The following is a 72,089-nucleotide window of genomic DNA, read 5'->3' as shown; positions in this document are numbered from 1 at the left end:
TTCTAGCATGTTGCCATGTATTGCTTATAATTTGGTCAAATACATTTGTTAGGGCACCCTTTTAATTTGGCAGAGTGATATTGGTTTCATCTTTCATATGGTTTCTAGCTTGCATCGATTCTAATAAGTTCAAGCACCTTGTGCTTAGTTTACACTTTATACATCATACATGTCAATATGTCACGCCGTCCTGTTTTTCATACATATTCCATCCTCCTATCATGCGGCTGCCTTACATGAAAGTAGTGTTCATCAGTATCATGCATCAATGAGTTCTGAAGAGCAAATTTTATTCCTTTTTCTTGTGGGTTTGACTTGACAAGGCAAAATCAAGAAAGAGGAAGGAAAAGAGTAAGGAAGGCGATGATGGTGGTCCTCTGTAGCAACGTAAATGGAGCATCTGTACTGATTCTCCTTGTACTGATAGTGCATTACAAGGTCCAAGTCTCCGCTCCCCTACTCCACCATCCAAGGTGCTTGCTCTAACTTGGCAATGTGATATCTTATTGCATGTTGCATATGGTGTCTAGCTCGTATTGCTCCTAATTAGTGTAAACTGCATCTTCTTAGCTTACACATGATACATGTGAATATGACATGCTTTCCTATTTTTGGTACATACTATATCTGTCTATCACACCATGTTCTTACATGAAACTACTTTTCTTGTGTATCTTGCATCAGACACTTATTATGGGACACCTTTAAGTTGGCAGTGTGATATTGTTTTGCGTCTTGAATATGATTTCTAGCATGTATTGCTTCTAGTTTGATGAACACCACCTATAACGAGACAGTTTTAACTTGGCAGAGTGATATTGATTGCACCTTCCATATGGTGTCTTGCAGTGTTTCTAATTTGTTGAAGTGCCTTCTGCTTAGTTACCACATCATAGGTGTGAATATGTCAAGCCGTCCATTTTTTCGTACATATTCCATCCTCGTATCATGACTTTGCCTTTCATCAGAGTAGTGTTCGTCAGTATCATGCATGAATGAGTTCTGAAGAGCGAATGATATTCCTTTTTCTTATCGGTATGACCTCACAATGCAAAATCAATAAAGCTGAAGGAAATTGGCAAGGCATTGGATGATGGTGGTCCTTCCGAGCAACTGAAATGGAGTTTCTCTACAGATTCTACTCCGTCATCCTCCCAACAAGATTCACAAGACAACGCAAGACTGGACTGTCAACGTAGCTGTGTAGATGATGAGCAAATCTCCCCTACTACACCATCACAGGTGCTTGCTCTAACTTGGCACTATTATATGTGGTTGCATGTTGTGTATGATGTCTAGCTTGTATTGCTTCTAACTTTGTTGAATTCCATCTCCTTACTTTACACATAATGCTTGTGAATATGACATGTGTTCTTGTTTCTACATCAGACTACTATTCTTGCATATCCCGCGTCAGTCACTTATGATAAGGCACCTTTAAGTCGCCACTGTGATATTGATTGTGTCTTGCATATGATTTCTAGCATGTACTGCTTCTAATTTGTTGAAACGCCATACAGTTTGAACTTGGCAGAGTGATATTGGTTGCATCTTTCATATGGTGTCTAGCTTGTAGTGCTTCTAATTTGTTGAAATGCCTTCTGCTTAGTTACCACATCATAGGTGTGAATATGTCACACCATCCTGTTTTTCATACATATTCCATACTCGCATCATGTGTTTGCCTTTCATCCGAGTAGTGTTCGTTAGTATCATGCATGAATGAGTTCTGAAGAGTGAATTTTATTCCTTTTTATTATCGGTTTGACTTCACAATGCAAAATCATTACAGCTGAAGGAAATTAGTCTGGCAGTGGATGATGGTGGTCCTTCAGAGCAACTCAAACAGGGGGTCTCTACAGATTCTACTCCGCCATCCTCCCGACAAGATTCGCAAGACAACACAAGGCTAGACAGTCAATGTAGCTGTGTAGATGATGAGCACATCTCCCCTACTCCACCATCACAGGTGCTTGCTCTAACTTGACACTATAATATGTGGTTGCATGTTGCGTATGATGTATATCTTGTACTGCTTCTAACTTGAATTGCATCTGCTTACTTTACACATAATGCCTGTGAATACACTACTAGGGAAAACCTTATACACAGAATATTACTAGCAGCGCTCTTCAAAATACGACGCTACTGCTATTTAGCAGCAGCGCGTTCCGTGAAAACACGCTGCTGAATAGAAAATAGCAGTAGCGCGTCATCTCTAAACCGCGCTGCTGCTCCCATTGCCATGACCTCGCCGTCCAGCTAGTTATAGCAGTAGCGCCTTATTCCTTACCCCACTACTGCTATTCTCCTTAGCTGTAGCGCTTTCTCATGCCCGCGCTACTACTCTCCCTACCTTATCCCCACACGTACGGTCGACCCTGTCTCTCTCACTCACTCTCCCTCTCTCAGTCACTCCCGCTCGTGCCGATAACCATTGTCGTTCGTCGTCGCCGCCGCCGTCGTCCGTCCGCCACCGAGGTACTCCCTCCTTCTGTCCCTCCTCCTCCCACCATGCCCTCCTCCCTCCTCCTCCCTCTGCCTGCGGCCGCCCCCTCCTCCCTCCTTCGCCGGCAGCCCTCCTCCCACCGCTCCTCCCTCCTCCTCCTTCGATCGCCCCTCCCTCCTACTCCTCCGGCCGGCCCCTCCTCCTCCTCCTTCGGCCGCCCCTACCCCTCCTCTCTCCTCCCTCCCTCCCTTATCTCTGTTTTTGCAAATCGTAGGTAACTAGTTTATTTAGTAAGTGATTATTATAACTAGTTTATTTATATTAAGTGCTTAATAGAACTAGTTTATTTAGTAAGTGCTTAATAGAACTAGTTTATTTAGTAAGTAGTTAATAAAACTATTTTATTTAGTAAGTAGTTAATAAAACTAGTTTATTTACTGTTAGGATTATATATAAGATATTTTCAAATGTTTTTTTTTCATATTTTGAACCATTGAAATGCAATGACCATCGATAAGTAGCCTATGTTTTGCCGGAGTGTTGATTAATTTCTGTTCCAGCAAATTTCAGGCGCTCGATATGTCCTTTTTTAGCAAAGGTCATGCCGGATTTTTTATGTTTTTGCGTCGAGTTATAATCTTTGAATTTTGAACACGGGAGATGTCTGATGACGATCGGATCCCAGAGTGTGTGTACTGCTACGATGACCGAGGTGTGCGTGACAGGTTTCCTCACCTGCAAGACGATAGGTTTTTCACCGTGAAGCTGGAAGAGTACTTCGATGTTTGTACGGTACACAACGACAAGCATTTCTTCGTATTTAATATCATCACTTGTGCTTCTTTTGTTCAACGTGTAATTTATGGATTTTTTTCAATTCAATTAGTACATCTCGTGCCATGCTAGACCATATGTATTGGAGAAGCTTGGTTTTGGTTTAGATGACTTTGAGAATGTGGAGATGAGGAGGGCTCACTTAAGAACTAAACATGGTTATGAGTTTCTGGTTAAGTTCTACAATGCGGTCGATCGCTCCCATTTTAGTTACTCTAATTGGGAAGCTCTCTGCAAGTCATATGGATTTGAGGAGGGAATGCGAATAAGATTTGATATTCGTCCCGAAGATTATGATGATGATGATAATATCGACATCTGGGTGGATGTGGATATGCCTCCAGTTTTGCCTAGATGTGAGTTTGCCAAACTAATTTGTCAAGTTCAATAATTTATGTTGTTAATTTAAAACTATTTGGTGTTCGTCTGTACTAAACTTATTTATTTATAATTTTTAGCTTATTTCTTATCTTCAAGAAATACTCGGAAGGTAGTAGACAACACATACTACAGCTATGACTCCAAGCTTAATTGTGAGGAGAAAGGTTATCTTGTCTCATTCATAGAAGATGTTGAGGCCTTCAAAAACAGTCACTCTATCAGCCCAAATTATACTAGATACGTGCCACTAGTCCAGACATTGCTTGATGATAACTTCATTGCCAAAAACTTGGTAAGATTTTGTTAATGATGGTAACTTCATTGCATACATTATTCTTAAGTAAACCATTGCTAACTATATATGTCACTATTCCATTTTTGAATAGAGGCTCCTGAAGCCGGTTGTGCCTGATATGCTATTTACCGAAGGTGATATGCATATGGTTAGCTTACGACCAACTCCTTCGGAGGCTTACCATACTGCATACTTGATTTCTTCAAATGATGGAAGGCTCAAAATCAAAGAATGGAGCAAAGTGATGAATGCGCACACGCAAATAATTGGAGACAAAATGAATGTGCGCAAGCCACAAGTTGGAGATAGGTTTATGTCCATTCTCCATTATGGTGAAGGACCGGTTTATCTGTTTTATGGTATTTTAGCTAGGAAAAGGAGTAGGTCCTAAGTATTAAGAACAATTAGTTAGTGTTGATTATATATGACTACAATGTCTTAGACTTGATGGTGATGCTGAGTAGGAGTAGTGATTATGATTACTATGATGATGATGAGGAGGAGTTGTTATTATAACTAGTGATGAAGTTGTTATATGACATTGGACGAAAATGATGATTATGAGGAGTTATGTGACAATGATGTATTATTATGATATGTTGTTAATGATATTATGATGATGATGAGGATGATAAGTTATTATGTCATTGGGTGAAAGAACCACCGATTACTTTCAAATGGATGGATCCAAAATGACCATTGGTTACTTTGGATCCATGCACTTTAAACTAATCCAAGGTTCTTTCACCTAGTGATTTAATAACTCATTATGATGTAAAAAAATCTCTAAATTGCTACTGTATGAATAATTGTATACAAGTATATGAATACGACCTAAAATTAAAGAGAAATGGAATAGGGAATAATAGTAGTAGCGATTGTTTTCGAAAGCGCTACTAGTAATTAGCAGTAGCGCTTGACTAGGCAAGCGCTACTCCTAAGTAGATATAGCAGTAGCGAGTGCCTGTAGGCGCTACTGCTAAGCATTACTTGTAGCACCTTATCAGTAGCGCGCCTACCCGCGCTACTGATAGGCCAAAAACCGGTGCTACTACTAGGCTTTTCCCTAGTAGTGATATGACACGTGTTCCTGTTTCTAGAACATACATGTGCATGATGAGCACATCTCCCCTACTCCACCATCACAGGTGCTTGCTCTTACTTGGAACTGTTATACATGGTTGTGTTTTCCGTATGATGTCTAGTTTGTATTGCTTTTGATTATGTTGAATTGCATCTACGTAGCTTACAACTTATACCTGCAACGATCACTTACCCATAAGACACATCTAACATGGGACTGTGATGTAGGTTGCATCTTGCATTGTCTTCTAGCTTGTACTGCTTCTAATTTCTTGAAATGGCACTTACGACGAGACACTTTTTACCTGATAAAGTGATATTGGTTGCATGTTCATATGGTGCCTAGCTTTCATTTCTTCTAATTTTGTTGAAATGCCTTCCGCTTACTGTTTTTTCATACATATTCCACCCTCCTATCGTATGTGTGAATATGAAACGCTGTCTTTTTTGTATATATTCCATCCTCCTATCCTGCGCTTGCCTTACATCAAAGTAGTGTTCGTCTGGATCGTGCATCAACCAGTTATGTAGAGCTAATTTTATTCATCTTCTTGTGGTTTTGACTTCATAAGGCAATATCACAAAATAGGAAGGAAAAGAGTAAGTTAGGGGATGTTGGTGGTCCTCTGCACTGACGCAACCAGAGACTCTCTAGATTTGCCACTACTACTACTAATGAAGTTAATGTCCCAAGTCTACATGATGAGTTCATCTCCCGTACTCCACCATCACAGGTGCTTGCTCTAAGTTGACAGTGTGATAATTGGTTTCATGTTGCATATGTTGTCTAGCCTATATTTCTTCTATTTTGATTAAGTTGCACCTGCTGAGTTTATACGTTATACATGTGCATATGACATGGCTTTCTATGTCTAGAATACACTGCATCTATCTATCATACCATGTTCTTGCATCAAAGTACTGTTGTTGTGTATCCCGCATCAGTCACTCATGATTGGACGCTTTTAACATGGCAGTTTGATAGTGGTTGCATCTTGCATTGATTTCTACATTGTACTGCTTCTAATTTTTCGAATTGCCACTTATGACAAGACACTTTTAACTTGGCAGAGTAATATTGGTTGCATCTTTCATATGGTGTCTAGCTTGCATTACTTCTATTTTCTTGAAAATCCTTCTACTTAGTTTGCACACCGTAGCTGTGAATATGTCATGCCGTCCTGTTTTTCTTACATATTCCATCCTCATATGGTTGTCTTACATCAAAGTATTGCTTGTCAGTATCATGCATCAATGAGTTATGAAGAGTGATTTTATTATTTTGTGTTGTGGATACATCTTGACATGGCAAAGTTAAAATAAGAGCAAGGAAAATAATATAGTAGGGAGTGCTGTTACTCGTCCAGTGAAACGGAAAAGGTTCTGCCGTCGAGATTCTGCTGTTACTTATAGTGCAGTAGAAGGTCCAAGTCCACCGGCTAAATCTACAAACACAGTATCACCTGCTCCACCAGCTGCAGCATCCGCTTCAACTGTACTAGCATCTCAACCAATTACTCGTTCGTTTGCTCCGGAACTGGCCAGTTCCCAAGCTGCCTTCACACCTAACACTACTTCCGAAGCACTGCTGACACAACAGGACTTGGCAAGATCAGATGAACCTCATGAGCATCAACACCAAGACGGTACTCGACCAAGTCAAGTTGCAGTTCCATGCTCCTTTATATGTACTCTCACAGTTTGATGTACACTAACACTTTCCATATTCGTTGTTGAACTTGCACCACGGCGCAAGCGGAAACAGACATCAGGGATAATGCTTGACAGATTAACAGAATCTAAAGGAGGAAGAATGGAGATCCATTTTGAGGGAGGTTTAAAAAGGCCACGTGATGCTACAGAGTCAGCCAAGTTAGTATCAGAGGCAGCCGTTGCCGTTAGGTGTCATGCACGTATCCTCCCAACGTGGATCCAATACAGGAATGAGAAAGACAATACCCAGTTTAACACCTTCCTTGACAATTTATCCGTAAGTAATGTTATTCAACACAATTAGTAATATTGTCTTGCATGTCCCATACTTTCTAGCTTCCTCCTAATAAGACTACCATTCTATTTTCAACAGATGAGGTTCAAGCTGGATCCGAAAGAAGATGCAACTAAACAAGAATGCACTCATGTTTTTCAGTCTGCTCTGCAACAGTATCGGTACCACCTTAGAAAATATCACATTGAAGGCAAGGCTAACAATGAAATTGCCCAAACATCTCTAGTGGAATATATTACATATGAAGACTGGACATCCCTCATTAAATGTTGGTCCGATCCAAAGTATCAGGTAGGCTATATGTATTTGATCAGACCACATATTGAACTTGTATTTATGTATGTGCCTTACAAGTGTATCTTCTTCTAGGATAACAAAACCAACCGTTCTAAAATGAAATTCTAGCAGACAACAGGATATCGTAGCTATATTGCACACTGCGAGGCTCTTGTAAATAGCTGCTACTTCCTTCTTTTTTGTGCTATATTATCGTATCTATATTGACTTGTTCCAAATGCAGAAGAAAGCCCATGCCGACCAAAAAGAACCTGAACCGAATGCAGTGCAAATCTTCAAGGATTGCCACACCAGCAAGATGAAGGGCATGAGCACACCAGTTCAAGCCGCTGTTGTAAGTCCTTACTCCTCCTGCCTTGAACTGATTGGTACTGTGATGTGTTAATTCAACTACTTGGTTTGTAGCCAATGTGAGTTACTCTGTTCACTTTTATTCACAGTTGTCTTAACGTATCATTTCACCTTACATGGTTTAAAAGAGATGAAGGATATTCTTTTGGTCTTGATTTGTAATCTAGTTGTTATGTTCAAGTGCGCACAAAATGATAAAATAGCCTGTTTGTTTTATATCTGTTTGCCCATGATATGAATGATGTCATACTATGTTCATCCTACTTTAAACCATGTCTCTTTATCCTTAGATGTCAACGAATGTGAGGAAATAGACAATACAGTAGGCATGCTACATGGACACATGTTCTGAAAGTGATTTCATTATGTAGTTGGCACTACAATACATGCTAATGTATTACAGTATATCACCAGAATAAGTTATGTATAAAATTTTAACCTACTTTGTTTGTTTTTTTCTCATTAGTAACTTATCTGGTACACTAATCTACAAGTTCAAACTTTCAGGAAGCTATGGAACAAATGATTCAATAGCCACAACCACCTGAAGGTGACGAGGCTACTACAGGCACAATGTCACCTCTTGTTGCAGTGCGCCAGTATCTCTCCACTAACATTGCATAAAGCACCTTCCTGTGTAATTCTGGGTTGGTTGTGAAGGTAACCTCGTCCAAATCGCCTACTGAACAAAATCTTCCTGCTAGACAGAGTGATATATTTGTGCTCCAGACACAAGTCCAATCCCTAATGGACGTTGTTTAGGAAACAAGAATAGTGGTTGAGAAATGTCATCAAGATATGAATGGTTTTGAAACCATACTATTAGACATTCGCTTTGTTGTTCAAGAGCAATGGCGTAAAAAAGAGGAGATCGTGCTGCTCCATCAGATTCTACAGCCTGAAACATTAGCACTCAGGTTAAATGATCTGTGCTTCTATACATCTGATGGTGCTTTTATCTGGAAGGACTATAAACTTTATGCCAACAGGCCTTTTGTTGTATGGTTGGAATTTATTTTGTTGTGATACCACATTTATGATGCTGCCTGAGGCTGCAGTAATTACGACGCTATTTTTGTATAGTGTAGGTTTATCTTAGTAATGTATTCGGCCAAAAGCTTCGTAGGAGCCCAACATGCCAACATTCATCGGGCCCATTCCAATTGGGCTAAAAAGATTACGGGCCGAAATTGGCATGTTGCCCACTAAAATATCTGGGGCTAAATCAGCATAAGCTTTCATATTTTTTGGTAGGCCTATGCCCATAGTGGGCCTTTAAGAGGCCTAAACATAATTTGGGCCCTTAGTAAAAATAGGTTGTTTACAGGTGTAAATATATCGAGCCCATAAACACATGGGCCTTTAATAGACTGAAAGTGAGATTGGGCCCTGATTGTGCCAAATAACTCACTGGACTTAGCAGGCCGAAATGGCGGCCCATTTATGATGCGGATCTTTGACAGGCCGAAATTCGGACGGGCCGTAAATGCGCCGACCTAATACACGGGCCTTTAACAGGCCAGAACTTCGGTTGGGCTAGATTATCGTCATTTTTATATGGGCCGTTAATGGGCCCGATATGACGTTGGGCCACATATGGCCCATGGTTTACGTCCGGCGTTAACAGGACAAAAATGACAACAGGCGAAAGTGGCCCAAAGCTATAGTGGGCCTCTAACAGGCCGAATGTTAGACATGGCCGAATATGACCCAAATCCTTCACGGTCGTTTATGGGCCGAAACTTTTGATGGCCTGTAAATGGGCCCAAATGAAGCCGGACCTTTAACTGGCCGGAAATACACCGGGCTGTAATTTGGCCCAATTACTTAGTGGACTGTTAACGGGCCAGAAGTGACCATGGGCCGCGTTGATGACAAGTTTAGGACAGGCCGTTGATGGGCCGATTTGACAGAGAATGTTGGGCCTTTAGCTAGGCCGACCCATTATGGTCTGCAGAATCTTGTGGGCCTTTAGCTGGGCCGGCCCATTGTGGTCCGCAAAATCTTGTGGGACTTTAGCTAGGCCGGCCCATTATGGTCTATAAAATCGTGTGGGCCTTTAGCTGGGCCGGCCCATTATGGTCCGCTAAAATTTGTGGGCCTTTAGCTGGGCCGGCCCATTATGGTCCGCTAAATCTTATGGGCCTTCGGTTGGGCCGGCCCATTTAAACTTTGTTGGCCACTTTTGGGCCGGTCCACGTGTCAACATATCATAGGCCCATCTCGACTGTTGGATGAGTGACACCTGTGCCCACGCAGAGCTGACGCGTGGATCCGTCAGCCAATGAGAATTTTACGTGGAAATCGGCATTGGTCGTGGCAGTTAACGGGTTATCAGATCCAAAATCCGACCCGATAGCTTAACGGCATTCCGTTATGGTGGATGCCACGTGTCAGTCACCCTTGATGAAAGCACTTCCGTGACGCGCGATTTATCGTCATGGAAGTGGACACTTCCGTGATGATAATTTTGGTAATGTCATGGAACACTTCTACGATAGCACAGGTATGACTATCTTGATTCTGTCATAAAATTGTCATGGATATACACGCATGACAGAAAACGTGACCTACTGTGACAAACACGTATCATCACGGAAGTGTATTTTTTTGTAGTCCTCGAGGTCCTGTTGGTCTTGGTCTCGTTTAACCGATATGGAAACCTTTGCTTGACGCCTCGGTACTCGGCGCCTGCGCTTGCCTCCTTAGCACCAAAGAGTAAATAAGGACACTGTGCGCGCTGGAGCCCGCCTTGTCTTGGTCGTCATGGCTTACGTCACCGGAACCTCGCGAGGATTGCCTTGCCTTGAACTCTCCGCCCCTCGCGAGCCAGCCTGGTGAGGCCCCTCCTGAGGAGGTCTTGTGTCGTCTGCCTCGCGAGGATTGGCCCCTCGCGTTGGTCTTGAAAGCTTGTTAGCGAAGATGGGCCGTATGGGCCCGCTCGCAGAGCCACGCCTTGGGCTGCAGGCAGGCAAGTCTAGGGACCCTCGTTCCCAGAAAGCAGACAGTAGCCCCCGGGCCCAAGGCACGCTCGGGCTTGGCTTCGAGGCAAAGCCAAAGGGCAAGTGCGGAGCGCCGCTGGCCCCAATAGCTTGCGGCCTTGGTCAACGCGTGGCAGTTGATTGGACGTGGGCGACTCCGCTTCTGCACGCTACCTTGGAATCCGCCTGGCTATGCGGCCACCACAACCTACACAGTTATTCCTCCATCGCCTGCGCCATACTCCTCCAATTCCTCTGCTTCCCCCAGACTCCGCTCCTCTTTCCAATTTGACCTAAGCGTTGCTCACTCCATTGCCATGGCGCCGACACAAGCGGATAAGGGGAAGAAACTTCTGACTTTGGCTAGTGCGCCTCCGGCCACATAGCCCGCAGTTGGCCAATCGCTGGTACTCCACGATGAGGCCATGGGCAAGGTGCATCCCATGCTCTCCTCCAGCTTCGATGAGTGGGGAAAGTCGGCGGCTTGGCCTGCTTCTCGTGCTCGCATTGACCGGGCTGCCACCAAGGTCCCATTCTTCATCGACGCCCTTTGGGCTAGCTTGGTTCCTCCTTTCTCCGCCTTCTTCAACACTATGCTGGCGCATTATCAGATCCACATGATGCACCTTGATCCCCAATTCGTGACCCTTCTCGCTGTCTTCATCTTTGTTTGCGAGGCCATGGTTGGCATTGCCCCTTCAGTGGCTCTTCTCCGCCACTTCTTCTCGCTGCACCTGATTGATCCCGACAGAGCTCAGGATGCTTGAGCTTTCAGGCTGTCGCAGCGACGGCCGGTGCAGGGATCAACTTCAAGCTCCCACCATCCATGAGCGGGTTCCGGACATGGTGGGTATTTGTTGATGTCGAAGTGCTCAGCCCCCTGCTCTCTTCTCCATGAGCGCCAGCTATTCCCTGCTCTGGTTGGTGCCACGAAAGGCTCACCGATTCGCGCCTTGTCCCTGTGTGGCTCAGGCTGAAGTGGCTCAAGGACCTTGATGTGACTGCGCCTATGGTGGTGAAGGAGTTCATCCGGCGCCGAATCGCCCCACTTTAGCGCCACTCTCATCCGATGTGGGCCTTGCTCAACAGCAAGGACCACACGAGATTTCAGGAGTCCCGGCTCCCCCTCGAGGCGCGGCGAACGGTGCTCGAGGTCCTGACGGGTGTCCCCCTATCAGATGACATGCTGAGGAAGAGTTTCCTTCTGTACCGCTGTTTGAACAAGGCGACATTCGCTGAGCAGATGCCTTCCTTTGATGAGTTGGGGATGCATCCGGTCAGCCTCGTGGGGCCCCATGAGAACCCATGATTGTGGTTCCTCTCCCTACTGCTGGCTTCGAGCTTGCCCAAGTGTGGATGCAGGGGGGCGAGCACTGCTGGGGGCCGATGGTGAAGGTGCCGAGATGCTGATGCCGCCGAGGGCTCCTGAGGCGTCGTCCTCAGGAACTCGCGACTCTTGCCCCGGGGCGGCGGTTGAGGAGGCGATGCAGCCCGCGTCTCCCAAGGCCGGGGCTCCTAAGACCTCGACAGGTCTCTGTGAGGCCGGGCCTGATGGCTCCCCTTAGCTTGGCGCTCCTGAGGCTGCCCCTTCGAGTGCTCCTCCAGTCGCGCCTCGTGTGGGCTGCCATGTCCAGCGCTTCGGTCAGCTCTGCATGGACTTCGAAGAGCTCTGCAAGAGGAAGGGGTCCTCAAGAAGTGGCACCTTCGGGCCATTAAAATGGAGGAAGTACAGCACCGTTGATGAGTAAGTACCTTATCTTGCTGATGCTCCGCGAGCTGCTTCCCTTCCTGACGATATCTCATCAGGATTCCTTCCGCCAAGGCCGCAAGATCTCCTGAGGAGCAGCCTCCTCTCGCCTCACTTCTCCCTCTAGACTCGAGTGCTTCAAGCCTGTGCTCTGCTCACGGTGTGGAGTCTACCGGGGAAGCTGGCCCGTCGACAAGGTGTCTCGAGTTCACGATTCGCGGCCTTGTTCGGAGCACAGCAAGTCTGCCAAGGGTTCCTCCCCTGGTCGTGGATGGCGATTGGTTGGCTTCGATCATTGGGTCATCTTCAAGTAGCGGGCCTTCACTCGTTCAGGCCCCTCGCGAGGCCCGTCCCGCAAATGGGCGGGCGCCAGCCCCCATCCCCCTACTGAAAGGGGGCAAGTCTCTTCGAGCCCCGTCCGCGGTCCCCACAGAGGAGGACGGAGTCAGCAGTATGCTTGAGTCATCGTGGGAAGGGAGCGTCGTCCGCCGCAAGCTCTTTTAGGAGGCGATGGGCGCGATGAACCAGCTTGGTGAAGAGCTCGTGGATGTGGATGCACGCCTCGTGGCCGAGGGCCTCCAACTGGTGGAGGCTTGGCATAAGCTGAAGGTGGCTATCAACCTTGGGCGGCACCAGCGCAAGCTTGATAATGCGAAGGCCGAGGCATCCCTCGCGACCTCACCCGAAGCCTGCTCCCGAGCCTTGGAAGAAGCTCGGGAATGTGACCGCCGCCGCGAGATCGCAGAGGAACGCTCGCGGGAACTCCAAGCCTGGAACGCCTCCTTGGAACAGCAAGTGGAGGCTCGTAGAGCCGTCCTGGCGTCGACGGGAGGGACACCTGTTGAGGAGGAAGAGGTCCGGAGGCGCGAGGAAGCGTTGGCATTGGAAGCCGTGGAGCGCAACCTTGAACTTGAGCGGCTAGAGACGAGGGAGCGTCAAGTCACCCAAGCGGAGGAGGCCGTTGGCGCACTTGCGAGGCCAGGGCCCAGGAGGAGGTCGATCGCCGGGAGGCTGAGGCTCGCGCAGGACTTGAGGATATGTTCGACCTGAAGTTGAAGCTCGTAGAGGCTGAGGCTACAGGTAGGACTGCTGCTCTCAAGTCCAGGTTGGTCGAGGTGGAGCGGCGCGAGGAGGCTGTCACAACCACCCTGGCCTCGGCACATGCTGAGCTGGCCTCCGCTCGCGCCGAGCTACTCCCTCTTCATCAGCGGGTCGCCGACGCCGAGTCCGTCGCACGGAAGAACAGGGAAGAAGTGCTTCAATGGCGGACGTTGGAGCGTGTGCACGCCCCCATGCTCCAGTACCTCAGGAACAGGGCCAACACCACCTTGGGCCACATCTGCGATGAGAATGCTCCTCATCCACATGCTAACGACTACCAGCCACCTCCACTTCTTCGCCGATGTGGTGACATGCGTGGAGAACCGTTCCGAGAGGGCTCGCCAACTTGTCGAAGAGAGGAGCCGCGGCCTGCTCGGGCGTGCGTTCTCCCGCGTCTTCAGCCATCTCCAGAGCGCCGACCCCAACCTCAATTTTGACGCCGCCATTGCTCCTGTACCCGAGGCAATCCGAGGTGACCTATCGCGGTGGGTGGAAGACAATGTGGACGCGCTGGTCAGGGCCTTCACTTCCGATGACGATGGGGTGGTGGTCGCGGCGGACACGGGCGACGTGGTCGATGATGATGATGATGATGCCAGCGATGGTGGCAGTGATGCGAGCGACGCGCCTGAGGGCGATCCGGGGGAGCGAGCGACATGTCTGACTGATCCCATGTTTCCCAGCTGTTTGCCCTGCACGTAGAAGCTCGGGCGCGGCCCCAGAGGTTGTAAGAGCATTTTGGGAGGGGAAGCCCCTCATGTGAATATACTACTGCCTCTATCCTTTTAGTTTGAGTTGAATATGCGTCTTCACGAACTTACGTATGCTGGGGCAAGTTTGCCGTTGTAACTTACCTTAACCTGGTCAGGTTCTGAACTGATTCACGAGGTTGCGAGTTCCTAAGGAGCCTGGCCCCGTACGTGGCGCACATGCATCGTGCCTGGCCCCGCTCGCGAGGGGGAGGAAACAAGCGTGAGCTCTGAAACAAGACAAGAACCAGATTGCAAGAAAAAACTCGAACAAGAAAAGGCTCCCCCCGCGCGCATCAAATGAAAACTCAACTCCAACTTAAATACAAAGCCAGAAAGCAGGGCTACAGAAAAGAGGTTAAAAGAAAATGGCCGCGTCCGACGCCTAGTCTAGTCTTCTTGTCTTCAGGTCTTCTCACCAGCGCGGAGCTAAGTGCTGCCACTAGGACGTGGGAGGGAGCCCCCGCGGCCCGAGGGCGGCACTCCTGAGACTCCGGGGCGGGTACAGCCCCACTCGTTATTACGTGAGAGTGTCACGGGCGGCAATCTTCACAGGCGTGAGCCTTACTTCATATCGCCAGATGAGGGCCCCGTCTTGCGCCACCCCCTACCACCGTTGGGACGCCCGGAGACCAGGACGACACCAACGAGGGCAGAGGGGACGCCAGCGGTGCCCTCGGCGACCATGGGTCCTCTGCCGGGGGTAGGCTCTGGAGCACCTCCAGGGCAGAGGGCCTACCTCCGGGGGACGCCTTGTTCCGCGCGGCACTGGGCAGGGCCTTTGTCCCGGCTTCCTTCCCGCAGCCCCCAGCGTGCCCCCCTGGCGGGAGGGAGGCCGACGAGCTGGGACCGCCATCTGCTGCTGCGACCTGATCCCCCTGTGCACCATGGTTAGCGTAAGCCTGCTCCTGAAGAATTAGTGGTACCCTGTAGATGTTCTCGCCGGCGCGTTTGGCGAGGCTTCCAGAGGGGTCCTGAAAGGTGCCAGCTTCTAGCGCCTCCTCCTCCCAGCCTGACTCGAGGAACGAGCTAGGGTCGTCCCACACTCCACGTCGCCCGACCTAGCATGCCACCTCGAGGATGGTAGGGATGCATCCCGCCTGGGCCGTAGGTGGCAGTGCTCGTGCCCGCGCCCAGCGGAGGTGGCACGAGCGCGAGCAGGCGTGCAGCTCCGTTGGTTGAGCCAGTGTCGATGAAGCCTGGTGGTGCGCCTGTAGGCACTCTGGTGCGGCGTGGCCTGCCATGTGCCCCGGCCGCAGCTTGTGGCGTGATCAGAGAACAGAAGGGCGGCGCTCCTGAAGCCGCAGCGTCCAATAGCTCGGCGACGCATTCCAGCAGTGCATCCCGTCCGCTCTCCATGAGCCGGCACCGTAGCAGCTCCCCTGCCACCGTAAGTGCAGCCCGCATGTTTTCCTGCTCCCTATGGGTGTGCGGCGTCGTCGCCCCGGCGTGGCTTGCAGCCCTTGCGGCAGCTCACGCCTGTCATGGGGTGAGGGTGGACGGCGCATGGCCGCGCCGCCCGTGCACTGCAGCGTCAGGTGGCACGCTCGCCACCTGGAGCGTGAGGCTGAGGTCTTCCTGGGCAGGTGGCGCTGCCTGGGCCGGCCAGGATGCCCAGCGATCGGTGTTGGTCCTTGAGTCACCGGACATCGGAACTATGGAGCGTCGGTGACTCGACTGGCGGGAGAGAGGCTCCGGCACACCCCTACCTGGCGTGCCAAATGTTGGATCACGAGTTCCGGCAAAACCCTCAGGGTTCGAACACTAGGGTGAGCGTGAAGATCTCCCCCTACCGATCCATGCCCTACCTTCACTAAGAGCTCACGTGCTAACTCGATGAACTCGCGACACAAGGGACACAAGATTTATACTAGTTCGGGCCACCGTTGTGGGGTAATTCCCTACTCCAGTGTGGTGGTGGTGGATTGCCTCTTGGGCTGAGGATGAACAGTACAAGGGGAAGAACAGCCTCCTGAGGCGAGGTGTTCTTGTGCTTGGTGGGTGAGAGGATGAGCTAAGTGAGTTCCAGCCTATCCAGGCCTCCTACTATGCTGGCTAATCCTATTTATAGAGGCCCTGGTCCACTCCCAAAATATTGAGCGGGAAGGGAGCCAACAACGGCCAATTCAAAAGGGGACAACTAGTACAACTTATCCTAACAAAAGCAGTCTTCGCCTGCCAAAAGCTCTGGTGGTGACGCCGCCTTGGGATCCATTGTGACCTCCGTCTTGCCGTCCTGCTGGTCTTGGTCTTGTTGCACCGATATGGAAACCATTGCTTTACGCCTCGGAACTTCTCGCTAGCGCTTGCCTCCTTAGCACCAAAGAGCAAATAAGGACACTGTGCATGCTGGCGCCCGCCTGGCCTTGGGTCATCATGGCTTACGTCATCGGAACCTCGCAAGGTTTGCCTTGCCTTGAACTCTCTGCCCCTCGCGAGCAAGCCTGGTGAGGTCGCTCCTGAGGAGGTCTTGTGTCGTCCGCCTCACAAGGCTTGGCCCCTCGCGAGGATCTTGAAAGCTTGTTGGCAAAGATGGGCCGTACGGGCCCGCTCACAGAGCCACGCTATGGGCCGCAGGCAGGCAAGTCTAGGGACCCCTGTTCCTAGAACGCCGACACACACTTGTCTAAAATGCGAGGAAATTTACAAACTTAGTCCATGCTTAAAATTTCCTACATCAGAGCAATATTAGTCGGTTGGGGATAGGACGTTAATCTCTCATACACCGAATATTTGCCGACGGAGATTTCGTCCGACGAGAGTTTGTTTTGGCATCCACCATGTATGAATCGGGGAGGGAGTTGATTTCGGCCGAGGAGACACTATGTTTTGGCGCCCACTGTGTATGAATCCGGGTGAGAGGCGGTTATGTCACATTTGAGTGAAATTGCAAACCTACCCCTAACGAAACATATAGAAATCAGACCGATAGGCTTTGCGTTCAGGGTAGGAAGTAATTTCCATCTCGTGGATTTTGGTTTCGGGCGGTTACTGCGACTTAGCCCGCTTCGTTCAAATTTTTGCAAAGCAAGAGTGAACGTTTACTGTGCCAACTCAATTCGAATCCAGTTTGTATTCTATTTTTGTTCGGGCAGGATCCATTTTCGATTGGAATAAAATTCTATATACGTCAGTTTTTTTATATACTTAAAAGAACAACAAAGAATTCTTGTCCTTTATATATATAATATGATTTACAAATACAATGATCGAAAAATCATAAGGTTGAATTCAAAAATTTTAAACCAAATTATGTTCTACTAAAATGTATGAATCAGTAATATCTACATATTAAATAACATAGATGTGCATGAATTCATATGAGTATGCATGTTTGATAGATCAATTTTGGTTCGAGTATGAATTACATGTATCATCATCTCGAATTCAAATATTTGAATCCCTTTTATGTTGACATTTTCTACACACGCAACTAAATATCTGAATCTCCTTTCACGCACATCTCTCTCGCATGCTCCTTCATGTAGCTATCACTCTCTTTTCTCCAGCTCACCCGCACGCTCACTTCATGTTTCTCCTATTTTCGCAAACATGGTCTCTCGACGTCTCCCTTGAGAAGTGTCACACTCTCCCTATCATTATTCATTACACGGTTTCATTATCTCTCACGTCTCTACCATTCTCTAGTATCACTAGGTACCTAAGCTTTATTTTTTACCACCACACATACACACTCACTCGTCTTTCACTTTGTCTTTCTATCTATATGGTTCTCTCCATACCCTATATCTCTCTAGATATGACTCATACCTCTAAAATTACTCTCTCCCGTAGACACAACATTTGTTGCGGTCTCCTTTCCGTCTCCATCCCAGTTACAAAACTGACATTATTCATTTGTTTATCGATCAGACAAACTCCCCCCCCCTCTCTCACAAACACACAACTCCTACTTCCACTCCCCTTCCCGACTATCGTCTCTCTCTCTCTCACACACACACAAACCTCTCGCTTTCGCACCCCGACTCGTATTTCTCTCACAAACATTGATTTACTAGCGTCCAGATAGGTTTATACACCCACACACTTATGCTTCCACTATCACGTACATGTCTCTCACGCGCTCCTTGTATCTATGTAGATTTTTTGTCCCTTCTTGAGACACGCCCTCTCAATCGTACACACAGACACTATCGCCTAATTTTAAGCTGATACCTCCCGCACACACACTCTTTGTGTCTTGTCACACACGCACTCCGTCCACCTCCTCTCTCCCTCTCTCTAACACAATCAGAAACACACACACATGGGATTTTTGCAACAACTAGCAAGATGCCCATGCGCTGCATGAAACATCAAGATGCATTTCTATGAGTAGTGTATCTTGTGGGAGAAAAGGATGAACGAGGGAAGGCCTTATTCGCAAGTGTGGAGAGGGGTGTGGGTATCTTTTTGCAAGATTACCATAGTTCCTTCCTATCCGTCAGATATAAATCGGATGGCCTATATTGCAAGATGCCAGGCACACCATCATCACCAACTCTGTTTTTCATAAGAGTAGAAATTAGAGATATACCACTTCTCGAATCTTGAATCCAACCACATTCCTCCGTTTTCTCATCAAAACCTCCAAAGGAATATATTTTGAATGAAACATAACATATTTTTAGTGATATATGTATTTCAAGACTAGACTCTTTTTTCTATCAAATCAGTGAATATGTATTAATCTACTTTGATCGTGTGGTAACGCATTGGCACATTGCTAGTTATTACTACTTTATAATTTTTTGGACACCAGACAAATGGTGGAGTACATATACGAAGAGAAGAGGCGCACACACGCAGTCGGTCTCTCGCTGTCTCGCACACATGAGAGTTATGTAAAGGCACCGTAAAAAAAACCTAAACCCCTAGGTGCACGATTGCTGCATGTGTAGGTACCGGGTATGTGGTGGAGCGCACCTTTGTAGGAATAGTCAGCTCGTGTGATAATTTGATCCGTAGGAGTTGATGGTCGGGACCACAGGAGAACAACCTGGAGGGGGGTGGCTCGCTAGTCGCCACTGATCGAGTAGCCACGTTTAAAATATCATTTTTAGCGGGGTAAGTGTTCCAATTTTCAATGGCACGTTATAAGTACTTAGTAGGAGCGAAAATGGAATTCATAACTATTACCTTTGTCCTGGTTTACTAGTCCCCATCGTATTGTGGGTCAAAGTTTGTCCATGAATTTTACTTGTAAAATGTGAATGGAAAACGAGATCCTGTTATAGCCAAACAAAAAAGGAATGGAGGGAGTGATTGCTCGGACATGGACGCGACGTCTCGTAGTGCACGCATTGAACCAGCGCGCCGGCCAAGAGGGCCCCACTCACTACAGGCGAGGCTGAACACACCTCCTCGCCACATGCAACCGGCTTCAGACTGCCCCGCCTGCCTCCATTGAATACACGCGCGTGCCGGCAACACGTCCTTTCGCGAGCCGGCTGGCATTTTAGAACACAACGTCAGCTGGCGCCTCTTGTCTGCTTGCTATTTAAACGAGGCTAGATGCCTGGCAAGAACTGCACCACACTGCTGCTCCCCATATCCTCCTTGCACCATTTTCTCCACACTCTCCATAGCATCCGGTGAGTAGGAAGACGAGTTCTCCAGCACAAAAGTCGGCTGGGTGCCCTGACAAGCTAGGCAACTCACTTCCCCACCTCCCTCCCCACCCAAGGCCGTCAGTACCATGGGCGAGGCTGCAGGCGGGCAAGCGGAGGAGCAAGCCGCTGCTCCAAGCTAGCCCCTGGTGCATCAACTCGACGCTCCAAGCCTTCTCATAGAGGAGTGGCCAGTTGCTGCACGCCGACACAAAGGGGACCACGGCGTCCGGTACACCATGGTTGGCCGCGCCATCCGAAGCAAACGATGGCGGAACCACAGCATGCTGGCGGAGGTGGCCAACACGTCTGCGGCCACCGCCAACACTGTCGGGGTTCTTGAACGACACCAATGGGATCCGTCAATGAAATCCCTTCTACGGTCGTGGGGCATGGGGCTGCACAAAGAGCGGGCCTAGAAGATCAACTTGGTGGGATTTTTACCTAGGTTCGGGCCGCAAGGGATCCGTAAAACCCTAGACTTGCTTTGTGTGTACTTAGTGTTCTTGAGTTCTTGAACTAGCTGCAGTGCATGCCCAATCCAAAAAGTCCGAATCCTCCCTCAATATGCCTCGGGCCTCCTTTTATATGTCAAAAGGGGTTGCCATAGTGGCACAAAGGAGGTGGAAACTATGTATAGTGTACAAGTGTATCTCCTGACATCCTAGGACAAACGCATTTAATGCGTCCCCTATGTGTCCTCTCGCTTTATAGGAAACGCATTTAATCCATCGCCGCCTCGCCTCGCTTGGACGTGCATCCAAGGTGACGAGGCATGCAGCGCCACACTGGCTGGCTGCTAAGCTGGTGTGGTGATAGGGTCATCAGAAAGATCTGCATGCCACCACGCAGGTTCCTGGCTGGTTGGCCTAGAGGCCGCATGCTGCCACACAAGTGCGTGCCTAGTTGGTAGGCTGGTTGCCACGTCGGAACGGGTGCGGAGCAGCGAAGCTTTGTTAAGTGTGGGCCTGGCCTCGGCCATGCAGCTGATATTATCTGCAACGCTGTTTACTGGGAAGCGCTACTGGTAAGGTGGCGCTACTTCTAAATTTTTCCCCCTCGCTACTACTAGTTTTATTTGTTTTTCCCTACATATTTGTTTTGTATTTGAATAGGCTTTATACAATAATCTTTAGCATATCATACACATACAAATGTAATCATAGCATATACATACAATTAGTCTCATCAAATCATGTCATCATCATAATCATCATCCAACACAAAGTGGTCTCTCGTCATCATCTCGAAAATAGTGATACAAGTCTCAATTACTTACAAATACATCGTCATCCATCTAAACAATGATATACGCGATAAGAGCTATCACTTTGAGTACATGAGTTTGTATCCCTGTCGCTCGGAAACCAGAAACCGGTACACCTGGGACACACACTCCGGCCACTTGTCGTATATATACTCCTGACGTAGCACTTCTTCGCCATCTATGATCTATGCACCTGCAGTGTCACATGAGTCGATGATATGCAACATATATATATGAGCAACGAAAAGAGACGGACTTGGCAAAAATAGAAATAACATATCACAAGCATAAATAACAAAGTTCATCGTACCCCAAAATGCCCTAACTAGAGTCATTTTCGCTAGTCAAGGAGGAGGATGGTTTAATTACATCACAAATAAAGTTTCACCGTGCATAACTCAAAGTTTTTTCATATAGAAAGTATGGACTAAATGGACACATTGTCATATATCGACAATCACTCCAACATGTCGTTCCATCCATCCAAGTCAGGGAGATAGTCCTTGAGCTTAGGGAAAGACTTCATGTCGAGACGCTGAGAGGCTATCCAAGTTCGGACGTCTTCCCGTGACATTTGTCCTTCTCCGTAGAACATCCCTGTTTTTCCGACGACCTCCTTCATGATGATTTGAGCAAGTTCGCGCTGGATGTTATAGAACTCAGCTCGAAGTCGATGATCCTCGATATCTCCTATGTCCTTTGCCCATTGCAGAATATGGGCATCGCCGGATCTAGGTGACATGCGAAGGTTCTGGTGATCCTGTCTGTACTCCAGCATGTGGTGTAGGACATAGAATCCATCATTAAGAGAATCGTTCGGTTGTTGGATGCAGCAGAAGTCGGTCTTATGGCCGAAGGCGGCCCTGCCGCCCCTTGTCCTCTTGTCCCTGACCTCTCCACCCCTTGCTTGGTAGTAAAACATAGCACTGTCGAGAACATCCTTGATGTGGGTGTAATCCTTTTTGTGAATGTTCCTCGACGAGTCCAAGTAAAGAGCATGGGGGAATCGGGGGTAGAGGATGATGACGACGGCGTGCCCGCCGCTGCGCAAAATAAGTACACCTCAAATTAATTAGCCTCCACCGTGCAAATGAATGATTGAAATCGAAGGAAGGATACTAGCGCGGATGACTTACACGGGATGATAAGGCATGAGAATCGCCTCCTTGTCCTTATTGGCGAGCATGAAATTGACGATGTAATCCCTCGCGTATTCACGGTGCTTTGCACAGACTCCCAAGAAGCCCTCGTGCATGTAGTATCGGTCGGCGACACAGATATGAGATATCTGCTCAACCCCGATGATGTAGTTCATGTGCAAGGCATAAAGGCGGACAAACATAAAATCCAGCTTCTTCACATGAAACATGTCGAATATGTAATCGAATCGGAGGAAGAACTTATCCGCGGGGAAGCTGTCGACGTACGACATTTGCGGCGGAACGTTAACCACGTAGACTGGGTATCATGGATCTTTCGAGGCGATGAGGCCTGTCTCTACCCGCGGCACATTGTCATGAAGTCTCCTTAGATCGCCCAATCTGGCCCGTAGCGCTGTTGCAGGTAGGATTGGTTGACCGGGGATATGCCATTTATCCGCATCGGGGATATCTATACGGTCTTGGAGCCGAGGCTACTGAGGCGGCTGGATCATAGAATCAGCTTTTTTGCCTTTCCTCGCTCTCTTCCTAGACTTCTTTACTACCGGAAGGTTGTCCATAATACGTTGACACGGCAATTCAGGCACCGACTCATGACGCTCAAACCCTGAGGAGGCGCCAGTATAGACATACTGTTCAGGGCCATCGTCGTTCTCATCCTCATCCATGGCAACGTCATCAGCGACTAATGGAGAATCCTCCTTACCCCATCCTCTACCACCCAACCCGACACCCGACACTAATTGGGTAGGTGGGGTGTTGATGTTCATACCTTGCTGAGGCTGCGTGCTCGTGGGTGTGCTCCCGGCCGCCTCCAGACGAAGCTAACTCTTTGGCTACAACAGGACCCACCCATTGCAACAATCACCAAGCCGCCATGGTGTCTCGTCGTCATCCCCCGCTAGTATTGGAGGAGGCAAATTCTCGTGGCCCGGTTTGACACTGGCCACGGAAACCTTGAAAACGTTCGGGGGGATCGGTCGGTTGTGGAACAATGGTTCCTTTGGCTTCATTATCGTCACCTTCCCCATGTCCACCTTTTGGTCGCCGATGGTGTACAATATGGTGCACGGGGTTTCGCCGGTGAGGGAGTCCTGGATTAGGGGGTCTCCGGACAGCCGTACTATATCCTTGGGCCGGACTGTTGGACTATGAAGATACAAGATTGAAGACTTCGTCTCGTGTCCGGATGGGACTCTACATGGCATGGAAGGTAAGCTAGGCATTACGGATATGGATATCTCCTCCTTTGTAACCGACCTTGTGTAACCCTAACCCTCTACAGTGTCTATATAAATCGAAGGGTTTTAGTCCGTAGGACAACAATCACAACATGCAATCATACCATAGGCTAGCTTCTAGGGTTTAGCCTCTCTGATCTCGTGGTAGATCTACTCTTGTACTACCCATATCATCAATATCAATCAAGCAGGAAGTAGTGTTTTACCTCCATCAAGAGGGCCTGCACCTGGGAAAACATTGCGTCCCCTGCCTCCTGTTACCATCCGGCCTAGACGCACAGTTCGGGACCCCCTACCCGAGATCCGCCGGTTTTGACACCGACATTGGTGCTTTCATTGAGAGTTCTTCTGTGTCGTCGCCGTTAGGCTTGATGGCTCCTACTATCATTGATAGCGATGCGGTCTAGGGTGAGACTTTTCTCCCTGGACAGATCTTCGTATTCGTCGGATTTGCACTATTGGCTAATTCGCTTGGCCATCTGGAGCAGATTGAAAGCTACGCCCCTGGCCATCAGGTCAGATTTGGATGTTTGAACTACACGGCCGACATCCGCGGAGACTTGATCTTCGACGGATTCGAGCCACAGCCGGGCGCGCCGCACTGTCACGATGGGTATGACCTAGCTCTGCCGCCGAACAGTACCCCAGAGGTCGCGCCCGCATCAGCTCCGACCCTTAGCTCGGAGCCAACTGCACCAATCGAGGACGGGTAGTTAGACACTGCCTCAGGGCCTGCGGTCTCAATGGCGATTGAGCCGAGCACCAGCCTAACCCTCTGCACAGCCCGTGACTCCAAGGTGCCGGACTCTTTTCCGGACTCCGAACCATCCGCGCCCCTGCCAATTGAATCCGATTGGGCGCCGATCATGGAATTCACCGCCACGGATATATTTCAGCACTCGCCCTTCGGCGACATTCTGAATTCACTAAGGTCTCTCTCTTTGTCAGGAGAGCCCTGGCCGGACTATGGCCAACGGGATTGGGATGCGGACGACGAAGAAATTCGACGCCCACCCACCACCCACTTCGTAGCCACTGTCGATGATTTAACCGACATGCTCGACTTCGACTCCGAAGACATCAACGGTATGGACGACGATGTAGGAGACGAACATGAACCAGCACCTATAGGGCACTGTAAAGCCACCTTGTCATATGACATATACATGGTGGATACACCCAATGAAGGCAATGGCGACGAGATAGCGGAGGATGACCCCTCCAAGAAGCAACCCAAGCACCGACATCAGCGGCGCCGCTCTAAGTCCCGCCAAAGCAAAAGTGGTGATATCGGCATAGGAGAGAATAACACTCTGGATAGTGCCGAAGACAAGAACAACCCCCTCCAGCAAGATTTAGAGCAGGAGGATGAAGGAACCAACTCTCCTGAGAGCGCGGCAGACGGAGAGGAGGAGGATGACAATTACATGCCCCCTCCAAAGATGAGGCAAGCCTCGTCGACGGTGAATTCGCCATACCAGAGGATCCCGTCGAACAAGAGCGCTTCAAGCACTGGTTTATGTCCACGGCAAATAGCTTGAAGAAAAAGCAGCAGCAGCTTCAAGCTGATCAAGATCTGCTAGCTGACAAATGGACTGAAGTCCTCACGGCCGAGGAATATCAACTCAAGCGCCCCGCCAAGAATTACCCAAAGTGCAGGTTAGTACCCCGACTGGAGGAAGAAGCGTATGATACGGCTGATCGGCCACCTCGTGGCCACGATAGAGAGGCATTCCAGCCAAAAGCTCAGCCGCCACCCCGACGCCATTCAAATAAAAAGGCATGGGGAGATACGCCAGACCTGCGAGACATATTGGAGGACAAAGCAAAGCATGCAAGATCGATCTATGGATCACGACGGCGCTCCACTCTGCGAGACGATAACCGTCACGCCGGATACAGTAAAAGCAAATCCGGCCGGGTCGAACACAGCGGGCAAGACCCATTCGAGCTGCGTCACGATATAGCCCAATACAAAGGCACCGCACACCCCTTATGCTTCACAGACGAAGTAATTGAACATCAATTCCCATAAGGTTTCAAACCTATAAATATTGAATCATACGATGGCACAACAGATCCCGCAGTATGGATTGAGGATTTCCTCCTCCACATCCACATGGCCCGCGCTGATGACTTACACGCCATCAAATACCTCCCACTAAATCTCAAAGGACCAGCGCGGCATTGGCTGAATAGCTTGCCAGCGGACTCCATTAGCTGTTGGGAAGATCTGGAAGCCGCATTCCTCGAGAACTTTCAAGGCACTTATGTGCGACCACCAGACGCCGATGACTTGAGCCACATAATTCAGCAGCCAGAAGAGTCGGCCAGGCAATTCTAGACTCGGTTCCTTACAAAGAAAAATCAAATCATCGACTGTCCGGATGCGGAGGCCTTAGCGGCTTTCAAACACAACATCCGAGACGAGTGGCTAGTCCGGCACCTTGGTCAGGAAAAGCCGAAATCTATGGCAGCTCTCATGACGCTCATGACCCGCTTTTGTGCGGGAGAAGACAGCTGGCTGGCTCGCAGTAATAACATATCAAAGAACCATGGTACCTTAGATACCAAGGACGGCAATAGAAGGTCACGTCGCAACAAACATAAGCGCCGCATTAACAGCGAAAATACTGAGGATATGGCAGTCAATGGCGGATTCAAAGGCTCTAAACCCGGTCAGCAGAAAAAGCCATTCAAACAAAGTACACCGGGTCTGTCCAGCTTGGACCGTATACTCGATCGCTCGTGTCAAATACATGGCACCACAGACAAGCCAGCCAATCAGACCAACAGGGATTCTTGGGTGTTCAAGCAGGCCGGCAAGTTAATTGCCGAAAACAAGGACAAGGGGCCGGAGGGCAGAAGAGGTTTCCCCCACAAGTGCGGACAGTGAACATGATATACGCGACCCACATCCCCAAGAGGGAGCGGAAGCGTGCGCTCAGGGACGTATATGCGTTGGAGCCAGTCGCCCCAAAGTTCAACCCTTGGTCCTCCTGTCCGATCACCTTCGATCACAGGGACCACCCCACTAGTATCCGTCATGGCGGATTTGCTGCACTAGTCCTAGACCCAATCATTGACGGATTCCACCTCACTTGAGTCCTTATGGATGGCGTCTGCAGCCTGAACCTGCTTTATCAGGACACAGTGCGCAAAATCGATATAGACCCCTCAAAGATCAAACCCAGAAAAAAGACCTTTAAAGGCGTCATTCCAGGTGTGGAGGCCCATTGCACAGGATCAATTACACTGGAAGTGGTCTTTGGATCCCTGGATAACTTCCTAAGCGCATAGTTAATCTATGATATAGGCATGTTCCGCAGTGGTTATCACCTTACCTAGATTCAATGCGGTACCGCATTATGCATACCTCAAGCTCAAGATGCCAGGACCTCGCGGAGTTATTATAGTAAATGGTAACATAGAGCGCTCCCTCCAAATAGAGGAGCACACTGCGACCCTCGCAGCAGAAGCACAAAGCAGCCTCTCAAGGCAATCAACCAGTTCGGCGCTTCAAAGCCCGGACACCTTCAAGCGCGCTCGGAGCAATCAGCAAATAGACCACCAGGCGTAATCTGAGCTCGCGTAGCAATACGACAGCCACCCCAATCCCAGCCCAATAGCGAAACTCATGCCGCGCATACATAATTACGCATTAAAAATACCATGGGCACTGGTGGGGAGGGGGGCACAACTGCGGCATGCCCCAAGATGCGGCTTAAACCGCACTAGGGGCTTCCCGTTTGGTTATTTTTTCTTTTTTTTCAGGACCTTAATCTCTGGAAACACTGTTCGGCTGCACTACTGTCGAACACATGATGCAGCAACCAAGGAGGCAGACAACTACGTCATACCACGGAATTCCCAGGTTGATTACAGTAACGAGCGAAATATTCGATTTCATATCATTCCTCAGCTTGTCCTTGGAGGGGACATAGTCCTACTCTTTGCTTATCGCACTATATGTATCACTCTGGTTTAACACAATTCTTTTAATAAACAATGCATGACATTACGACTATTATTGCATTCTTGTTATATATATATATATATATATATATATATATATATCTGTGTGTGTGTGTGTTCATTAATGACGCCTTGCAACCATACACCCATACACCTTGGTACGGCTAATACACCAGGGGCTTACGTACCTCACAATACGGTGTGAAAAGTCCGAACACTTTCACAAGTGCGGCACTCCAGCATTATATGCATGAGCTCCGAATCATGTCTTTGGTCAAATGTTGGGTTTGCCCGTCTCCTATGTTTTGGTACCTTACGTTCCGCTCTATCGGCTAAGGTAGCACTAGGAGAACTACTGCGATTGTGCCCCGGTTCTGCTAGGTTCAGCACCTCAGTAGAGAAAGCTAAAACTGACTGTCATGATAAGGCGAGAGACCGGTCGCTGTTCGGCGAGGTTTTTGAGTCCCTAAAGACTTATGCCGCTTAGAGCGAGGGGCCGGCCCTGTCCGGCTTAAAGGCGTGTATCGCGCCCCAAATTCGGCCTTCCGAATACCAGGGGCTTTGCTGAAATTTAAAATTATAGAATTCTATGGCTAAGTGAGAGTGATAAAGCATTATTAGTCTGGTTGCCTTGTTCGCTGTGCTGAGCACCTCCCTCGAAGGACCAAAACATGGGAACAAGAGTGCTCAGGTTTATCCCGAACACCCCAGCACTCGTGGCATGGGGGCAGAAGCCGAGGACTAGCCATCTCTCAGATTGGATAAACAGCCAAACAGAAGGTAATATGTTAAATTCAAACAAGTGTTGCATAGCGCATATGAAACAAGTTTTCATAAGTACAGGTTAAAACGAGCAAGTCTCATTCAAATATTACATCTTTTGAACACTCATTCGCGATGAGACGGGCACCCGGCAGAATGCCCTCGTAGTGCATCTCGGGGTGGCGGTGCTCCTTGCCCTCCGGCGGCCCCTCCTTGATCAGCTTCACGGCGTCTAGCTTTACCCACTGCAATTTCACACGGGCGAAAGCCCGGCGTGCACCTTCAATGCAGAAAGATCACTTGACGACCTCCAGCCACGGGCAGGCATCCACAAGCTGCCTCACCAGGGCGAAGAAGCTGTTCGGAAGGGCGTCGCTAGGCCACAGCCGGACTATAAAGCTTTTCATGGCCCGATCGGCTGCCTTATGTAGCTCTACCATCTGCTTCAGCTGGTCGCTCATTGGCACCGGGTGTTCGGCCTCAGCATACTAAGACCAGAACAGATTCTCCGTTGAGCTTCCATCCTCGGCCTGGTAAAATTGTGCGGCATCGGACACACTGCGGGGCAAATCTGCGAATGCTCCTGGAGAGCTCCAGATTCGGGTAAGTAATCGGTAATTTACTTTTACATGCTTGCTTTGCATATAGAAAGCCTTACCCGCCGCTATCTTCTTCATTGTGTCGATCTCCTGGAGGGCCTTTTGGGCTTCGGCCTTGGCACTTCTTGCGCTCTCGAGGGTCGCGGCAAGCTCAGACTCCCGCGTCTTTGAGTCAAGCTCCAACGCCTCGTGCTTCACCACGAGAGCCTGGAGCTCTTCCTGCACCTCGCCCACCCGAGCCTCGTGCTTCTCTCGCTCGGTGCGCTCCTTGGCCGCTATATCTTCGGCCTTGGTTAGCGCTTGCTTCAGCGTCGCCACCTCGGTCATGGCCCCTGGCAAATATATGATGATCCTGTCATTTTGCAATCGCATCTTCTTTTATATATACATATCTATAGACAGGGTATTACTTACCCTTGTTCTCCTCGAGCTGCCTCTTGGAAAGGCCGAGCTCTTTCCTGGACCCCTCGAGGTCCTGCTTCAGTACGGTGACCTCCGCAGTCAGTGCGGCGGACACCAACAGCGAGGCCTGGATATGCATATTGACATACTTATATTAGACTCCTGCGATATTATTTGATCCTCTGTTCGGCTTTTCTTTGTGAAGACCGAACAAAGAATCAGGGGCTACTATCTATGCGGTAATATTTCTACTACATTTTAAAACACTTACCTCAAAGCCGGTTAGAAGGCTGGCACGGGCTTCAGTCAACCCGCTCTTGGCGGCCTGAACCTTCTGGATCACTGCACTCATGATAGTGCGGTGCTCCTCGTTGATGGAAGCGCTGCGAAGCGCTTCCAGCAGATTGTCCGGCGCCTCTGGATGGACAGAGGTCACCGGCATAGGCATCTTGCCCCTCTTAGAAGAAGGTCGCCTGCCCGAGCCCGGAACCGCTGGATGGTCCAGCGCGGTGTTCGGCTAAGGGCCGAACTCGGAGCTCTCAGGGGCCCTGTCCCCTCGGCTCACAGAGTCCGGAATGTCGCCTTGAGGCGCCTCTAGGACTGTCTCCCCTCGACCCGGTGCCTCTTGAGACAGCACCTCGGCGTCGTCTGCAGGATGAGGGGAGTTGGCGGTCGGGACTGGATCGCTATCCATGTCCGACGAGCCCAGGGAGCCGTCCAATGATACATCGATGCAGGTTCGCGGCTGCCTGCATAATCATGTTCGGCGTTAGGGAAAGCTGTGCGACAAAGGAATGCTGTGAGTTACTCTGGTATCCGAATACTTATGATCTCCCCAGGGGCTTGGCCCTAGGCAACCACTCGTCTACGTCAGCGGCGGTGGAGCTGTCCGGAAGGAGAGTCCTTCCCTTCTTGGACCCTTCAGCCCCCCAGTTAGGGCGGCCTTCCTTTTCTTATCTCCCCCTGCAGGTGGGGGAGCATGCTCTTCTTCTTCCTCGTCTTCGGGGGAGGAGTGCGCCGCAGAGTCAACGGACGGTGAGTCCGACGACGCCTGGCATCGGGAACTCTTTCGGGTTCCCTTGGCCTTCTTGGTCTTCTCCGGCACCGTATAAGTAGCCGGAGTCAGCATCTTCGCCAGAAGAGCGTCTGCTGGGCCTTCGGGCAAAGGAGCCGGACAATCGATCTGTCCGGCTGTCTCCTGCCAGTCCTGTCAAAGGTACGGGAGTTTAGATCCCGCATGGAGTCAACCTATAACAAATAAGTATCCTGCGAGAGGTAGAGCAGCTTACCGATTTGGCTTGGCGCTTCGTGCTGAATCCATGATCCTCAGTAATGGGAGGGGGGACCTCGGCGGCTTTGAACAGCACCCTCCAGGCATCTTCGTGAGTTGTGTCGAAAAGCCTGTTCAGAGTTCGGTGCCGCGCTGGGTCGAACTCCCACAAGTTGAACTCCCGTTGTTGGCACGGGAGAATCCGGCGGTGGAGCATGACCTGGACCATGTTGACAAGTTTGAGCTTCTTGTTCACCATGTTTTGAATACATGTTTGGAGTCCGGTCAGCTCTTCCAAACTACCCCAGGACAGCCCCTTCTCTTTCCAGGAGGTGAGCCGTGTGGGGATGCCCGATCGGAACTCGGGGGTCGCTACCCATACAGGGTCGTGCGGCTCGGTGATGTAGAACCTCCCTGATTGCCACCCCTTTGTGGTTTCCACAAAGGAGCCCTCGAGCCATGTTACGTTGGGCATCTTGCCCACCATGGCACCTCCGCACTCCGCCTGGCGGCCACACACGATGATAAACACCGAGATGTTGAGGATGAAGTTTGGGGCCAGATCATGAAAATCCAGGCCATAATAGAACATGAGCCCCTGGACGAATGGATGGAGAGGGAATCCTAGTCCGTGGAGGAAATGGGTGAGGAATACTACCCTCTCATGGGGCCTGGGGTGGGGATGAGCTGCCCCTCATCTGGGAGCCGGTGCGCGATGTCGTCGGGCAGGTATCCGGCTCTCCTCAGTTTCTTGATGTCTCCCTCCGTGACGGAGGAGACCATCCACCTGCCTCCCGCTCCAGACATGGTTGGAGAAGGTTGAGGTGGGAAGTGTGGACTTGGGCGCTAGAGCTCGAGTGTGCGAAAACGGATGAGCAAAGGAGGAAGAAGGCATGGATAGGAAGGTGAATCCTTATCCCTTTATATGGGCGGACAAAACTGAGCATTCCCACTTGCCTGGTAAAACTTGCTTATCCCCCAAGCGCCGTAATTGGTAGCGCGGTTGGGTTACCCACCCCGTATTGACGAGAATCCCATAATAAGGGGACACGATCTCTGCTTTGACAAGACGTGTCGAAAAACTACCTCGCGTTATGTGCGGGGCTGGTTAAAGGGAACGGTTTGAATAATCACCGGGCCATGACATATCGTCATGCTGCCAAAACAAGCCAGCAAATTAGATATGCGAAAATATTATTCTCTCTACGGTGGAATGTGGAACTTATTTTGCAGGGTCGGACACTATCCTCGTATTCAAATTCTTCTGTGATGTATTCGGAGAAGGAACCTTCCTTGTAATGCCGAAGACAATATTGCGCGCCGGACTCATCGTCATTGAAGCCTGGTTCAGGGGCTACTGAGGGAGTCCGGGATTAGGGGTTCTCTGGACAGCCGTACTATATCCTTGGGCCGGACTGTTGGACTATGAAGATACAAGATTGAAGACTTTGTCTCGTGCCCGGATGGGACTCTACTTGGCGTGGAAGGCAAGCTAGGCAATACGGATATGGATATCTCCTCCTTTGTAACCGACCTTGTGTAACCCTAACCCTCTCCGGTGTCTATATAAACCAAAGGGTTTTAGTCCGTAGGACAACAATCACAACATACAATCATACCATAGGCTAGCTTCTAGGGTTTAGCCTCTCTGATCTCTTGGTAGATCTACTCTTGTACTACCCATATCATCAATATCAATCAAGCAGGACGTACGGTTTTACCTCCATCAAGAGGGCCCGAACTTGAGTAAAACATTGCGTCCCCTGCCTCCTGTTACCATCCGGCCTAGACGCATAGTTCGGGACCCCCTACCCGAGATCCGCCGGTTTTGACACCGACAGTCGGCCTGCAAAGAAATGTCTGCGACGTGAGACATCCGAAAGGCAACGAAAACGGGAGATTATACATTTATATTGAAGGGGGCCGGTGTGACAGATACCGTGAGGGCGTCGAGCTCAGCCAAAGACGAAGCACCACCGAGCACGTCCGGTGTGGGAGCCGGTGCGGGAGCAGGTGCTGGTGCAACGCTAGTCGAGCTACTCCCCAAGAAGTCACCAAGGGGAAAGTCCTCTGCATTTTTTTCTGGATGTTGCCTTGTCCAAGTGAAAACGCCCGTCACCAAGGAAGTAGAGAAATCCGCAACCACCTGTTTTGCGGCAGCTACCGCTGTTGCCACTGTCTGAGATGATTTCTTCTCAACCGCAATCTCAACCTTCTTGTCGATGTTTTCTTCAGTTAACCTCCGTCTTTCCTTTCTCTCCTCCGTGGTCTCACGGTAGTACTTCATCCACGTGGCGCCGTCTCCGACACCGTGCACACGTCCATACGACGGTCGAGTATCCATCGGTTGTCATTTCAATATGTTCATCTCCATAATGACCGGTTTTGTCTCGTAAACCTTCTTCACTGGGTCCCAACGGTGTCGGGCCCTGAGGACGTCATGCTCCTGCGGGACAGTGAAATCCGCCAAGGGGTCTGGGATGCCCAGACTCGCGGCTTCCGCGTCCTCCTTGGCCTATTTGGACCTCTTTCCGCCGTAACCATGGCTTCCGAGGTGGTGGCTACCAATGTTCCTCTCTTGAAGCCCCTTCATGTACTTAGACTTTTTTTGGTAGCTTCGACCTCGCAAGCCTCCTTGAATATTTGAAATTGCTCTTCCGTGATTGTCGGATTATCCTTTACAATCTCGGTGTAGGGTTCCTTCTAGTCGATGATCTTTGCTTTCACTCGATTTTTCTAGGCGGCCAACGCATCGCTAAACTTGGTCATGGCGTGTTTGTTTATCTTCTTCATTGTCGGGTCCTCATCTGGATCTTCATAATCCTTCTCATTCCGGCCCGGGAACAAGAATATCTGGTGAAACTTCTTTAGGAGGGAGCTCCTCATATTTTCTATCTTCTGTAGTTTCTCATCGTTGATGGTGGCGGTTGTCCGTATGATGTAGCCTATCGGATTGCCGTAGCATCGACGCGCTTTCTCAGGTGCCTTTGGCTCAAAATTGCCATCGTCCACCTCCGTGACCACCAGTCTAGTAGTCCTGAGTATGTTAGGACCGTTGCCTCTTTGCTTTTGGTTCTACACCGGCTCCGCTCCCCGAGGCAGCGCCGGTCTCGATGTCGGTCTAAGTATCAGCGCCGGTCCCAGTCTCAGTCTCGACGCCGGTCTGAGTCTCAGCGCCGGTCTCGATGTCGGCAAGGCTAAAAAATTCTTCTGCTGCCCGGTAGACATCGTCGCATTCACCAGAACCCTGTCCTTCATCGTTGCTAGCCATGTTTCCTACGATTAAATCTAGTCAATTAATTCTAGACCTAATAAAATGAATAATGACATAAAAAGGCCTATTGTTTTGCAGGAATGTTGACTCCTTCCCGGTGCGGCAAATCCCGGGCACTCGATATGTCCTAGTTTGTAGCACAAGTCATGCTGAAATTCACGGAAAATTTTGGCATGACCTTTGCAAAAAAGTGGACAAATGAAGAACCTGAATTTTGCCGGAACGGAAATGAATCAACATTCTGGCAAACACATAGGCCACTGGGTTTCATTCCATGGAAACAACAAATGGCCACTTGGGCACAATCGAACCACTTCAATGTCGATTATGATGAATGAGCAAACACAATTGAGGATTTTTCATATATCATGACACTTCAAATTTGCATCTCCTGGTGTATGAACCCTAGAACTCAAATTATGAACCTAGAACTCAAATTATGTCCTACGTTTTTGTCCTAATAAAAATTCACTAAAAATTAAGAACTTACTAGACTTGCAACACTAATAGAAATTTATATTTTTATATTGATTTTTTCTCTAAACTAAATCCTGCCACCCTAGTTAACATCTAGTTAAACCTTACTTTCCTAACATTTTTCTTTAAACACTACAACCCTAACCCTACTGCCTTAGTTAAGCATATACAATTTTTTCCTACGGCGAGGGAGGCAGGGGCATCTCTGTCAAATTAACCTAACTAATTAACCTAACTAAATTCTTTTCCTAACTAAATTAACCTAACTAATTTGTAGATAGAGAGAGAGGATGGGTGGGGGCTTACAGAGGATGGCTTCGGTGGTGGCGTGGGAGGCAGTGGTGGCGAGGGAGGCGGGGGTTCTCCGCTGACGGCGAGGGAGGCAGTTGCGTCGAGGGAAGCTCCGGTTGCGTCGACTGTGGCTCCGGTGGCATTGATGAGGCCGCGCGGCTCCGGTGGCATTGGGGGGCGGCTCCGATGGTGTCGATGGCGCGCGGCTCTGGTGGCTCCGGGGGAGTCGACGTCGGCAGGAGACGGCGGCAAAGTGGGGCGACGGTGAATCGGGTAGACGGCGGCGGGGTGGGTCGAGGGATTTGGGGGAGAAGTGGTGGCCGGGGGGAAACGGTTTTTTGGTTAAGTCAAACTTAGCGGTAGCGCTTTTTGTGAAACGCGCTATAGCTAAGTTAGCTATAGCGATTTTCACAAAACGCGCTACTGCTATAGCTATGTAATTTCCTTCATCTTTCTTATTTCCTTTTCTGTTTCTATAGCGGGGGTCTAGGAAACGCGTTGCAGCTACGTTAGCTATAGTGCCTCTTACAAAGAAACGCTACTGCTACGTCTTTCTCCTTTTTTCCGCTTTCTCATTTATTTTGCTCTACATTTTATTTTTACCTTTCTCCTTTTTCTATTTCTTTCTTTTTCATTTACTTTTCCATTAGTTTTTTATTTTATTTTATTTCCATTAGCAGTAGCGCTCTCCGCGCGAAACGCGCTGCTACTTATGTGCTAGCGGTAGCGCGCTTTCCTCAAGACCGCTACTGCTATGCGTAGCCTATCGGGGGTACCAAGGGGATACTAGTGGTAGTGTGTTTTCATGCGCACGCGCTACTGCTACTATTGTATCTGTAGCGCGGTTTACGGACACGCGCTACTGCTATTTAGCACTTGCGCCCTTTTTTGACACGCGCTACTGCTAAATTTCTGTGTATAAGGTTTTCCCTAGTAGTGATGCTCTATAGGTGTCTCCGAAGGTGTTTGTTGGGTTGGCATAGATCAGATTAGGATTTCTCACTCTGAGTATTGGAGAGGTATCTCTGAGCCCTCTCGGTAATGCACATGATAATACGCCTTGCAAGCAATGTGACTAGTGAGTTAGTTGCGGGATGATGTATTACAAAACGAGTAAAGAGACTTGCCGGTAATGAGATTGAACTAGGTATGGAGATACCGACGATTGAATCTGGGGCATGTAACATATCGATGACAAAGGGAATAACGTATGTTGTCATAACGGACTTGCCGGTAAAGATCTTCGTAGAATATGTGGGAACCAATATGAGCATCCAGGTTCTACTATTGGTTATTGACCGAAGAGGTGTCTCGGTCATGTCTACATAGTTCTCAAACCCGTAGGGTCCGCGGGTTTAACGTTCGATAACGATTTGTATTTATGAGTTTGTGTTTTGGTGACCGAAGTTTGTTGGGAGTCCTGGATGAGATCACAGACATGACGAGGAGTCTCGAAATGGTCGAGAATTAAAGATTCATATATTGGAAGGTAGTATTCGCACACCAGAAAGGTTTCGGAGTGTATCAGGTATAAGGATGGCAATTTATCCATGGGTACGGGTACTCGCGGGTACTGTACCCGCATGGGTTGGGTATGGGCACACTTTTATACCCACGGGTAGTACCCATATCCTACCCATTAAGTTATTGGTAGGGTACGGGTATAGTCTTGTACCCACGGGTATACCATACCTTGCCTGTTGGTGAAGTAATGTTGACTTGTCCTCAATTAGTCATTAATTTGTCATGTGACTCGTCTACTCCTATTGACTTGAGAGTATGTTGTGGTTTCTCAATTTTGATATTGGTCAATTACTCATCTACCTGTTATTGATATGACATAATTGGTTTTTTGTCAATTGTGTTATTAATAAGCGTAAAATTGTGAACAACTTGTGTACTATTTGTTATGCCCGCTGGGTAGCCAATGGGTACGGGTACCCGTCGGATATGGGTATGGGTAAAGTTTCATGCCCATGGGTATGGGTATGGGTGGAATTTTGTGCCCACTGACTATACAGGTATGGGTATGGTATTGCTCTTCCCTGCCCATACCCTACCCATTGACATCCTTAATCAGGTACATACCGGAGTACTGGAGGGGTTACCGGAACCCCCCGGGGAAAGATATGGGCTATATGGGCCATAGGAGTGTAACACCCACAATGCGACTATATCTACCACGTGTCGGGGCACGACTTACAGGCATAGCCACATGGTAGGTTTGTCGCAAGAGGGGTAATCTTCACACAATCCCATGTACTGAATAAGAAAGGGATAAAGAGTTGGCTTACAATCGCCACTTTACACATATAACAAGTTAAACATACGTCATCCAGAATACAATCAAGGTCCAACTACGGAATCAAAATTAAAGAAGAAACCCCAAATGCTAGATCCCCGATCATCCCAACTGGGCTCCACTACTGATCGACTGGAAAAGAAACAAAACAACGAACAAGATCTTCATCGAGCTCCCACTTGAGCTCAGTTGCGCCACCTGCAACTTTTTGGAAGTATCTTTGAGTCACGACGACTAAGCAATCTCACACCCACGTGATCAAGACTATTTAAGCTTATGGGTAGGAAAGGGGTAACGGGATGGAGCTGTAGCAAGCACTAAGCATATATGGTGGCTAACATACGCAAATGAGAGCGAGAAGTAAGGATGGAAATGGGTAGGGTATGGGCAGGGTAGAGCAATACCATACCCGTACATGTATAGTCAGTGGGCACAAAATTCCACCCATACCCGTACCCATGGGCATGAAACTTTACCCATACCCATACCCGATGGGTACCCGTACCCATTGGGTACCCAGCGGGCATAACAAATAGTACAGAAGTTGTTGACAATTTTACGGTTATTAATAGCACAATTGACAAAAAACCAATTATGTCATCTCAATAACAGGTAGATGAGTAATTGACCAATATCAAAATTTAGAAACACAACATACTCTTAAGTCAATAGGAGTAGACGAGTCACATGACGAATTAATGACTAATTGAGGAGAACTTAACATTAGTTCACCAACGGGCAAAGTATGGGTATACCCGTGGGTACAAGACTATACCCGTACTCTACCCATGACTTAATGGGTAGGATATGGGTACTACCCGTGGGTATAAAAGTGTGCCCATACCCAACCCATGCGGGTAAGGTACCCGCGGGTACCCTTACCCATGGGTAAAATTGCCATCCTTAGCGAGAAGAGAAGCAATGCAATGGTCGAGAAACTAGAAGTGATCCTGAAGCTACTTACGTTCAAGCATAATGCAAGGTCGTGTTCACTTCCCAGACTCTACCGAAAAGAGACCATCATGGCTACACACGCGGTTGATGCATTTTAATTAAGTTAAGTATCAAGTTCTCTACAACCGGAAATTAACAAATTCCCATCTGCCACATAACCGCGGGAACGACTCTCGAAAGTTTATACCCTGCAGGAGTGTCCCAACTTAGCCCATCAACAAGCTCTCACGATCAACGAAGGATATTCCTTCTCCCGGGAAGAACCGATCAGTCTCACAATCCCGGTTACAAGACATTTCAGCAATGCTAAAACAAGACCAGCAAGACCACCCGATGTGCCGACTATCCCGATAGGAGTCGCACGTATCTCGTTCTCAGGGCAACACCGGATGAGACTAGCTACGAGTAAAACCAACCCTCATGTTTCCCTGAGGTGGCCCTGTAGCTAGCTCGGTGCGGACCAACACTTAGAGAAGCACTGGCCTAGGTGGGTTAATATAAAGATGATCCTCGGGAGCGTGACTCCCAAGGGAAAAGTATAGGTGGTGGTCAGGCAAATGGTAAAACCAAGGTTGGGCCTTGCTGGAGGAGTTTTATACAAAGCGAACTTTCAAGGGGTTCCCATAACACCCAACCGCGTAAGGAACGCAAAATCAAGGAACATAACACCGGTATGACGGAAACTAGGGCGGCAAGAATGGAACAAAACACCAAGCATAAGGTCGAGCCTTCCACCCTTAACCAAGTATAAAGATGCATTAATTAAAATAATAGATATTGTGATATCCCAACATATCCATGTTCCAACATGGAACTAACTTCAGCTTCACCTGCAACTAGCAATGCTATAAGAGGGGCTAAGCAAAAGCACTAACATAGCCAAACAACGGTTTGCTAGGAAGGTGGGTTAGAGGCTTGACAAGGCAAGGTGAAGAGTGACAAAGAGTGACATAACACCACGAAGATCCATCTAAAATATGTCATTCCGGACAAAGAGTGACATAACACCACCTCAAAACATAATGACAGAAAGAATTGCACTTCGGAATGCAAGGTGAAGAGTACTTGAACTCCTCATAACAAAACATGTGTTGAGCACCTTGTTTATTTGAGAGTATAGCTTGGCGGATCATATCTTTGAGTGAAATCTTGAGGACAATTGAAGAATGAAAGGAATCCTTGACCAACCATGATGTAGAGCCTCCATGAAGAACTCCGGTAACAAAATGATGATAAAAAGAAAGAGAAGTTGAAAACTCAAGGTGAAGCCTTGTAATGATTTAGATGGATCTTCGTGATGATATAATTGAGAGATCCTGGAACTGCACGAAAAGTATGAAGCACTTGAACCGAGAATTTACTCATCGTGAACAAACTCCGGAAGAATTAATCAATCACTTTGATGAAGCAATAATAATAATTATGTTATGCGTATCCTTCACCATTTTAAATTGACGACAAGCAACGGATTTGGCATACTACTTATTCTCGTAGAAAGGATTAAAAGAATGATATAGCGCAATCTTAAGAAAAGACTTCAATGATCCTCCGGTAAGAATGGAAAGAACAAATGAATTGATACAATAACAACGGAAGAGAATTCTTGAACGAACCACCGTAAGGATTGAAAATTAACGAAGAGACTTGAGTGAATCAAGATGCAAGAGAACGAAGAGATCACAAACTTATTAGAGAATACTTGAATGATGCACCGGTAAGATTTGGAGAATGAGAGATGAAAGTTGAGAATGAATAAACCCGCAATGATGGTCTTTGGAGAATCAAACTGAAAAGACTCTTGATTGCTCCGGATGGGTGAAAAGAATTTTCACAATCAAAAATAAATATGAGAGGGTGGCAACAAGCTAGAACCATGAATATTCGAGAGAACAGATAAGATTTGGAGGAAAAACTCTTCTTCGATCTTCAAATGTTGAGAATGACGATGAGAAACACCACCTTGAATTGTTGAGGCACTCCGGGATGAAGAATAGAAAGGTTGAACCAACAATGAAAAGAATTTGAAAGATTTTGGAGAAAGACATGTGACTGATGACAATTCATTCTTACGTCAAACTTTGAAATGAATTAGAAAATAACTCCAGAAAAAGATAAGAAGAGTCAAGTAAGATCTTGGGAAAAGACCTGTGGGTTAGGACCCACTCAAGAGAAACACCGTTGGAATGATTTATAGAGAGATTGCACCGGTTGAATTAAATGGCTTGAATGAGATAACAACCTCGAAATAGGTTGAACGGATTAGGAACGAAAACACGAATCTCCTGAGATGTCTTCGATACTTCAGAACAAATGAATGTCAAGAAGTGGATGATTAAAAGGTGCATCGGCATGAGAAAACATTTGAAAAGAGGAAAAAGGGACATGCTCAACACCGAAAACTTGAATTGAATCCACCGTAGAAGAAAACGAGTAAAGAGTGACAAACTTAAAGCTCCCTTAGCATCTTCATAAGAAACACCGGGTAAACATTGAAAGATAAGACTGAAGAGACTTCTCACAAATAAAAGGATAGATGATTAAGATATCTGAATCCTTGAAGAAAAAGGGTGGGAGGGCGGGAAAAACAAAGACAACTTGGGACAGATGAAACAAACACCGATGAGAAAACTGAGATTGGATCTTACAAATGGGAAAAATGATAGGATCATCTTGAAGAGAATCACACCGGTTGGAAATAGAATTGAGTTGAAAAACTCAATTGTCATGAAGGATTAATACTCTCATAGAAATATGAGAGCATCTCTTAGGAAAGGTATGGAATCATCACTTGACATTGAAGCAACTCAAATAGCACAACTCAAAACAAAAGAAAGGATTGGCTTGCAAAATAAGCCGGAGACAAACATATGACAGATCCCATATCGTATCATGTGTCTGTTGGAAAGATATCCTACGAGATACTTGAATTCCCACTTATAAACTCCTTAAACTTTCAGGTTATGCAATCAGGTGTTGGGAACACAGGGGAAGCATAATATCTCACCCAATCTAACAATACCTACATCCAGTTGTATCCATCCTTCAACACATAACCAAGAAACCTTCGGAAATCGTGTACCTCAACCTTCAAAAAGGATCCGTTATACGAGTTATGGCAATGCTCCCGAACTCCCGCCCCACTACTGGGTGGCGTCGAGGTTATCTCACCAAAAACTTCATAAAAGAGATTTTCGATGTCGGCGAACTCAAGTATTCCGGAACTGCAATGATTAAATTGTGACGGCAACACCTCAGAGCTCAACTCCCCGGGACACTGCCACAATCCCTAAATGTCAGGAGGCACCAAGAACAATGTTCTCATCACAAGACTATTAGAACGATTCCAAGATACCCGCGTGATCCTAAAAAAATTCATGAAATTTGAGGAGAGAAAAGTCAAAACTACTATGTCAGGAGGCCTCACCAGAGCGACGAAGATACTGAGGAGTAAAAAGAATCCTACACTCCGATATATAAAATCCTAAGACTCGAAACATTTTATTATAGACTCAACAACATCAGCGATTCGATCAAGCGGGGGGCTCCTAAGTGTGGGATGGCTCTGATTACCAACTTGTCACACCCACAATGCGGCTATATCTCCCACGTGTCGGGGCACGACTTAGAGGCATAGTCGGATGGTAGGTTTGTCGCAAGAGGGGTAATCTTCACACAATCCCATGTATTGAATAAGAAAGGGATAAAGTGTTGGCTTACAATCGCCACTTCACACATATAACAAGTTAAACATGCATCATCCAGAATACAATCAAGATCCGACTACGCAACCAAAATAAAAGAAGACAACCCCAAATGCTAGATCCCCGATCGTCCTAACTGGGCTCCATTACTGATCGACTGGAAAAGAAACAAAACAACGAACAAGATCTTCATCGAGCTCCCACTTGAGCTCAGTTGCGCCACCTGCACTGGTATCGTCGACACCTGCAACTTTTTGTGAGTATCTGTGACTCACGAGGACTCGGCAATCTCACACCCGCGAGATCAAGACTATTTAAGCTTATGGGTAGGAAAGGGGTAATGGGGTGGAGATGCAGCAAGCACTAAGCATATATGGTGGCTAACATACGCAAATGAGAGCGAGAAGAGAAGAAACGCAACGGTCGAGAAACTAGAAGTGATCCTAAAGATACTTACATTCAAGCATAACACAAGGTCGTGTTCACTTCCCGGACTCCGCCGAAAAGAGACCATCATGGCTACACATGCGGTTGATGCATTTTAATTAAGTTAAGTGTCAAGTTCTCTACAACGGGACATTAAAAAATTCCCATCTGCCACACAACCGCGGGCACGGCTCTCAAAAGTTTATACCCTGCAGGGGTGTCCCAACTTAGCCCATCACAAGCTCTCACGGTCAATGAAGGATATTCCTTCTCCCGGGAAGACCCGATCAGTCTCGGAATCCCAGTTACAAGACATTTCAGCAATGGTAAAACAAGACCAGCAAGACCACCCGATGTGCCGACAATCCCAATAGGAGTCGCACGTATCTCGTTCTCAGGGCAACACCGGATGAGACTAGCTACGAGTAAAACCAACCCTCAAGTTTCCCCAAGGTGGCCCCGCAGGAAGCTCGGTTCGGACCAACACTTAGAAAAGCACTGGCCCGGGGGGTTAAAATAAAGATGACGCTCGGGAGCGCGACTCCCAAGGGAAAAGTATATGTGGTGGTGAGGCAAATGGTAAAAACCAAGGTTGGGCCTTACTGGAGGAGTTTTATACAAAGCAAACTGTCGAGAGATTCCCATAACACCCAACGTCGTAAGGAACGCAAAATCAAGGAACATAACACCGGTATGACGGAAACTAGGGTGGCAAGAGTGGAACAAAACACCAGGCGCACATAAGGCCGAGCCTTCCACCCTTAACCAAGTATATAGATGCATTAATTAAAAGAATAGATATTGTGATATCCCAACATATCCATGTTCCAACTTGGAACAAACTTCAGCTTCACCTGCAACTAGGAATGCTATAAGAGGGGCTGAGCAAAAGCGGTAACATAGCCAAACAACGGTTTGCTAGGAAGGTGGGTTAGAGGCTTGACATGGCAATATGGGAGGCATGATATAGCAAGTGGTAGGTAGCACAACATAGCAATAGAGCGAGCAACTAGCAAGAAAAGATAGAAGTGATTTCGAGGGTATGGTCATCTTGCCTGAAACCCCGCAAGGAGAAGAACGAGCACATGAAGAAGACAAACGGACATAGTCAAACGGATCCTCACAACTCCAGAACGAAACCGAAGCTAACGAAAAGAAGCAAGCAACATAGTAAACAACCATCACATAAACATGGCATGATGCACAACCAAGTATGATGCATGTACGGTTTAATGAAACGTGGCATGGCAAGGTGCAACGGACAATACTACAAATTAAGTGGAGCTCAATATGCAACGTGTTTCATATTGACGAAACAACACATGACTTATTTAGTTCTCCCTCAGTTATGTACCCAACAATATTAAATTTTTTTAAACATGGTAAGAGGTGCAGCATATGAAAACTACCTATCTAGGAAAGTTTAAATGAGGCCGGAACAACAAACAACAAATCCAGAAAAACCTCATATGCAAAATTTTAGAGTTGGTACTGTTCTACCCTAAACCATATTTTTGAGTTGTTAAACATGCAAAGTACTGCCACCATGTTAATCTATGCATTTTTTTAACCCATATACATATAAAGTTCATTAAAATTGGAGTTATTGTTATAGTAATGAAATAAAGCATTTTAACATGGCATATGAGCAAATTTAATCAAACAACATGCTAAACATTTTGAACATGGATGATAGTGACATATTACGAAACTAGATAAAATTCTAAGCATTTTACATATATGAAGTATTTTAATTCGATGCACCATTATGGAGTTATTATAAGCATGAACAAGGAGGGTTTTTCTATAAAACTGTAAAACCTGGGATATTAAACAAATTCGCAGCGCAGTAAAAAATACTACGGGCTACATCTCGAGCAGGCTTGGTTTCTCACCAGATGTTGGGCTAGGTGTAGCAGCGCAGCTAGGCCGAAATGGTGGACTCGCTCGAGTCAACGCGGGCGCGCTGGATGAGTGGAAGAAGAGGAGCGGTCAATGCGGTTGTTGTGCATGCGCTTGCACGCACCCAAGAAGCAGGGCTGCGAAGGCGTCGATGCAGGGGCATCCCCTTGATGCCGCCGGCTGGATGCAGAGCAGGCAGGGTCCAGTAGTCGCGCGGGCGACGAGGAGGTCCAGCGGGAGCTGCAGCGAGGAAGCATCTTGGAGCTCCTGCAAAACGGCGGCGGCGCGGCTGATTAGGTGACGGGTGAGGAAGCAGAGATAAAAGGAGAAATCACGAGGAAGGAGGGAGGCGCGGTGGAGGAGCTCACCATTGGGTGGCTCCGGTGAGGGTACTGGTGGCCGAGGACGGGGCGGACGGATACGGGCATTCCAGGGGTCAGGAAAGTGGTTCTCGGCGACGAGGAACTTGGCAACGTCGGGGTCGAGGAAAACGGGTGGCGCGGCCATGGCTTTGGGCTCCATGGTTCCTGCAGGTCCAGAGAGAGGGGCGCGTGAGGGAAGAAGGAAGAGGAGCAGGGGAAGAAGAGGGAATACAGGGCCGGCTGGCCTGGCGCCACTACTTGCCGGCGGCTCGCGGTGGCGGAAGTCGCATGGGAGGAGCGGCAGTGGCCTCGATCTGAACGAGATCGGGAGGTGCGGGAGGTCACGAGCAGCTTGGGAGGCTTCCTGGTCGTTGGATCGTCAAATCTGATGGCCGTGAATGGATCCCGGGGGCGCTGGTGGATGGCTGGATTTTTGGGTCGGGGATTTGGCCGCTGGTAGGTGGGGATTGATCCCGAGGGGAACTGGCTGGCGGCGGCTCGATGGGACAAACTCCCTAGAACTTAGGGTTTGTCCTGATTAGGTGAGGCTGGACTATAAATAGAGAAATATGTTTGAGGTTGGATCCTCCGATCGTAATCGGGAGGTCGAGAAAAATATAGGTTAGGAAGTCCAATTAAGGAAACGGAGATGTTTTAGGGATGTTTGGGGATGATCCAAATCCAACGGTGACGACTGCCCGGGTCGGGTCCGGGACAACTTTCGGACGTGCGCTCGAGGAGGGCCGCGGGCTGAAGAGAGAGGTTAGGTAGTGGACTGTGTAGAGAGTCTAGGGAGGAAAGAGAGGGAAAGCCCAACAATAGTTTTCAGAGACCGAAAACGCCTGACGATTGGCTGGCTATAATGGTGTTATATGTTTAACGGTTGGGCTATCAAACGAGCTCCGAATGCGACAAGACTTGACAGGTGGTCTATCTACACTATAATAAGACCGCACGCCAACTTTCATCCCATTCAGAGAACATTTTACAGCCACTTATGAAATATTATTTCAGTCGTGCCGCGGGCGCGTGGAAGTGTGTAAGGGCTCAGAATGGACAACGGGAAGAACTGGGAGAACCCGGACGAATGCAAGTTTTCAAAACATGATGATGCAATGCAGATGATGACATGGCAAAATGCAATATGCAAGCGAATGACAAGGTAACAACAGCAAATAACTGGAAGACACCTGGCGCATCGGTCTCGGAGCGTCACAAGGAGGGAGGCTAACCAGCCCACAAGGGGCTGGTGTGCCCCCCACAAGGGAGAATGCCGATGAATTGGACTAGGGAAGGGGGCGCCACCCCCCTTTCCTACTCCTACTCCCTCCCCTTGCCTTTTTCCCCTCCGGTAGAAGGAAAAAAGGGGGGCGAATCCTACTAGGACAGGAGTCCTAGTAGGACTCCCCACTCGTTGGCGCGCCCCTTGTGGCCGGCCTCCTCCCCTCCTCCTTTATATAAGGGTGAAGGGGGCACCCCAAAGCACATCAGTTGTTCTCTTAGTCGTGTGAAGTGCCCCCCTCCACAGTTTACTCTTCCGATCATAGCGTCGTAGTGCTTAGGCGAAAGCCCTGCGCGGATCACATCACCATCGTGCTGATGGAACTCTCCCTCAACTCTCTACTGGATCAAGAGTTTGAGGGATGTCATCGAGCTGAACGTGTGCTGGACACAGAGGTGGCGTACGTTTGGTACATGTATCGGTTGGATCCAGAAGACGTTTGACTACATCAACTGCGTTAACCTAACGCTTCCGCTTTCGGTCTATGAGGGTACATGGACACACTCTCCCCATCTCATTGATATGCATCTCCTAGATAGATCTAGTGTGATCGTAGGAATTTTTTTGAAATTGCATGCTACATTCCGCAACAATTTGCACCTTGTGTCTAATCCAGCATCATTAGGGAATGGGCACCTTGTGTGTAATCCAGCCTCATTTTGGAAACATGATCTCGAGGTTGACCATACTTCCCTCCTCGCAGGAACTGCATCTTGACATGAAGTTACTTCTTTACTAGATCAATACTCAGAGCAACCCAGATCCATTTAGTAGAAGCCAGATAAACAGGACTCGGAGAAGTGAATTCAAAAGGAAAAATATAAAAAAAGACTCCAAGGTGAGAACACCCACTTCCTACATCAAGCTAAAAATGAAAGCATTAGGACAATTAAGACTCTTCTTATTACACATCGAAGAACACGAGGCTAAGAGAAACAGAAAATACAACATATACACATCGAAGAACACAAGGCAAAATGAAAGTAATAGAAAGGGTGTAACTTACCAAAGCTCGTTTTACAGGTTCGGTCCAGGTCCTCTTTAACTTGCCACGCTCCTTGAAGATGTTCCCAATATCTCGTGTTTGGTCTTCATTACTCCGCTGCATGTTCGCACTCGTGGTTTTAAAATCTCAACATGGCAAGAAAAATATAGTAATACTCACGCATCTTGTGGGCTACATTAAAGCACTCATCTGCCATGTTAGAGCATCTCCAAAAGAAGCACAATGCGCAATGTGTGAAAAAAGCATTTTCAGCGGAATAGCCAGTTTTTGCGGGCCCGCAGTGTCGGCTCTAGCTGCTGTTGCAAAAATTGCGCGCGCTGCTCCAGCAGACGCTTTATATTTTTGTCCTTTCTACTCTGACTCAATATACATTCGACTCAGAGTCGATACTGGCATTGATAGATACAAGCAAGATGCTCGTGCGTTGCACGTAACATCAAGTAGGCCTTATTTGCAAATGTGGAGAGGGGTGTGGGTATCTTTTTTGCAAAATTGCCATAGTTTTCTTCCTATCTGTAAGATATAAATCGGACGGCCTATATTGCAGGATGGCAGGCACACCATCATCACCAACTCTATTTTTTATAAGAGTAGAGAGTAGAGATAGAGAGTAGAGAGTAGAGACATAGATAGTTGTCAACATAGATGTAGCATAGATAGATATAGATAGTTCAACTACTCCTCGTCGTTCGACTCCTCCTTGGTGATGTCCTCCTTTGACGTCTCAATGTAGGCATCAAGATACCGATCGTCGTCGGTGTCCCAGGGAGACGGTACTCCTAGCTTCATGTTGAATTGAGCGGCGGCTTTCTGCGTACGCTTGTCCTCGCGATAGGCAGCTCGCTCTGCCCTCCTCTTCTCCCTCTCCGCTGTCCTTTGCGTGTAGAACTCGCGCTCGTTGATGATGTCATGCGGGAAGCATTGGCGCCACAGTGCCATGGCTTCCTCGTCCATATCGGCGATGCCGAGACGGTCCTCCCTCCATTGGTTGTCGTGACGATCCTCATCGGTGATAAGCCACGCAGAGGCGCGAGCTCTTGCGCCCGCTCCCGTGTTGGCACGTTGGGGAAGTTCAATGTTCTTTGAGGCCACCGGAGGCGCCACGCCACCATGTTGTATGCGCGGGCGGCCTCGTGAGCGGTGTCAAAAGTGTCGAGGCCGAGGCGCATCCTGCGGAATCGCATCTCGGTGGAGAATCCGCCGAAGGGGCGCGCATAGACGCCGCGGTATCCCCAAGTTTCCCGGCGACGCGGCGACATGGTGGCACGGCGGCGGTAAGGCAGGAAAGAGCGGGGAGAGAGCTGTGGTGGGCCACAGCGCAGGGAGAGAGCGGTGGGAGGGCGTTGGATTTTTATAAAGCACGTCGGACGCCACGCGCCAAAACTATTGTGCGCCCGGCCGCTTTTTCCCCCGCGCGCGCGATCCTTTCTCGACGTCCCTGCTATCTCTACTCTCTTCTCTACTCTTATATTTATTTTATATTTATATTTATCTCTACTCTCTTCTCTACTCTTATATTTATTTTATATTTATATTTATCTCTACTCTTATAAAAACAGAGTTGGTGATGATGGTGTACCTGCCATCCTGCAATATAGGCTGTCCAATTTATATCTGATGGATAGGAAGGAAGCTATGGCAATTTTGCAAAAAGATACCCTCACCCCTCTCCACATTTGCAACCTTTTCTCCCACAAGATAAACTAATCATACAGATTCATCTTGATGTTCCGTGCAACGCATAAGCATCTTGCTAGTTCTAAAAAATTCCATCATTTGCCACAATACTGGTTGCAGATGAAGAACCTACCCAAGCACGGCGCGATACAGGAACGATGCACAATTACATGGTGATATTTTGTTGGACAATGGACGCTATAACCAATTACTTTTATGGGAACAATGGCAACCAGAAAATTTGGAGGGTAGTTATGAACAAAATTGGAACCACACATGTACGGCTAAGAGATTCAATACACACATTACCAATCGAGGAAGAGTACGATGGTCTCGGTGGCCTTTGTGCATCATGGTCGGCAATGGGAGTCAGTTCATTGTCCATGACGGTGGTCCTTCTACGCTTGGCGTCGTCTTCCGAGAAGCAGATCCGAGACCGTGGAGGACGGTACCGGGGAAGAGGCTCCGTGTACGATGACAGTGGACTGGCTCTAGTGCGGCATACGACGTCGTCGGTGAGGCAGATGCGCTGCGGTGGACGAGTGCGCCGATATAGAAGGGGAGGAGCACGAAGGCTGCGATGCCATGGAGAAGTCTATTTTGTGGTGGGGATAGAAAATGGGGAGTATTCAGGTGTACTACTCTCAGTGCCGGGTGGGATTGGCTTGGTAGGGTGAACCTGAAGTTACCAAATCAGCCCCCTACCAAGCGTCACCCGTAGGCCTATTCCGAAGGGTATGATGGTAACTTCACACTACTCGGATCAGGGTCACGGGAGATTTTCCTGCCGACCTCAAAATTTTTGTGACACTGAACTCCCCGTGTGGCGTGTTGGGTGATTGGGCTAAGCAACTAGCAAGTAGTACTAGTAGTTAGTAGTACTAGTAACTACTAGTACTCCCTCCGTTTTTATTAACTCTGCATATTAGGTTTGACCGAAGTCAAACTTCCTAAAGTTTGACCAAGTTTATAGAAAAATATAAACATTTACCATAACAAATATGTGTGATGTGAAAGTACATTCAATAATGAATCTAATGGTATTTATTTGTTATTGTATATGTTAATATTTTTTGTTATAAACTTTGTGAGAGTTTACAAAACTTGACTTTGACCAATGCTAATACGTGTACGTAAATAAAAATGGAGGGAGTACACATTTGTTTTCTTAGTTTGTATTGAATTAATCATTTGTTGCAATCGTGAAATAAATATATTAGGCTATTGACTTCGAATGCAAAGGTTTATACAATTCAATAGTTAGAATCATTGTTGAATTCCAAAATGTATACGAGGTCTATAGTACTTCAGAATATGCTCAAACTCACATAATCCCGGTCAAATGAAAATCTAAATGCATTTCATAGTTATTTTTTTGACTATATACTACAAGGGAACAACCTCACAGCCCTTTCTTCAAATAATAAAAGCAAAAGGTTCTTTGTACAACAAATGGTAAAAGAAAAGAATATACAATACTTACAAAAGCAACCATAACTCTACATGATCCATTATAAAAGCAACATTTTGAACACATCCCAATGTGTGAATGAAACGTGTAGAGAGAGCTTGCGAGGATGGAGCAGATAGGGCGGGAAAGATTGTACGTATGTATGTGGGTGGGAGAGTTGGAGACAAATCTAACGAGAGATAGAGAGAGAAAGAGAGAGGAAGAAGTTAGGTATCTTACAAATATGGAGACACGTAATATACGTGAGATGCGTGTGCATCCGGATTTTGTACACGCGGAAGGAGAAGAGACAACAGGTTTGATGAGAGAGCTGGAAAAACATGGATGAGAGGGGAAGGATCTTGTGGGTTGAGGGATTGATAATTTTGTGCGGGAGAGAGAGGGATTGGTAATTTTTTGCGGGAGAGAGAGGGGGAGGAGTCGGTTAGCTGTCGTGACATCATCCTGCTTCCAAATGGCCCCGTATTCTCTAGTGCAGTGTGGTCGCCGTCTTCGATCTCCTCGATGCCCTCTTTGAAGATTGAGGTGGTGTGCATGCTGGGGTGAAGAGAAGCACGAGCGAGAGTGGTCGCCATATAACCTTGGATGGGGATGAATTGTGTGCTCAGGGGAGGGGGAGTGTGTGTGCGGTGTGTCTATGTGTGTGTGTGTCAGGTATTGAGAGAAATCAAACCTATGGAGAGAATGTGTGTGTATGTGATGGAAAGCATATGCTAAATAGGGTTTTGTCGGTGTTCTGGGAACAGGGGTCTCCAGACTTGCCTACCTGCGGCCCACGGTGTGGCTCCACCAGCGGCCCTGTGCGGCCCATCTTCACCAGCAAGCACTCAAGACCCTCATGAGGGGCCAAGCCTCGCGCGAGGTGGACGACGCAAGACCTCCTCGGGGGCAGCCTCACCAGGCTGGCTCATGAGGGGCGGAGAGATCAGGGCAAGGGAGACCTCGTGGGGTCCCCGTGACGTAAGCCATGACGACCAAGGCCAGGCGAGCACCAGGTGGGCGCCAGCGCGCAGTGTCCTCGTTTCCTCTTTGGTGCTAAAGAGGCAAGCTCATGTGCAGAGTCCTGAGTCATCAAGCAAAGGTTTCCATATCGGTGCCACAAGACCAAGACCAGCAAGACGGCAGGGCGGAGGTCACCGTGGAGCCCAACACGGCGTCACCACCAGAGCCTTTGGCAGGAGAAGACTACATTTGTCAGGATATCTTGTACTAGTTGTCCCCCTTCAAACTTGGCCATTGTGGGATCCCTTCCCGCTCAATATTTGGGAAGAGGACCAGGGCCTCTATAAATAGGACTGGCCACCTCCTTAGCAAAGGAGAGAGAGGATCATTCAGACCACCAGACACCACACAAGCTCGCCAAGCACAAGAACACCTCTCCTCAGGAGGCCGTTCTTCCCCTTGTAACTGTTCATCCTCAGCCCACGAGACAATCCACCACACCACACTGAAGTAGGGTACTACACCGCAACGGTGGCCCGAACCAGTATAAATCTTGTGTCCCTTTGTTCTGCGAGTTCGATGTGCTAAGACTTGAGATTGTGGCGAGGGCGAGAGCTAGAGGGGGAGAGATCTTCGTGCGGACCCCAGTGTTCGAACCTCAAGAGTTTTGCCGGAAGCTGAAACCTGACATTTGGCGTGCCAGATAGGGGCGCACTGAAGCTTTCCTTCCGCTAATCCGCGTCCCTTCGCTCCGCCACACCCATGTCAGACGCGCGCCAATAGCGCACTGAGCAACGGGCCCCCTCGCCGCCTGTGTCGCTCAGACGGCCCCTGGTGGCGGGCCTCCCTGTCATTCTCCGTCCCCTTTTGCCAACGCCGCCACCGGCCTGGCGGCAAACGAGCAGCAGGCCTGCTCACTGCAACCCTCCGTGCGGTGGGATGGCCACACCGCCACCCCGTCGCTGACTCCGGCCGGCTCGTCGTCTCATGCTTGCCGCCCACCCACAGACGCACAGGCCGTGCTGCTCATGACACGCGAGCTTCTGTGTTACCACTCGGTTGACGACCTCTACGAGGACTGGTTGGACCGCATCGCCGAGCTCATCAGCGCCGCTGGAGGCTCTCCTGCACCATCCCTCTCGCTGCCTCGCCCACCTCCAGTTGTATGCGATGTAGCTCACAGAGTGCCTCCGCCTCCTCCGCACCAGGACGGCGTCCTCACGCCAAGACGCGTGGCTCATGAAGCGCCTCCGCCTCCTCCACGTCAAGACGGCGTCCTCGCCCCCCAAGACATGCGGTCCCATGGAGTGACCCACTGCGCCGTGTGCCCACGCACGAAGAAGGAGGCTGCCGAGAGGTTCCTCGGCCGCAAGAAAATGCTCCAGCGCTCCTGGCGCCACGACAAGACACTACAAAAAAGACACATCCGTGACATTTTTGGTCGAACGAAAAAAAATTCTGTCATACATATGACACTTTTATGTCGATAATTATGACAAAACCAGGTATCATCATAGATGTGGTGGGCACCTACTTCTATGACAAAAAATCATGACAAAAAATGGGCTTTTCGTCCTGGACGGGCCGGAGACGCAGCTGCATGACATTCTTTGGGCCGTCCATGACGGAAAAAACTGTGGTAGAAGCGAGGGGGAGGAAAATTTCGGGGAGTTCCCGGTTACGGTGGGAGGTCGGGGGCCGAGCGATGCGCGTTTCTCTCGTACACGTACGCGCGTGTGTGCGAAGAGTTGGCTCTAACTGAACCCGAGCGAGGTGTTGGGCTCTAACTGAGCCCGAGCGATTACACTGCAGGCTACGCGTTACTGAACCCGAGTGATCAATCAATGGCTGTTAACTGAACCCCATCGAGCGATTCCTTGGCTACTGCTGCTAACTGAAGCCAATTGATGGGATGAACAGTGAGCATTGCGGGGGGTGGGGGGCGGCGTTTGGATGAACTATGAGCGGTGGCGTTTCCTCTGGATGAACAGGACCCCGTGGTGTGGTGGAGGGCTGGATGAACAGTAGACGGTGGAGGGGTGCCCGTGGAGGGGTGGATGAACAGGACCCCGTGGTGTGGAGGGCAGGATGAACAGTAGACGGTGGAGGGGTGCCCGTGGAGGGGTTGTTGAACAAGACCCCGTAGTGTGGAGGGCTGGATGAATAGTAGATGGTGGATGGTTGGTTGAACAGTAGCCGGTGGAGTAGCGCGCGGTGGAGGCTGGATGAACAGGAGCCCGTGGAGGCTGGAGGAGGTCGACGGTGGATGAATAGTAGCTCGTGGAGGCTGGAGGGGGTCGACGGTGGAGATGAACAGTATCCCGTGGAGTCCTATTTTGCGGTACGCCTCACCCCTCTCGATGAACAGGACCCCCGTCTCGACCGTAGCACTCCAACACAAGTCCGTTTCCTCCATTTTGCGGTACGCCACACCCCTCCCGATCAACAGGACCCCCCGTTTCGACCGTAGAAGGTCCGTTTCCTCCATTTTGCGGTACGCCACACCCCTCCCGATCAACAGGACCCCCGTTTAGACCATAGGAGGTCCGATTCCTTCGTTTTGCGGTATGCCACACCCCTCCCGATCAACAGGACCCCCGTTTCGACCGTAGGAGGTCCGTTTCCTCTATTGTGCGGTACGCCAGGCCTCGTTACCATCGCCTCTTCCGTCCAAGCCCTCCAGATGAACACGACCACGCATTCCGTTCCGACCCATGAACACGACGACGATGCTGTTTCTCCGTTCCGAGCCAGCCATGTACACGAGCCCTCGCCATACGTATGCGTGTATAGGCGTTCGAGACCCCGCCCGTATGTACACACACGTGGCCATATTTTCTTTCTTGCACCCTGGATGCCTCTACTACGACACGTGCGCGCCTCTACATCCACCATTATATATGTACGTACACGTTCGCGACCAGAATGACAACGCTACGTACGCTTCGACCAGGTGGGTCCCGACTGTCAGGCACTTCCTTGCCAGCGAAGATGTAGCTGGTGGGTCCCAGCAGTCAGGGGGGCGAAATACAGTGGCCCGTCCGGTGGTTCCCCGCTGTCAGGTGGAGGAATAATTATTTTGCACGTAATAAGGAGGCACTTCCTTGCTGCGGCCGTGGACCCAGTTGTCAGCCTCTCCACGTACAGTCCACGTCCGATGGAAGTCGTTCCTTGACCACGTTGACCACGCCGCCCCGAGAGCACCAGGGCGGTGGAAGGGGATGACGTGAAGCCGGGGAAGACGCGGCAGTGGATGCCCACACGTAGAGGAGTACGAGGGTTCACTGGTTCGCTGCTGTGTGAGGCTGCCGTCGCCGCAGAATAACAGGGGGTGTGGGTGAGTAGAGGGATGGCCTAGCCAGCGGTGGGAGTAGTAGGGGGCGGTGAGGCCTCCACCGCATCGCAGCCGGCCACGTGAGGCAGGAGCACGAGGCACGACCGGCGCTGGTTGGGCGGCTGGAGCAAGAAGACCAGAGGTTGAAGAAGCACTACGGCCGTTGGATGGACATAGTATGGTCACTGGAGCTAGAATCGTGCATATTGACAAAGTTGACAAAGCCCTCCGTCCCCGTCAACTTAGTAGGCCCACAAGTCAGCCTCCCAGCAAGGTGGGTCCCAGCTAGCCGGGGGAGTATTCATTTTTTTGTGCGTAATAAAGAGGCACTTCCGGTGGGTCCGAGCTGACAGTGGGGGGGGGCGTTTTTTTTGCGAAATACGATGGCCCGTCCGGTGGGTCCTAGCAGTCAGGGGGAAACGATTTTTTTTGCAAAATACTGGTGGCCCGTCCTGTGGGTCCCTGCTGTCAGGTGGAGGAATAATTATTTTCCGCGTAATAAGGAGGCACTTCCTTGCAGCTGCCGTGGACCGAGCTGTCAGCCTCTCCACGTATAGTATTCTTCTGATGGAATTCAGTCGTTGACCACATTGACCACGGCGCGTCGACAGCACCACGGCGGTGGATGACGGCGAGGCCTAGGAAGGGGACGACGCGGAGCCGGGGAAGACGCGGCAGTGGATGCCCACGCGGAGAGGAGTATGAAGGTTCACTGGTTCGGCTGCGCTGCCGTCGCCGCAGAATAACAGGAGGTGTGGGTGAGTGGAGTGGAGGGATGGCCTGGCCAGCGGTGGCAGTAGTATGGGAGTGGTGAGGCCTCCGCGGCAGCACAGCTGACCACGGGAGGCAGGAGCAGGTGGTACGACCGGCGCTGGTTTGGGCGGCTGGAGCAAGAAGACCAGAGGTTGAAGAAGCATTACGGCCGTTGGATGGACATCGTACGATCAGTCGAGCTAGAATCGTGCATATTGACTAAGTTGACAAAGCCCTTCGTCCCCGTCAACTTAGTAGGCCCACTATACTGGGTCCCAGCAAGCAGGGGGAGTATTCATTTTTTTGTGCGTAATAAGGAGGCACTTCCTTGCGTGCGAAGATATAGCTGGTGGGTCCGAGTTGTCAGCGGCGGTAATGTTTTTTTCGCGAAATACAGAGGCCGTTTCGGTGGGTCCCAAATGTCAGGTGGAGGAAATCATTACTTTGTGCGTAATAAGGAGGCATTTCCTTGCGTGCGGCCGTGAATCCAGCTGTCAGCCTCTCCACGTACAGTCCATTTCAGATGCATGTTGGTCGTTGACCATGCTGACCACGCCACGCCGAGAGTACCAGGGCGGTGGACGACGGCGAGGCCTAGGAAGGAAACGACATAGAGGCAGGGAAGACATCCAACAGTATACAGGCTATCTGTGGAAAGCCTCAAATCTGTGGAAAACAGCATACAACCCATCTGCCATTATTTCAAATAATTTACAGCCCATTTGCTAATTCTTACGGGTTTTTGAGCCCATATTCTTTATGTTAGCATTACAGCCCAAATTGTGGCCACGGTTAAAAAATTATACGAAATTTTGCATATGTCGGTGTGGTCTGAACTGTTTTTAATCCCGAAATTTCGAGTCACATTCAGACTGCTTTTAAAAATAAATGTATATCAATATAAAATCCAATAAATTGTCCACGCATAAAAATCAATGCAATTTAAAATCTCAAAATGTAAAAAAGATATTTAAAAATAATTGCCGGTTTGATGTGTTTTAAAAATGTACAGCCCATTTCTCATTACTGATAGGCCACTCTCCTTGTCTTGAACGATTTGCAGCTCAACAGGCCTGATAAAGCGACTTACTTGACAAATCACAAAAAAACTGGGCTAGCCATTTTCAGAAAGAAAAAAAAACTACTAGGCTGGTCTGTGGTCAACATAAAAGAAAAGGATGTCTAGACAGGCCAGAGTGTCCCGCACAGCCCAGTTGACACCCTGCTAGTCGTCAACCTGTGCAACTGCACGGGCTAGCATTATTATTATGCACACACTTCTGTAAGCACATGTAGGAACATTTAATAGAGTAATCTATGTTTGGGAACACATTTCTAACATTCTTTTGTTACATAGTAGAAACTCGATATAGTTTTTCTTGGTTATTGGTCAAGGAAAAAATAATTTGTCATTAGGCAAGGAAAAAGAACATGCACTATGCACGAAATCTCCTTGTGCACAAAGATTGAAACAAAGTTTCCAGTTCTCCATTGGAGAGAAGTACATTCAAATGACAATACAACATGTTCGTTCAAATAGGACAATTACTCAAAGGAGTATACCCATAGAAAAAGAAAACTTAATAAAAGGAACACTCTTTATCTGAAACACTGGTAATTATACCTCGCTAAGAACTTAAATAACTCTTGATAAAAGGAAGGCATAGGAGAAAGATATCCTTGGTAGCTCATAACCCGCAATGCCATATTGAGGTGTAAGGTAAATATGTAATTTAGCATATTTAAGCTGAACTAAGTTGGATATGTGGTTTCAGATGATATACTTTTCGCCAACTTACTCATGAGCAAAACTCTCCTTAGTGAAGAACAAAGAAAAAACCATGGTGAGCAAAGAAAAAATCCCTGTTGATGGACAATGATATGAGAGAATTCCTACAAAATAGATAAGAATATGTAATACTTTTAGTTTTAAGGAATATCTTGCATTTCTGAACACCCTGCAATAGTATTAACTACACTTGCATTGCTGACACTAGAATGGTTACCATTCATATAACCGACATGATGTATCCCTATTAGTGTCAAATACCCTAATTCCAGAATAATGGTGACTTAAGTAATCTGAAATCATATGTAAAATGTGCACCCTATAAAAATGAAAATCATGTAATAAGATGGACCACCTATAAGATGATTATTTGGAGGGGTAAACTTTGGAAACTTAAACGCTCCTACAATAACATAGAAGAACAAAATCATTAACAAGTATGAGGGGAGCATGATGCCGATCAGTCGTAATGATGACTAAACATGAGAGAACACATGACTAACTCTCAAGAAACCAAGAGATAAGGTGAGGTCCAACTGAAAATTAAACAAAATAAACAACCCCCTAGGTTGCTCCAGAAATCGCACTGCCCCAGACTTTTATGCCTTATGCATGCAAGCCTACATGCAAAATTAAAAAACGTGCAATTTGGAGAGAATATTTCTAAAAACTAATTTGAACATTGTCTGAGATAGGAAAAAAGACCTCAAACTCACTACACAAATTCCTATTTATACTACAGTATGTGTGTTTTCAGATCATTTAACTTTCTGTAACTTGTCGTTAGCAAAATTGTCCGGTAAAGAACATATCTAAGGGCCTAGGAGTAAGTCTAAGAAGATAGAGAAAGAATAAATAGTACTTGTAAGAATATCTTGCACATTTATAAAGTTCTAGTAATACAAATTGCATTTTTTGTTGATGACCCTTGAAGGATTACCATCTTTTCACCAGTAGGACTGAGAGCAAGCCCACAAAAATAGACAAGGCATAACTAATACTTATTAAGAATATCTCACACGGTTAAACACTTGTACATTAGTATGCATCGGACTGCTGTTGATGACCCTTGAAAGCTTATCTTTTTTCTCATCCATATAATGTAACCCCATATGTGCCGAATAATCCCACTCCAACACATGGATGAGTTTGGCAGCCCGCAGAATACAAATATTGGAAAAGGGGGGAAATAGGAATCATGCAGTCGCAAACAATATAAATATAAAGGCTCCCTGAAATAGCAAATAAAGAAGAAATATTAGCGAGTTGACGACTGATTGGTGTTGATCAGCCGTGATAAACACCACATTTGAGAACACATAACCATGTTTTTTGTCTTGATCCCGTTTTTCTCTCGGTAGAGGTCGGAAGACTCGGTTTCCGAAAAATCTCGGAAATTTCAGGATTTTCTGTCCGAAATTGTTCAACCGAATTTTGATTTGAAATTTTCTTGTCCCAAAATATACAACAATTTATCTAGAATGCACACGAACTTGTGCTTGTTCCAGTGGTTTGGTCACGACGCCCGTCCTGCTGAGGTCATGGAATTCATTCTCTCAGTCACCCTTTTTCCATGTTTGCACCGGCAGAGAGCGAGAGTAAGACACCAAAAAATAGAAGTACCTGAAGGAGATCTCAATCCTGCAACCATCAGGAAAGGATATCGTAGTTGTTTCCGTTGTGATGAGCTTTGCCTTGTGTTCTAGTTAACATAGGGCACCTATATGATAGTTTGCGTAATTCGAATTCAAATATATTAAAAAAATTGGCTGAGAACGACATCTTGGTGGGTAACAGAAGCGCTGGTTACCGACTGGTTTCTAGAAATTTCAGCCGGAAAAAACCCTGCACATAATTAACTGAACTACCAAGACATCAAGAGAGTATGAAGTCAGACTGAATATTTGAATAAATCGTTTTAGTTGCTCCAAAAATTGGTAGCACCAACCTGCAATCGTTTGAGCTTCTCAAGTTATATGGTATGCAGGAACGCATGGTTATTTCAAAACATGCAATTTATATAGTAAAGATGGCAGCATATGCACTATGGTGGAAAGATGAGTTTAAATACTTACATTGTACTTGTTAAACATCAGGAGGAGGCCAAATAACTTGCTGGAATTAACCACGATTATTGGTCACATCCGGACCACACATGGACAATCACCGTCGGCGCTATGCGCTTCGTTGTTCCGGCTGATCGATCCCATAGCTAGCTTAGGCTATAGACATGCTCCTTGCGTGTATTCTCCAGGATTCAATCAACGTCCTTAAGTTTGACGAATCCAGCAGCTTGCTTAGGCTATGGCCATCCTTCTTACGTGCATTCTCCAATAATCAATCAATGTGCTTCAGTACGGGTTCTTTGTATCGCCGGAAAGCCATTCGTTGAAGCCTGCGGGTCCGTACATCTTCATGGAGGAAACAATTCTCGTCTATGATCTGCGCCAACACAAATTCTACCTCAACAGTTATTGTGTTTGTGCGAAAAACAAAATTCCTTTTGATCCAGTCAGAGAATCAGCCCAGAGACAAATATATAAAGTCCCAATAAAAACTATCAGCCTAATATCTATCGGCCAGCTAGGTTTGCCCCTTCTCTTGCAATCACTTTACATCACGATCCTTTTTATGCCTCTGCACCCACACTAATACTCCAACTGCGTGAGCAGTCCTTCTCTTGTAGACTTAACCACGCTGCAGATCCTACAAAGGTTAGCAATAAGAACATGCATCAAGCATCATCAGGGTTAGGGACCATGGCAGCACCGACCAGCCGGTCAGTGATGATTACCAGATTGATCAGTCTCCTGGATGCCAGTATCAGCGAGGGGTGACTCAGGAGACATGGACACCACACGGAGGGGCACGCTGCAGGTCGGAGGAGCCATGAAGACGATCCCAATGACCGCCGGATCTCCGCACCAGAGGATGGAGCTGCAGCTAGGCTTCACCGAGGAGGCATTTGCGGAGGCAGAAGGTCGAGGCAACAGCCGGACCTGCAGCTCGGGTTCACCGAGGAGGCGTTTGCCGAGGCAGAAGGTCGAGGCGGTGTGACACCCCAAAATTTTGACCTTGTTTTACTAACTAAAATTTTGCCAGGAAATTAAATTTTTACTTTCTGGATTCTTTCTTTTGATTTCAGAACCATTCTTTCTTGGTTATTATGGAGTTTTACCCCAAGTGAAAATTTTCTAAATATATTGTTGGACTTGTTTACCCTCTCAAGAAAACTTTTATTTTATCTATGGGATTATTTATATAATTATTTTTCCTGTTCTTCATTTTTTTTTAAATGGTTTTCCATGGTTTTAGGGTCCCATTTGTACTACAACCCTTTTTATAAATTCATCTAAAATTCCAACCAGAATTAGGAGATGTCAGGTGATGTTTTTAAATCACTTTTATGCAAATATATATTTCATTCATTGGATATTTAGAGCTCTACACCAGGTTTTTAAATCTGGTCCAGTGGGCAATTTTGCACTGCAACCTATTTATATAATTTTTTAAAACCTCCACCAAAATTGTGGGATGTTAATAGGAGTATTTTATTCAACTTTATGCAAAAACCAATTGATGTTCTTTGAAAAATTTGAGTGAATCAACCTTGCTTTCTGGTCCAGTTTGGCTTTTTCTACTGCAACCCTAATTTATTTTGCTCTAGTGCCCTTGAGCTTTCTCCTGCTTATGGCCCATCTTACAAAACCCTTAAGTCCAGAAGAGTGGACCCATTGGAAGATTTTAAGTGCATGCAACAGTGCCTTTTACTTTCTGTCCAGAATCAGTCTTCTCACAAACTTGCTCTAACAAGTTTTTGCTTTTGATAAACTAACCTCACCACCCTCTTATTTATCCTAAGAGACACTGATCTGGAGATTGTGGCCACCCCAAGAGTTACCTAGATACCCTTGGCATTCTGTCAAGTACCTTGCGTGCATGACTAGTTTTGGCTTAGTTTTTGATTTGTGTTACGAACTTGATCCCCTGACCAGACCAGCATGTCCCATGGATTGGCCCTAGCCTATAGCCCCACCCTCCTAACCCTCTTGTGGATTGGAGCCCTCTAGCATGCCTTGGCATATTGCCGAGCACGTAGCGTGCGTGCTCTGGGCGTGCCCAGAGCGCGCTTTTTGCACGTGCGTGCGCACGAGTCGCCGCGTCGCGCCCCGGCCCTTGCTCGCCTGCAGAGCCGCACTCCGACCTCATCCACTCACCAGAACACTCCAGCTCGCCCCCGACGCCCTACAGCGGCTCCGCCAGGGCCCTCTTGGCGGCACGCCGATGGCCACAGTACGCCCTGCCATGGACGGCGCCGCCCAAGCCACAGCTCCTTGCCAACTGCCCTCGTGAGCAGGCCGCCCTTATCCCCAGGCCCGTCCGCTAGCACCGACCCTGCTCCGGCCATCGCCACGTCGCTCTGCCACAACAGAAGCGGTCGGCCGGCGATCTTATCCCCAGCAGCGGCGGAACCGACCTTCCCCCGGCTATAAATGGCCCCCGACCTCGCTCGAGCATCCCTAGGCAAGCCGTAGAGTGCAACCCCCGCTCAAATCCCTCTGAAACCATCGTCTTCCCCGCCTCCGGCCGGTTCGGTCGCCGCCACAAATCCAGTACCGTGCATCGCAAACAGAGCCTTCCCCGCCCATCCAGCGCCACCGTCATCTTCCCTCGACCTTGCGGAGCTGCCCGACCCCTCAAACGCGATCAAATCACACCATGGCCCAAATCCCCAATCTTGCCCGAAGCTTCCTCCGCCACGGAGCTCACCGCCGGCGACTCCTTCCGTCCCCGCCGGCCAGTCGACCACCGAGAGGACCGCCTAGGAGTGGCGGATCCATCCTTGCCCTCGGATGCCCTCAAGGAGCCTCCGTTCGCCGGCGATGATCACCGGAATCCCGCCCCCGCTCGGGCAGAGGAAAAGGAGGGAGAGGCGACTGGTCAAACCTGACCAGTGGGCCCCCTAGACCCCACTGTCATTGACCACGAGCCAGTCCACGCTGGAATAAGTGAAGACGTAAACCCAGAGTACGCCTTCGACGTGTTTAGTTTTCGAAACGTTTTTCTTTTTTCTGTTTTATTTTAAAAACAGAGTTTGACTGAAACTTGACTGGATATCTTTTTAAATAAACTCCAAATGAATTGATTCTTTTTCCTACCTCTCTCAAATTTCACCTAATTTATTTTAAGATTTATTTCAAAAATAATCAGGACAACTTTTCGTACTGTTTTTGAAGTATGTGTTATTTGAATATTTTTGAAAATAGGAATTTGGAGGAGAGATATAAGTTTCAAAAGTTTTGGAGAGCACCTCACCTCTCCACACCTTGAAGGCAAGCATTCTGAACCCGCGCATAATATTGTCGTGTGTTGTTTAATCTGGTTACAACACCACCCTGTCTCGAAACTTCTGTTATTTTATTGGGGTGGTATGATCCTACTCGTAAGTGCATGTTAATGATATCGTGGGTTTGAACATTGGTATGTTGTGATAGTGGTCACTCTCATATAGCCTCCCTGCCTACCGGAAGGAAACCGAGAAAGCCTTTGTCTTGGGTAGACACGATGCTTGTCTCCAGTTCCTTGTCGAGGCAGTTGTGTCCGGTATGGCATGATGAGGTATGATGAGTGGTGATTCTGTCTGTTGATTTGAAATATATTTGTTATACTAATCGTGCAGGGAATGCCTAAACCTCCTGAGTCGACCATATATCGAGTCTTGTTCCGGTAACCCCCATACTTGTTTCGTACTACCACTTGTCCCCACCATAGGTAGGGTACGGTTCAGTAAGTTGTCAACCCCTTTCCTAGCACACACCGTACATAGAGGCCATGGTGGAAGATACCGGCTGCATCCAGTAGGCATGCCACCTGGTCCGGGGGCATGGGTGTTTCGGTTGTAGCCGAAGGGGTAGCTCCCCTAGTTTGCGCGCGGTATAAATTTTGTGATCCCATGCTAGACGAGGTTGTAGCCTCCCCACTTAGAGTTTCGCTTAACAGGTGTCAAGGGTGATTCCAGACACCGATGAGTTAGACTGGTGTGTGCGGTCAGGTGTGTCGTCAATCAAAAGACCGTGGACGGAATTAGTCCCGATGGACTAAAGGAAATATGTTGCTAGTGGGTAAAGAATACACCCTCTGCAGAGATTAAACCTATTCGAATAGTCGTGTCCATGGTTAAGGACTACAGTCTGGGATGGGTCAAGTGTCGCTCTTAGTGTCGGTCTTCGGAGGAGAAACTTCTAAACTAGAACATTGATTATGACTTGTGATATATGATGGTTATGATTAAGGACTGACCATTTGTATTATTTGAAATAATGAATATCCCTGGGACGGTTCTACCTCCTGGATATTCACGGTGATTATTTCATTTACTTATAAGCCCTTTATGTGGTGTCGCTCAGACGCCCGACTGTGGTATGCTCTTTATTTCATTTACTTATAAGCCCTTTATGTGGTGTCGCTTAGACGCCCGACTGTGGCGTGCTCTTTATTTCATTTACTTATAAGCCCTCTATATGGTGTCGCACAGACACCCGACTATGGCATGCTATTTATTTCATTTACTTATAAGCCCTTTATGTGGTATCGCACATACGCCCGATTGGTGCTTTTCACTCCTACTCCCTGATTGTTTACTCATATTTTATTTTGAATGATCGGCTTGCATCATGAACTTTATTACATAACTGACGAAATGATCATAGAGTATTTCAAAGCCTGATTACCAGTGGTTATATTATACCTGTGTTCTTAATGTTTGCGAGTACATTCAAAGTACTCACTGGCTTGTCCCTGGCTATTGTCTTGGCCAGATTTCTTGCGTGGAAAGGAACGTTGCGATGACAGCCCCGGAACCTACGCAATGCAGATAGCAGCCTCGCGAAGATAGGAGTTATCCTGGTCAGCTGTTCCTGTGGGAAATGGAGTCCCATAGACGCTGATGATCCACAAACCACTTCCGCCTTCAGCCACTAGAAAAACCATTTGTTGTACTCATAGGCCAGAATGGTCTTGTACTACATATCCTGTATTTTGCTTGGAGTTTCTGTAACAAGTTGGTGCCTCATCAGCTAACAGTAATCTTGGGGCTGGTGAGCACAAGGGCCGTTTTTGGGAAATTAATACCCCGAAAAACCGGTCCCAACAAACTTTGTATCAGAGCCAGGCTGACCATTGGTTAATCCTATCTTAGCCAGGTCAATAAACCTAGGTAAACCAACCCACAAAGCCTTAACCAAACCCCGGCCAAGCTTCTCGTGTAAGGTAGCCACACAGTGACCCGACACCGTCGGGCAGTCGGTGCCCAACCTATCAGCCTAGCCTATCGATCACGCGCCAGTGACCGGCCCCTAAATAGTCTTTTTCGCAAGCATGCGAAGGAAGACTTCGTCCCCCTTTTCTATAAAAAAGGGCACGCTAGCCTCAACCCAGCACAGCACAGCCTCTCCCCCAAACAGAGCTATAATGCCTGGCCCCATTGTTCACAATGAGACCATAGCAACCAACCTTGGAGATTTTGCGACCGTGCTAGCAAACCTCACCCGTCGTGCCTTTGCATTAGAAGAGACCCCAGAATATGTTGTGTACCAAGGGTCCATGAGCGGCGAGAGTCGTCAATTCTGGGCCACTGTGCATGTCTATGGTAGAGGTCTATCACCAGGACGCCCCTACAGGTTCACCGGAAGGACAACTTCCTTTGAGCCACAAGCCACCCAATTAGCTGCTCGAGAAGCCATAGTCCAACTCCGGCACTTGTCGCCCAAAGTTAACTGTCGCTCCTTCTACTACTACCCCAGCCGTGACGGGTATGGTAGACCACCCCAAGTTGCCAACGGAGATCACGAGACGGATCCTGCATTATTGCATCTGGTGCGCTATGTAAGTGCACTAGAGGGACTGTTCGATCAAATCACCCTTGATCTGATATCAGCTCGTGGAGAACTGGTTCGCCGAACCCCGACAAGAAGAGAAGATGAGCCCGACGCCGACAACCCACTCGTGCTGTTCGGACAACCGATCGAGACCTTGAGGTCAGCCCCAGCCATTGACCAAGGTGCTTTGATGACCCAAGAAGTGCTTCGTCGCCTTTTAGGAACACACTCTAATGGGATTGTGGCCAACAATCCCCGCGATGGTCATCATCACTACCCCGACCCTGCAGTTCCTCAACCACCTGCAGCTAACTCCGACGGTGAAGCCCGTGGAGAAACCTCGACAGCCACAAGGCACGCCCGCTTGGATATAAACGAGGTAGACTAAGTCACTCGAGTAGTACCGAGTCTCAGTATGTCCACAACCTGTAGTTGTGTGATCTTGTATTACCGCAATGTTATCTGCATGTGCGCCCCTAATTTAAATAGTAGTTGTATTGATGTATGGTTACATTTTTAATTCCGGGCGTAGCTACCAAAACCAACCCCGACGGCACCCACGGTAACACGTCACTTCTGTGAGATGTGTGTATCTGTGGCTCTGACCCCGACCCCCATGAGAGTAGAACCAGCAAGCTAGTGCCCCTCACCGCAGTGAATAATCCAGCCCAGTCACTATATAAAAGGCCACCTCGTGACCTTGCCGAGTACCCCGCATCTTGTGCGCAACCCTCACAAACATTTATTGCCATGCCGAGCCCTAGCATTTATAAGAGAACCTCAGATGCAACCCCGGGTAGCTTTGTTAAAATATTGTGGGACTTTACCTGCAGTACCATGGGTTCTACCCAGCCACCCCAGTACGAGCTGCTCAAGTCGAGGATCACCTCATCCACCTCGAAATATTGGGCAGTAGTGCACATCCCTCCCGTAAACCCAAACCAAGACCCAACGGAAGTCTCCTTCCTGGGGAAATCTATGCCGACTCCGTAGATGGCCATAGAAGCGGCTGCACACGAAGCGCTTGTTCGCCTTCGATTCGCGGTACCCTATGCCAGCGAACGAGGGTATTATTACTTTCAGAGCCATGCAATACCTGGGGAAGTGACATCTTTTACCGTGGACAAATTGAGAGAGACCCAGTACTAGCCAACCTTGTCCAGTATGTCATCGCTCAAGAGCATTTGACACAGCGAGTGATGGGTTATCTCCAGAGCGTCGCTGATTTAAATCCTCAGATCACCATCGGCAGACCACTGAGACCCGACCAGGAGTGACGCGTTCATCGACTGATCAACCCGCTTCGCTCAATAGAAGAAGAGTGCGCCCCTGTACTAGAGACGTTTTCTCGGGACCCCGTCCAGTTGCCGTTTTCATTCTGGATGCCTCCGCTATGTTCTTTTATTCCCGCCTTTAGCTATCTATTGTAATTCGTGCGTGTTATTCTAAATCTTGTGCAATGAGATAAATATTTGGATTCAATTGTTGTGAGAGGTTTTTTGCTGCTGTAAATTTTGATTAACTAATTTTTTTCTCGCAAAAAATCCTGGAGTGAGATTTCTTTTTCTTGAGTTGCTACAACATATATCCCCTCATGACATGGATTTTTATTCATGCAGCACCACGGCAGCAGGCTCACAACCACAACCACTCGAACACATACACTACTTGCAACATCGCGTAACCGTGTTGCATCTGGCTAATCATCTCCCTAATACACCACAGTCTTTGAAGGAGAGATTAGTGGGTAATCATCCGGGTAAAAGTTACCCAGCATACCGACAACAGTTAGCACCCGACACCACACCTAATCCTCGTGATCACCACCACCGTGAAGAGCCAACACTCGAGCAGCAGCATCACGACGATCATCGAGGATCATCGCACACAGGAGCACGGAGAGCCCCAACAGTGTCGCCAGCCCTCCGCACACTAGGATCACGTACCAGTCCGGCACTGCCCCCGCCATTGGAGCCTCGTCTCGAGCTTCTGTAAATGGAAATGGAGGAGGAAGGAGGAGAAGGAGAAGCAAGGCCAGGTGTGAGGAAGAAGAGAGAAGCACCTCGGCCGTTTTATAGCTCGAGATCGGTGTACGGTGGGCGAAGTCCACCAGCGCCACTCATCGCCCGATCGCCGGTGTTTGGAGGCGAATCCATGAGTAGTGCCGACAGCACGCTGGCCCGCGAGGTGAGTGCACGCTGCACCGGCAGCTAGCACGCTGTGCACTACCGCATGTACGGCCTATATGCCCTACATGCTAGACGTCGCCGGTGGAGAAAGCGCGGGAAAGCGCGAGGGAGAGAGGAAGAAGAGAGAGCCAGAGGAAGAAGAAGAGGCTGACCATGGGCCCCGGGTCCACCTGTCAGCCAGAGAGAGCACTATGCCCTTGGGTACGACCAGCGTATTTTAAAATTTAGAATTTATTCTAAATTACTGTATCCAACGTGGAAATCCCTCGTTTTCACCTAACCATGGATTTTTCCACACAGCGCCAGTGTTCCACACTGTAGTTTTACACCACTTATTGCCCTCTCTCGGTAACCACACGTTTATTGCATTAGCAAAGTGGTTATTTTTTTCGAAATGGTAAGAGTAATAATTTCAAAACAACTTTTAACAAATCTCGAGGACGAGATTTTTCTTAAGGGGGGTAGTGTTGTGACACCCCAAAATTTTGACCTTGTTTTACTAACTAAAATTTTGCTAGGACATTAAATTTTTACTTTCTGGATTCTTTCTTTTGATTTCAGAACCATTCTTTCTTGGTTATTATGGAGTTTTACCCAAGTGAAAATTTTCCAAATATATTGTTGGACTTGTTTACCCTCTCAAGAAAACTTTTCTTTTATCTATGGGATTATTTATATAATTATTTTTCCTGGTCTTCATTTCTTTAAAAATGGTTCCCCATGGTTTTAGGGTCCCATTTATACTACAACCCTTTTATAAATTCATCTAAAATTCCAACCAGAATTAGGAGATGTCAGGTGATGTTTTTAAATCACTTTTATGCAAATATATATTTCATTCATTGGATAATTAGAGCTCTACACCAGGTTTTTAAATCTGGTCCAGTGGGCAATTTTGCACTGCAACCTATTTAAATAATTTTTTTAAACCTCCACCAAAATTGTGGGATGTTAATAGGAGTATTTTATTCAACTTTATGCAAAAACCCATTGATGTTCTTTCAAAAATTTGAGTGAATCAACCTCTTTTGCTTTCTGGTCCAGTTTGGCTTTTTCCACTGCAACCCTAATTTTTTTTGCTCTAGTGCCCTTGAGGTTTCTCCTGCTTATGGCCCGTCTTACAAAACCCTTAAGTCCAGAAGAGTGGACCCATTGGAAGATTTTAAGTGCATGCAACAGTGCCTTTTACTTTCTATCCAGAATCAGTTTTCTCACAAACTTGCTCTAACAAGTTTTTGCTTTTGATAAACTAACCTCACCACCCTCTTATTTATCCAAAGAGACACTGATCTGGAGATTGTGGCCACCCCAAGAGTTACCTAGATGCCCTTGGCATTCTGTTAAGTACCTTGCGTGCATGACCAGTTTTGGCTTAGTTTTTGATTTGTGTTATGTACTTGATACCCTGACTAGACCAGCATGTCCCATGGATTAGCCCTAGCCTATAGCCCCACCCTTCTAACCCTCTTGTGGATTGGATCCCTCTAGCATGCCTTGGCATATTGCCGAGCACGTAGCGTGCGTGCTCTCGGCGCGCCCAGATCGCGTGTTTTGCACGCGCGTGCGCACGGGTCGCCGCGTCGCGCCCCGGCCCTTGTTCTCCTGCAGAGCCACACCCCGACCTCATCCACACACCAGAACACGCCAGCTCGCCCCTGACGCCCTATAGCGCCGCCGCCAGGGCCCTCTTGGCGGCACGCAGATGGCCACAGTACGCCCTGCCATGGACGGCGCCGCCCCAGCCATAGCTCCTCGCCAACTGCCCTCGTGAGCAGGCCGCCCTTATCCCCAGGCCCGTCCGCTAGCACCGACCCTGCTCCGGCCATCGCCACATCGCTCTGCCACAACAGAAGCGGTCGGCCGGTGATCTTATCTCCAGCAGCGGCGCAACCGACCTCCCCCCCGCTATAAATGGCCCCCGACCTCGCTCGAGCATCCTCAGGCAAGCCGTAGAGTGCAACCCCCGCTCAAATCCCTCTGAAACCATTGTCTTCCCCGCCTCCGACCGGTTCAGTCACCGCCACGAATCCAGTGCCGTGCGTAGCAAACAGAGCCTTCCCTGCCCATCCAGCGCCACCGTCACCTTCCACTCGACCTTGCAGAGCTGCCAGACCCCTCAAACGCGATCAAATCACACCATAGCCCAAATCCCCAATCTTGCCTGAAGCTTCCTCCGCCGCGGAGCTCGCCGCTGGCGACTCCTTCCGTCCCCGCGGGCCAGTCGACCACCGAGAGGACCGCCTAGGAGTGGCAGATCCATCCCTTCCCTCGAATGCCCTCGAGGAGCCTCCGTTCGCCGGCGACGATCACCTGAATCCCGCCCCCACTCGGGCAGAGGAAAAGGAGGGAGAGGCGACTGGTCAAACCTGACCAGTGGGCCTCCTGGACCCCACTGTCAGTGACCACGAGCCAGTCCATGCTGGAATAAGTGAAGACGTAAACCCAGAGTACACCTTCGACATGTTTAGTTTTCGAAACGTTTTTCTTTTTCTGTTTTATTTTAAAAACAGAGTTTGACTGGCTATATCTTTTTAAATAAAACTCCAAATGAATTGATTCTTTTTCCTACCTCTCTCAAATTTCACCTAGTTTATTTTAAGATTTATTGCAAAAATAATCAGGACAACTTTTCGTACTGTTTTTGAAGTATGTTTTATTTGAATATTTTTGAAAATAGGAATTTGGAGGGGAGATATAACTTTCAAAAGTTTTGGAGAGCACCTCACCTCTCCACACCTTGAAGGCAAGCATTCTGAACTCGGGCATAATATTTTCGTGTGTTGTTATATTTGGTTACAACACCACCCTGTCTCGAAACTTCTGTTATTTTATTGGGGTGGTATGATCCTACTCGTAAGTGCATGTTAATGATACCATGCTTTTGAACATTGATATGTTGTGATAGTGGTCACCCTCATATAACCTCCCTGCCTACCGGAAGGAAACCGGGAAAGCCTCTGTCTTGGGTAGACACGATGCTTGTCTCCAGTTCCTCGTCGAGGCAGTTGTGTCCGGTATGGCATGATGAGGTATGATGAGTGGTGATTCTGTCTGTTGATTTGAAATATATTTGTTATACTAATCGTGCAGGGGATGCCTAAACCTCCTGAGTCAACCATAGATCGAGTCTTGTTTCGGTAACCCCCATACTTGTTTCGTACTACCACTTGTCCCCACCATAGGTAGGGTACGGTTCAGTAAGTTGTCAACCCCTTTCCTAGCACACACCGTACAGAGAGGCCATGGTGGAAGATACCGGCTGCATCCGATAGGCATGCCACCTGGTCCGGGGGCATTGGTGTTTCGGTTGTAGCCGAAGGGGTAGCTCCCCTAGTTTGCACGCGGTATAAATTTTGTGATCCCATGCTAGACGAGGTTGTAGCCTCCCCACTTAGAGTTTCGCTTAACATGTGTCAAGGGTGATTCCAGACACCGGTGAGTTAGACTGGTGTGTGCGGTCAGGTGTGTTGTCAATCAAAAGACCGTGGACGGAATTTTTCCCGATGGACTAAAGGAAATCCGTTGCTAGTGGGTAAAGAGTACACCCTCTGCAGAGATTAAACCTATTCGAACAGCCGTGTCCATGGTTAAGGACTACAGTCTGGGATGGGTCAAGTGTCGGTCTTAGTGTCGGTCTTCAAAGGAGAAACTTCTAAACTAGAACATTGATTATGACTTGTGATATATGATGGTTATGATTAAGGACTGACCATTTGTATTATTTGAAATAATGAATATCCCTGGGACGGTTCTACCTCCTGGATATTCACGGTGATTATTTCATTTACTTATAAGCCCTTTATGTGGTGTCGCTCAGACGCCCGACTGTGGCATGCTCTTTATTTCATTTACTTATAAGCCCTCTATGTGGTGTCGCACAGACGCCCGACTGTGGCATGCTCTTTATTTCATTTACTTATAAGCCCTTTATGTGGTGTCGCACAGATGCCGATTGGTGCTTGTCACTCCTACTCCCTGATTGTTTACTCATATTTTATTTTGAATGATCGGCTTGCATCATGAACTTTATTACATAACTGATGAAATGATCATAGAGTATTTCAAAGCATGATTACCAGTGGTTATATTATACCTGTGTTCTTAATGTTTGCGAGTACATTCAAAGTACTCACTTGCTTGTCCATGGCTATTGTCTTGGCCAGATTTCTTGCGTGGAAAGGAACATTGCGATGACAGCCTCGGAACCTACGCAATGGAGATAGCAGCCTCGCGAAGATAGGAGTTATCCTGGTCAGCTGTTCCTGTGGGAAATGGAGTCCCATAGACACTGATGATGCTCAAACCACTTCCGCCTTCAGCCACTAGAAAAACCATTTGTTGTACTCATAGGCCAGAATGGTCTTGTACTACATATCGTGTATTTTGCTTGGAGTTTCTGTAACAAGTTGGTGCCTCATCAGCTAAAAGTAATCTTGGGGCTGGTGAGCACAAGGGCCATTTTTGGGATATTAATACCCCGAAAAACCGGTCCCGACAAGCGGCGGACGGAATCAGGTGATGCGGCGATGGCGGCTACAAGACAAAGAGGCTATGGGAAAATATGCATAACCTAGTTTTGACCTAGAAGGAGAGAGTCATGAGATTTGGAGAGAGGTATAGAGAGACGTCGTGAGATTGGGAGAGAGCTATAGAGAGACGGCTCACATGTTTTTAATGTAATTTCTTATTAAGGGAGTTAGCGAAAGATCTACACCGTAATAATTCGGTCCCACCTAAGATAAACGGCTCCTAATTTCTAATTAACGTGCTAATTTCTTGGGAGTCTGTAATTATTATAGGTATAGATGCCACTCCAATTATGGCGATTCATAAAAATGCCACTGCTATTTCCAAACTTTGAAAAATGCCACTGCAATTTTTGCAAACTTTGAAAAAGGCTACTGTAGTTTGCAAACTTTGAAAAATGCCACTCCAGACTTCGAAAAATCCCACTAGAAATGGCATGAAATGGCATTTTTCAAAGTTTGGAAATTGCAGTGGCATTTCTCGGATACACCAGATTTGGAGTGGCATTTGTCAAATTAAACCAAAACAAAAATAACTGGGCGAGCTGCTGGGTCCCTGGTGTCAGCCGCTCGTTGTGCAATTCTCTCGTTTATTGACTACGTTGACAATGGCATGGGACCCAGATGTCAGAAATCCACTAGGAGGAGCCATTTTTTATTGGCTTGAAATAAGGAGGCACTTGCTTGCGTACTGCCATGACCTTGGCGGGTCCCTGCTGTCATCCTCTCCACGTACAATCATCTCCTGATTGTGTACGCATCAACTTGCTAGGCCCACAAGTCAGCCTCTAAACCGTGGAGGACAAATACAACCCATTTAAAAAAATAACAGCCCATTCCATACATTCAAACAGAAAGTTCAACATTCAGACCAAAGTAACAGGTCTGATCCACATATAGAGTACTCAACTTCCACGTTGACAACCACAATAGCCAAGTTAACTATCTACTCCCACTAACACTCTAGTAGCGTACAAGTACTAACTTACTCTT

The sequence above is a fragment of the Triticum aestivum genome, chromosome 5A (genome assembly GCF_018294505.1).
Source record: "Triticum aestivum cultivar Chinese Spring chromosome 5A, IWGSC CS RefSeq v2.1, whole genome shotgun sequence".
NCBI classification, from domain to species: domain Eukaryota; kingdom Viridiplantae; phylum Streptophyta; class Magnoliopsida; order Poales; family Poaceae; genus Triticum; species Triticum aestivum.
The sequence above is the reverse complement of the archived record's forward strand: the minus strand, read 5'-3'. Positions refer to the sequence as shown.